The 72,089-nt window shown below is 44.7% G+C and overlaps 2 protein-coding genes across 3 annotated transcripts in view; both read right to left on the bottom strand.

Moving 5' to 3' along the window:
* Positions 1–35,608: 35,608 nt before the first annotated feature.
* DMRTA2 (DMRT like family A2) lies at positions 35,609–38,520 on the bottom strand. Its single transcript, XM_035020163.1, has 2 exons — positions 37,965–38,520; positions 35,609–36,660 (listed from the first exon to the last, which is right to left on the bottom strand). The coding sequence occupies exons 1-2, from the start codon at positions 38,518–38,520 to the stop codon at positions 35,609–35,611; spliced, it is 1,608 nt and encodes a 535-aa protein (XP_034876054.1).
* Positions 38,521–55,801: 17,281 nt separating this feature from the next.
* The window catches only part of FAF1 (Fas associated factor 1), a 500,737-nt gene continuing 484,449 nt past the window's right edge, over positions 55,802–72,089 (bottom strand). Inside the window, exon 19 of one of the 2 annotated variants that reach the window (XM_035018596.1) lies at positions 55,802–57,916. In XM_035018596.1, coding sequence (XP_034874487.1) covers positions 57,833–57,916 — 84 coding nt within the window. In that variant the 3' untranslated portion in view covers positions 55,802–57,832. The remainder of the gene's footprint in view (positions 57,917–72,089) is intronic. The other variant, XM_035018597.1, reaches the window with a different exon arrangement.

The following is a 72,089-nucleotide window of genomic DNA, read 5'->3' as shown; positions in this document are numbered from 1 at the left end:
GTGCACAGGACCAGCCGGACACACAGGATACTCCAGGCAAGGAGATCTGTTACTATTTTTAAAAGAGAAATAATACTACTCTCAGAATTATTTCAAAGAGTGAAAGAAATGATGTGTGTTTCAGTGCCTGCAACACAGCAGATACTGAGGAAATGAGACTTAAATCAGATCTGCTGTCAGGCTTTGTAGAGTTGGAGGGCGACACGCCCTGATACCGGTTGGTCTTTCAGCCAACAATAACTTGGAGACAAAGCCCCTCCCACCACCAACTACACACCTCAAGAAGAACACGTGCATGGGATGATGAGGCTTTTGTAGGAAACTGAGCTTTGGGGCCTTCTGGTCAGCCCCTGCTGTGCCCACTGATAGTGATCTCGAACCACCTGTGCACCACCCTCACCGCTTGTCTCACTTCCAGCAGGGGACCCCAGACCCTGCATCACAGTCAGCTGTGACCCCAGCTTCCCCTTTCACCAGTTGTTAGTATCCTCCACCATCCTTCCCCCTGCCTTTCTGACCCTCTGAAAAGCGGGATCCTTCCTCCTGCCCAAAGCCACACCCCAGCTCTTCTTCCTCTTAGCCCCTTTCCACCAGCATTTAATCTTGCCCCCCACATCAGCAAGCTGCCCTCCTGCAGGCTTTGTTTCCTCCCATATTTCCAAATAAAGTCACATTCTGAGGTTCCAGATGTGAGTTTTGGGAGGATACTATGCAACATAGTACATTTAAAACCAGGAGATTTTACATAAATACCTGAATTACCACTTCTCTTTTAAGAAAACCACATGTGACCCCACACCACCCTGCACCCCAGGTCCCCACATGGTGATGAGTGGCCAGAGCTGAGAAGTGGGGAACACTGACATAGTCCCTTCTGAAGGTGTCTGACAACTACAAGAGCGGGCCAGGATTAAAGACAGCCCAGACACTCATCTTCCTCAAAACCAGTGGCGACTTTCTGTCAGAGGAAGAGGCAAAGTGGCACATATATGCAAATTTTAGAGGGACAACTGCTCTCAACCCAAGCATTTTTCTCATTCACATTGCCTGCCTGGTCCTGGTCAGGATTTTCATCTGGAGGCTGGCTATACAGTAATGACATGTTTATGTGACTGTCACCCCCTGGATGCAGCAGTCACTCTCCATACCCCACGCACTGCCCTTGCTCTTACCCTTCCTGCCTACCTTCCACCTACCAGCAAATGCACTGCTTTATGGAAGGGCCTCCTCTGGCTACTGGAGCCCATTTCTCACCCCTACCCCACCCCCACACACACTCACATGCAAATGCCAGCCTTCAACCACTGACCAACAGAAGTTGGGGTATAAACACCCCAGCTCTCTCACCCCATGGGCAGGATAACTCTAAAGCTCATGTGCTCCACTGGAGTTCGCAGAGAGTCTCTGTACAATGAAGCTCTAGCTGCTCACTGTGGTAACATGTTCAGTGACACACCCTCAGCTGGCTCACTGCCTGCCTGTCTCATTTCCCCTCTCCCTTGGGAACACCTGTCAGATAAGATATTTGCACAAGAGCACTTATCTCAGGGCTTCTGGAGGAACCTAAGTTTGAGGACAGAGATATGTCCTGTTTGCCTTATTCATCTCCCCACAGCACAGAGCACAGTAAATGAGTACATCATAAAGAGTACTTATTCGTTCACTTATTCAGCAATATGTAATCTCGCTCCACGCGAGGCCCGGCCTGGGTTAGGTGCTGGATACAGTGATGAGAGGATCCACTATGTTTCCTGCCCTCCTGGGGCTTCCAATCCAGGAAAGACTGACTTTTAAGGAAACAGGGATTTCTGCCCACCTCCGCCCCCCTCACCAGAAGCCTACAGTTTGGCCCTGGGAAAACATAGAAATGTAAAAAAGGGGGGAAACAAAACAAGCTGGCAAAGAGTGAGAACTAAAATGAGTGGGCTGATCTTTCATTCACCTGGCTGATCTTTCATTCACCTGACAGGGATGGTGAGCACATCCAACAGAACTCCCACCATTGTCCAGCTCAGTCCTTTCCTTCCATCAGTAAGCTGCTCGAGAACAAAACATGGCGCTGACCCACCACAGGCTCTCCTGGCAGAGGCACAAGCATGTCAACAGACAAGGGGGAAGACCAAGAGGTCAGTGTTCCTACAGGAACACAAAGACTGTGGCAGCACCAAAGAGGGACTAACTCAGCCTGGCAGGGCCAGGAGGACTCCCTGGAGGTGTCACTTGAGCTGAGTCTTGAAGTACAGGAAGGCATTTGCAAGATCTGGAAAGGAAAGAGCATTCTAGACAAAAAAAAAAAAAAAAACTTCATGTAAAAAGGTAGGGAGGTGTGAAGATGGGTTAGCTTGGGGAACTGCAAGTGACTTGGTGTGGGTGGGACAAAGGAGAGGTCTCAGAAGGGAGGAGGAGTGGGCAGGGGCTGGAATATGAAGGAGCTTCTGTGCTAGTCTGAGGCATTCACACCTCATCGAGACTCAGTTTTCTCCTCAGTGGAATGAAAATGTTGAGGCTCTTATAAAGATAAAATGTATTAATGTAAGAGAAGATCTGGCATTTATGCAACACCTGACATCTCACTGGCCTCGGAGAACAGTAGTTACTTTATCCTGAGGATCAACTGTAGGAAGTTACTGCAGGATTTGAAACCATACAATGGCATGGTCAGCTTGGAGCCTTGGGAGATGCCAGTAAGGAGGTTGCTGTGGTCAAAAGAGGTCACCTGCATGGTTTCCAGGCATACCAATAGGGTTATGTGGTGATGGCTAATAGACCATAGTGTTTCCAGAGATGAGGCAGATGGGCAGCCATCTAGAGTGTTCACTTATGAACCAAAAACATATCAAGAGCATAGAAGCAGAAAACTGATCATCAGTTGGCCTAATGGAAAATAATGATCCCTTGCCTAGTTTCTAGACTTGAGCCAGTTCTCAGATCCAGAGTCCATTAATTGAAGGAGAAGCCAGGTCCCCTTGAGGAAGAACCAAGAAATCCCACAGCAAGTATATACAATACATTTTACCCCCTGCCCCCCAAAAAACCCTAAAACCGGTTACCAGACTAATTACATACTGAAGAAAGGGGAACACCCAAGTCTTTTTTTTTTTAAGATTTTATTTATTTATTTATTAGAGAGCGAGCGAGAGAGAAACAGCATGAGAGAGGAGAGGGTCAGAGGGAGAAGCAGGCTCCCCGTTGAGCCGGGAGCCCGATGTGGGACTCGATCCCAGGACCCTGGGATCATGACCTGAGCCGAAGGCAGTCGCTTAACCAACTGAGCCACCCAGGCGCCCAGGGGAACACCCAAGTCTTGAGGGCTATTGAATAAAGTGCCTGAACTTCTTACCAGAAGACTCAACATGCCATCATGGCTCACTTGTTGGATTGAGGTTATATGTAGGTCAGATGATACATGGAGTTTTGGCCCAAGTCCATCTTACATGGAATCCATCCTGTGAGAAAAGGTCTAGTGAGAGCCCCTGAAACTGTCTCCTGTGCAGGACAAGAGACAGAATCAGAAGCAGTGCTACAGCATGAGTAGAATGGCAGAGATTAGTGCCAGCATTGGTGAATTAAAGAATGCAAGGGTGGTGATTTTTACCATATCCCTCTCTAATTTATCATTATATTCCCTGCAAAAAATAAATCACGGTGGACAATGGTGGGCTACCAGAAACTTAACCAAATGGCAGATCCAGCCACAGCTGTTATGCCAGATATGGTATTTCACTAGAATCTATCAACACTCGGTATAGATTTATTGGTGCAGCAAATGTGTTCTTTTCAATCCCCATCTAAAAGGAAGATCAAAAGCAGTTCAGAGTTCCATTTCACATTCACCTAGGATGAACAGCAATACACATTGATCTTTTTGCCCCAGGGCTATGATTATCCTCCTTTCTGTCTCAGTGTAATCAAAGGAACATCGGTCATTTTGACATTTCCACAGAACATCATTATACCGGTTCACTAGACTAAACACATCATATTAATCAGATCTTGTGAGCAGAAGTACTCTGTATACCTTGGAAAGAAACATGTGTACCAGAGAGTAGGAGATTAATCCTACAAAGATTAAGGGGCCTGCCACATGAGTAACAACTTTTAGTAATCTGATGGCATAGGGCATTATGGGACATCCCATCACCCCAAAGTAAAGGCTAAGTTATTGCACATTTTATCTCCCATAACTAAGAAAAAGGCACAGCCCTTGGTAGGTTCCTTGGACTTTAGATACAGCCCACACTTAGTGTTATAGTATTATAATCCATTTATTGGGTGACTTAGAAGGCTACCTATTTTAAGAGGGCTCTACAGCTGGTTTGGGTTGTTGTAAAAGCTGCCCAATAAACTCAGTGATGTTAGAGGTATCCATGGTAGATAGAAGACCATGTGGAATCTCTGACAAGCCCCCAAATAAGAGTTTCAGTGTAGACTTCTATGATTCTGGAGGAATGCTATTCATATTTCTGTAGTAGAGAAGTATTTTCCATTCAAAGACAAGTTCCTGGCTTGCTATTAAGCCTTAGGAGAGACTGAACACCTGACCTAGAACATTAGATGACTATGAAACCAGAGATGCTTATCAAGATCCAGATATTATCAGATCTGCCAAACAATTCTATCATACAATGTAAATGGTACATTTCGTATTTGGGCCTTATAAGGTCCAGAAGATACAAATAGGGGACCCAAATTCAATGTCTCCTATCTCTGTAGCATCGTGGTATCTCCATCAGTTTCACCTATGGCTTCTTAGGAAGTTTACAACAAACAGCTGATAAAAGGAGAAAAACCTGGGCCTGGTTCATGGATGTGTAGACTCAAAATGTTTGACAAGTAGAAAATGGACTTCTACACTACAACCCATTTTCAGGTGACTCCATGACATAGGAGTAGAAGAAACCCACCCACTGGGGAGAACTTCAAGCAGTACATGTCATCAATTTTGTGTGGTAGGGACAAAGGTAAGGCTACATACAGACTCCTAGGAAATGGTAAAAGGCTTGTATGAATAGTCAGGAGCCTGGAGGGAAAAAAAAATGAAAGATCAAAAACAAAGAGGTTTGAAGAAGAGGCATTTAGATCAACCTATGGGAGTGGTCATGAAGTGTGAAGGTACTTGTGTCATATTTAATGCTCCTCAGAGATCCACCAGAGGAGGCACTGAATAACTAGGTCAATAGAATGACTCATCTAATGGGTGTTCATCAAACTCTATCTTTGGCCATCCCAGTGATTATACAATAGGCCCATGAACCATCTTGTCAGAGTGGCAAAGATGGATGCTATATATGGCTCAAAGTCATGGGCTCTCTCTTACCAAGGCTGTTCTAGTTATGACCACTCTTGAACAGCAATTTTGAATTTCTATAGGGTACTATATCCCACAAGTCAAAATACATGGGCCCAGGAGCCAAGAGCTGGAAGTAAGACTGGTTTCTTTGCCACCAATGCTATGACCTACTTGGGAATTCTGTACTTTAGCCTTCCCCACAACTTTAGTCTCTTATAGTTAGGGATTTTGAGTTCAGGGATGAAATGTTTTTATTAAGGGACCATAAGTGCTCCGATGAACCTAAAGCTATGACTGTCTTTTGGTCTTTTTGTATCCTTCATTCTTTGACCTCTGGGCAAAAAGGGATTTATATTGGCAGGAGTAACTAACCCTGATTATCATAAGGAAACAGAAGGGCTGCTCTATAATGGGAGCAGGAAGGAGTTTGTCCAGAATTTCATGCTTCCATGATAGGTGATAAAAAAACAAAACAAAGCAATTGCAGCAATCATGGCCTTACAAGAACAAGGTAACTAAGGACCAAGATCCCTTGGGGTTGGAAGTCTGGGTTATCCCCCAGGGCAAGGAATATAGACCAGCAGAAGTTCTGGATGAAGCTCAGCAAATGGGAAATCCTGAATGAATGGAAGATGATAAATTATAATTACAAACTCAGAGTCAACTATAGTAGTGAGCACTGTAGTTTGTCCCACTAATCCTCCTGTTGTAAATCTTTTTTTAGGGATAATATACCTTGGAGAATCAGTGACAGAACAGAGTGGACTTAATGTGGTGACAGATTGGATCCCAGCACTGCAAAGGGAAACTGTAGCAAATTCTGCACATGCCTCACCTGTGTCCTTATGTTTTAAAAGCATCTCTTCTAAAAAGCATATGACCATATTTTTTCAATCCAATCTGATAATTTCTGCTTTTAACTGATGTGGTTAGTCCATTACATTTTGGTGATTTCTGATATGCTTGAATTAATTTTTGTGGGGGGCGGGGCTTCCTATATTTGCTACTTTGTTAATGCTTCTGTTTTCTCCTCTGTTGCCTTCTAATAGAGTATTTTTTATTCCTTTTTCTCTAATTGTTTTAAAATTATACACTCTTCTTCTATTCTTAGAGCTACCTTCAAATTTTTATTTATTGGGGGGGTCTTCTTTTAATTTAAATTCAATTAATTAACATATAGTGTATTGTTAGTTTCAGAGGTAGAGTTCAGCAATTCATCATCTTATATAATGCCCAGTGCTCATTCCATCCAGTGACCTCCATAATGCCCATCACCCAATTACCCCATCCTCCCACCTCCCTCCACTCCAGCAACCCTCAGTTTTTTTCCCATGATTAAGAGTCTCTTATGGTTTGTCTCCCTCTCTGATTTTGTCTTGTTTTATTTTTTCTGGGTTTGTTTCTTTTACTAACCAGAATCATGCTGCATACATTATTCTTTGATGTCCTTGTTGGAGATGTTCTTAGCCTAGCACACTCCTTTTTATCCATTATATATTCCACAGAATTAGTGTCATTATTTGGATTGCTTCATCCTGCTGTTATAATTATGCCCACTTTTGTGCACAAACTTGAGCACAGGGGCTGGAATTTGAGGGGAAGAGTGTCAGTTTGAGTCCTTGTCAGTCTGAGGTAAAGGGGTGTTGACTGGCATTGAGCAGATAGCAGGCCGTGCATGCTGATTCAGGCAGGAGGGCAGCTGGACTGTGAGTTTGGGACCCACAGGCTGATGGCATTATGTGTGACGAGGATGTGGGAAACTCTCTCTCTCCTTCTATTCTGAATGAAAGTCTTGCTGGATAGAGTATTCTTGGCCTTAGATTTTTTCCTTTTAGAACTTTGAATATACCATGCCGCTCCCTTCTGGCCTGCAAAGTTTCTTCTGAAAAACCCACTGATAGTCTTATGGTGTTTCCCTTGTATGTAACTGCTTTCCTTTCTCTTGCTGCTTTTAAAATTCTCTCTTTATCACTACTTTTGGCCATCTTATTTACTTTGTGTCTTGGTGCAGACCTCTTTGGGTTGGTTTTATTGGGGGCTCTCTGGACCTCCTGGATCTGGATTTTTCTCTTTCCTTCCCCAGATTAAGGAATTTTTCAGCTATTATTTCTTCAAATAAATCTTCTGCCCCCTTTTCTCAATCTTCTCCTTCTGGGATGCTATCATGCAGCTTTTATGCTTGACAGTGTGGCTGAGTTCCCTGGGTCTATTCTCATTTTGCATATTTTTCCCCCTTTCATCTGCTCAGCTTGATTACTTTCCATTACTCTGTCCTCCAGGTTGCTGATCCGTTCTTCTACTTCCTCTTGTTTGCTATTTATTCCAAGTTGTCTATTTTTATTTTCATTTAGTGAGTTCAATATTTCTAATTGGTTCTTTTTTAGGTCTCCTATCTCTTGGTGGAGGGTCTCATGGAGGTCCTGCACTTCTTTCTCAATTCTAGCGAGTATCTTTATGAGCATTACTTTAAATTAACTATCAGATATATTACTTATCTCCATTTTGTTTAGGTCTCTTGCTATGATTTTGTTCTGCTCTTTCATTTGGGACATATTCCTCTGTCTCCTCATTTTGTCTATTGCTGTGTCTGTTTCTATGTGTTAGGAAAGTCAGCTACATCTCCTGCACTTGAAAGTAGTGGCTTTATGAAGAAGAGGTCCTGTAGTATCCCACAGTGCAGTGTCTCCTTTTCACCAGAAAATGGTGCTTCAGGGGTGTCTCCTATGTGTGTTGCTATAAGGGTGTCCTGTCGTTGTGGTGGAGCTGTGTTTGCCTTCAGTGCAGTCTGCGATGGCTCTCTGCCTGTTGTGGGCAGAGTATGGTGCCTGTGGTGTTAGTGGGCTGGTCCAGGGCTGTCTTGGGCTTGAGTTGAGTAAGATCAGGTGTTTGCCAGAGATGAAGTAGCACCAAACTATAGGACACTTCCCTGTGTTGTCCCCTGAGAAGCTTTTATTGGTAGGTGGGGCCTTCAGCTGCCTGCCCCCAGCCCACTGCTAGGGTCACAGTCAGACTGGTGTGTGGTTATCTTCCCCTCTCCCTGGAGCAGCACTCACTTTGGAGCGGTGTTGGCCCTTGTCTGGGCTGCTTGCACATTGTCAGGCTTGTGGCACTGCTTTGATGGGATCTTGCCAAGAGCGATCGGAGGGTGTGGATCTGCTGTGGCCTCTTGTCTACATTGGGCTGCGGAGAGTCTGATCTACCAGTCTTTGGGTCACTTTCTGGATTATTTATGTTGATGTAGGTGTTCTCTAGGTGGCCATATGGCAAGAGGTGAGCCCAGGATCCTCCTATTCTGCCATCTTCCCAGCAGCCTCTGCTTACCTTCAAAATTTTAATACAGATACAGACCTAACAAAATCTAAAGTTAAAGACTATCTATTTTTAAGTTAAAGTATATCTTTACCCTCCTTTATATAAAACAATGACTTAGATCTTTATCTCCAATTACCCTCTCTCTATATATGTTAACATTTTATTTTTTTAAAGATTTCTTTATTTCTTTGAAAGAAAGAGAGAGCATGGGGGAGAGGGGCAGAGGGAGAGGGAGAAAGAAACCCAAGCAGACTCTGTGCTGAGTGCAGCACCTGACATGGGACTCAGTCTCAACCTTGAGATCATGACCTGAGCCAAAATCAAGAGTTGGATGCTTAACCACCCAGGCGCCCCAATCTTGCCCTTACTCTTGAATGCTGGTTTACCTGTGAATAAAATTTTAGTAGATACCTATTTTCTCTAGGTATTTTGACATTATAATACTACTGTCCGCCATCTTCTATTGTTGCTTTTGGTAAGTCTAAAGTTATTTTAATTGTTACCCTCTGTGGTTAATCTCTTTATTTGCTGTTATTTTTCAAATGTTATCTTTGATTTTAAGGTCCTTCAGTTTCACTCCAATGTTTATGCATACATTCAGTTCTGTTTATCCTTCTTGAGATATTTAGGCTCCTACACCTAAAGACTTCTGTCTTTGATAAATTCTGGAAAATTCTTATTCAAAATTGCTTTACATATTGTCTCTCTCTTCATTCTATTTTCATCTTCTGGAAATTTATTAGATTTTCTTTTATCCTCCGTGTTTCTTAATCTGTATTCCATTTCTGTCTATGTTTACATTCTGGGTATTTTACTTGGATCTACCAGTTCACTAATTCTCTCTTCAACTGTTTCTAATCTGATATTTAGTCTGCTTACTGAGATTTTAATTTCAAAGATTATATTTCTCATTTCTCTAAGTTCTATCTGTTTTTTTTCCAAGACTGTTCTTTTGATTTCATAGTATCTTGTTCTTTTCTTTATGATGCTAAGCAGATCTGGGGGTATTACTAAGGCATAGCTGGGCCTAGTCTGCCTAATTCAGTATGCCTATTTGCATGGTCATTGTATGTCTCCCTACCAGATGATATACTCCATGAGGGCAGAGCCATATCTGTGCTTCAATCAGTTATAGTTAATATTAATTTGATGCTCAGGTTATTTCTTTTTTGGTGAGGGGAAGCCCCTGCTAACTTTTATGCTTTTGACAGACTCAGTTACTTTTTTTGATAGCTTAATTACTTTCTAGTACAAGAAAGTATCCCAGGCTCATCTACACTCCCAGCCTGTGACCTGGATATCCACAGTATCATGGTGAGGGAATAATATTTAGAGACCAAATTTGGGGTGATAGGAGTGCTCTTTGCTCTAGATTATCATTAGTTCTAGGCCTTTTCATTGGACAGAATAAATACATTTGAATTTTTTTAATCTTTCTTTTATGTTATGTTAGTCACCATACAGTACATCATTGGTTTTTGATGTAGTGTTTCATGATTCATTGTTTGCGTATAACATCTAGTGCTCCATGCAATACATGCCCTCCTTAATACCCATCACCAGGCTAACCCATCCCCCCATCTCCTACACCTCTAAATCCCTCCCTCAGTTTGTTTCTCAGAGTCCATAGTCTCTCATGGTTCATCTCCCCATCCGATTTCCCCCCCTTCATTTTTCCTTTCCTTCTCCTAATATCTTCCATGCTATTCCTTATGTTCCACAAATAAGTAAAACCATATGATAATTGACTTTCTCTGCTTGACTTATTTCACTTAGCATAATCTCCTCCAGTTCCATCCATGTTGATGCAAAATTTGGGTATTCATCCTTTCTGATGGCTGAGTAATATTCCATTGTATATATGGACCACATCTTCTTTCTCCATTCGTCTGTTGAAGGGCATCTTGGCTCTTCCCACAGTTTGAATTTTTTTTTTTTTGAGAGAGAGAATGAGATAGAGCATGAGAGGGGGGAGGGTCAGAGGGAGAAGCAGACTCCCTGCTGAGCAGGGAGCCCGATGCGGGACTCGATCCCGGGACTCCAGAATCATGACCTGAGCCGAAGGCAGTCACTTAACCAATTGAGCCACCCAGGTGCCCCACCACAGTTTGAATTTTTAAAAAGTCATGAGTTTACACTAACATTTCCAATTTAAGTTAATGTTATTAGAGTTTTAGTTAACTCGTTTGATTTCTTAATAACTTTATGGATGTATAATTTACATACAATAAATTTAACTCATTTTGGGACAAAACTGTGTAAAATCCAACACGCTAAAATATTCCCTATGCCTCTTTACAGTTGATCCCTCCTCCTTCAACCTCCAGTAACTAGTGATCTGCTTTCTGTCACTTCAGTTTTGCCTTTTCTAGGATTTCATGTAAGTGGTATCATATGACATATAGTTTTTTGTGCTTTACCTCTTAGCATATTTTTGAGATACATCCATATTTTTGCATATATTAATATTGCATCCATTTTTGTTGCTGAATTAGTATTATAGCATATGGATATACCACCATCTGTTTATCCATTCACCAGCTGATGGGCATTTGGGTTGTTTTCAACTTTTGGCTGTTATGAATAAAGCTGCTATAAACATTTCAGTACACGTCCTTATGTGGACATATGTTTTTACCTCTCTTGAATAAATACCTAAGAGTGGGACTCAGGGAAATATGATACATGTGTGTTTGACTTTATTAGATACTGCCAAACTATATCTAAGAAGTAATTGAACTATTTTTGCATTCCCACCCAGCAATGAAAATTCTAATTATTCCACAAGCTTGCCAATACTTGATGTTATTACTCTTTTTTGCTTTAGTCATTCTAGTGGTTGGATAACAGCATCCATTGTAGTTTTCTTTTGCATTTCCCCGATGAAAGTGACATTGAATATCTTTTCATGTACAAATCCTCTGATTTTATAATTTTCTCTTGCACTGAAAATCTTGGTTGTTAACCACTGTTTGTTGGCATTGATGGATTACTTTCTTTCTATCTTTTCCATCATTATCAGTTGCTGGCTGGAAATTCAATAATTCATGGGGAGCAGAAAAGTAGGAAACTGAAGGTTTGGGAATCTAGCAGCCAGAGGAGGCCTTGAACCATAAATTTCATGCTTAATGATCTTGGACAAGTCCATTAAACTCCCCAGGCCCCAGGCCTCAGTCTCAGATTTTCAAAATGGGGATTGCTATAATCAAAAAACAGCAATTATTATTATTATTATTATTATTATTATTATTATTATTAGCTATGATTTATTAAGCACTTTCTATGTGCCAAGCTTTATGCCAAGTGTATTATTTATGTACTAAGTAAGTGTGTTTATATTATGAAAGTGCTTATAACAGTGCCTAGAATATAATGTCTATATTATTATTGTAGTATATTTTTAAAAATTTATTTTTATTGCAGTATACAAAAATTTTACCACTTTATTTTAGGAGGTATTAAGTTTATTCATTTAAGTGACATTAAGTTCATTAAGTGATATCAAGTTTAGTGGCGTTAAGTACATTCACATTGTTGTGCAAACATCACGACTATTCACCTCCAGAATTTTTTCATCATCCCATACTGAAATTCTGGACCCATTAAACATTAACTCCCTAACTCCTCATTCCTCACCCCCGCCCCCCAGCTCTTGGTAACCACTCTTCTACTTTATGTCTCTATGAATTTGGCTATTTTAGGTACCTCATATAAGTGGAATCATAACAATGTTTATCCTTTTGTATCTGGCTCATTTCACTTAGTATAATGTTTCTAAGGTTCATCCATGTTGTAACATATATCAGAATTTCATTTCTATTTAACACTTCCTTGCTTATTTTCTATCTGGTTGTTCTATCTATTATTGAAAGTGAAGTATTGTATTTCCAGCTATTACTGTAGAACTGTCTGTGTCACTCTTAGGTTCTGTCGATTTTGCTACATATATTTTGAAGATATGTTATTAGGTGCATAAATATATTTATCATCAGCATCATCATCATTTAATCCTCACAGCACACTATGAAGTAAGACCACTATTATTCCTTTATGCAAATGAGGAAAATAAGGCTTAGAGAAATTACATACCCTGACTGAGGTCATACATATCATAATAATATTTTGTAACAGTGCATTTATCACCCTTGGACATAGCAATTGTACCCACTCCAAAATCTGACTATTGGCAATTAATGGGAAACAATCAAGCATTTAGCCTGCCTCTCCTATTCAAACTGTATGACAAATTGTATGTAACCAAACAGCCTTGGTTGATGAGGAAAGGTTTTTTTCTTACAAAAGAATTTTAACTAGAAAATGTTGATGTAATGATGGAACTAGAAAAAACACTTTTTTGCAACCCCTCATGGAATAATGTTCTAGCTAATGATGAACAACGGATGAAAATCACATTTGACAAAAGCTTTGTGTGTAGAGCTGGAACAAACAACCCTAAAATTTGTATGGAACCAGAAAAGACCCCAAATAGCAAAGGAATCATGAAAAGGAAAACCAAAACTGGAGGCATCACAATTCCAGTCATCAAACTGTATTACAAGGCTGTAATCATCAAGACAGTGTGGTACTGACCCAAAAACAAACACATAGATCAATGGAACAGAATAGAGAACCTAGAAATGGACCCTCAACTCTATGATCCACTAATCTTCAACAAAGCAGGAAAGAATATCCAATGGGGGGAAAAAGTCTCTTTAACAAATGGTGTTGGGAAAATTGGACAGCTACATGCAGAAGAATGAAACTGGAACATTTTCTTACACCATACACAAAAAATAAACTCAAAATGGATGAAAGACCTAAACATGAGACAGGAATCCATCAGAATCCTAGAGGAGGGGCATCTGGGTGGCTCAGTCAGTTGAGCATCTGCCTTCAACTCAGGTCATGATCTCAGGGTCCTGGGATCAAGCCCCACATTGAGCTCCCTGTTCAGTGGAGAGTCTGCTTGTCCCTCTGCCTCTCCCCCTGCTCATGCTCTCTCTCTCTCTCACTCCCTCTCTCACATAAAAAAAATCCTAGAGGAGAACACAAGCAGCAACCTCTTTGACCTTGGCTACAGCAACTTCTTGATAGACATGTCTCCAAAGGCAAGGGAAACAAAAGTAAAAATGAACTATTGGAACATCATCAGGATAAAAAGCTTTTGCACAGCAAAGGAAACAGTCAACAAAACTAAAAGGCAACCTACAGAATGGGAGAATATATTTGCAAATGTCTTATCAGATAAAGGGTTACTAGTATCCAACATCTATAAAGGATTTACCAAGCTCAACATCTAAAAACAATCCAGTTAAGAAATGAGCAGAAGATATGAACAGACATTTCTCCAAAGAAGACATACAAATTGCCAACAGACACAGAAAAAATGTTCAACATCACTGAGCATCAGGAAAATACAAATCAAAACCACAGTGAGATACCACCCCATTCCAGTCAGAATGACTAAAATTAATAACTCAGGAAACAACAGATGTTGGTAAGTGTGTGGAAAAAGGGGAACCCTCGTACACTGTTGGTGGGAATGCAAACTGGTACAGCCACTCTGGAAAACAGTATGGAGGTTCCTCAAAAAGTTAAAAATAGAGCTACCCTACAACCCAGCAATTGCACTGCTAGGTATTTATCCAAAGGATACAAACATAGTGATTTGAAGAGGAACATGCACCCCAGTGTTTATAGCAGCAATGTCCATAATAGGCAAAAAATAGGCAAATGGAGGGGCGCCTGGGTGGCTCAGTTGTTAAGCGTCTGCTTTCAGTTCAGGTCATGATCCCAGGGTCCTGGGATCGAGCCCCGCATCAGGCTCCCTGCTCAGCGGGAAGCCTGCTTCTCCCTCTCCCACTCCCCCTGCTTGTGTTCCCTCTCTCGCTGTCTCTCTCTCTGTCAAATAAATAAATAAAATCTTTAAAAAAAAATAGGCAAATGGAAAGAGCCCAGATGTCCATTGACAGATGAATGGATAAAGAAGATGTGGTATATTTATACAATGGAATATTACTCAGCCATCAAAAAGAATGAAATCTTGTCATTTGCAATGACATGGGTGGAACTAGAGGGTATTTGTTAAGTGAAATAAGTTAGAGAAAGATAAATACCATATGATTTCACTCATATGTGGAATTTAAGAAACAAAACAGATGAACATAGAGGAAGGGAAGGCAAAATAAGATGAAAACAGAGAGGGAGGCAAACCGTAAGAGACTCTTCACTGTAGGAAACAAACTGAGGGTTGCTGGAGGGGAGGTGGATGGGGGAATGGGGTAACTGGATGATAGGCATTAAAGAGGGCATTTGATGTAATGAGCACTGGGTGTTATATCAACTGATGAATCACCAAATTCTACCTCTGGGGGAAAAAAAGGGCTTGGTGTGTATATTCATTTTCTATTGCTACTGTAACAAATCACTACAAACTTAGTGGCTTAAAACAACATAAATTTATTATCTTATAGTTCTGGAGGTCAGAAATCCAAAATGAATCCCAGGGGCTAAAGCCAGGGATGTCATGCGGGCTGTGTTTCTTATGGAGGCCCCAGGGGAGAATCCAATTCCTAGGTATTCTGGGTTCTAGAGGCTGCCAGCACTCCTTGGCTAGTTGTCTTTTTCTCCTTCTTCAAAGCTAGCAGCGTAGCATCTCTAAATCTCTTTCTGACTCTGAACTCCCTTGTGCCTCCTTCTTCTGCTTTAAAGGATCCTTGTGATTACATTGGGCTTCCTGGATAATCCAAGATAACCTCTTTATTTTAAGATAATCTTATTACCCTTAATTCCATCTGCAACCTTTATTCCCTCTTGCTATGCAATATAACATATTCACAAGTTCTAGAGATTAGGACACAGACATCTTTGGGGGAAGAGTGTTATTCTGCCTACCAAAATGGGGAAGTAGGTATTTGCCTGGTGTCAAATTCTCAACACACAGATTATATAGAGGTCATATGGGAAAAATGCATCTTAGAAATGAAGGAGTTAGATTGTCACCACCTGAACCCACTGATCTATTTTAACATCATTATTGGTGGATGGTATGCATTCTTGTGTTGTGTAATATGAACTAAAAAAGCATCGCCAATGAAAAATTCTTACCAAGAATGTTTTACATGACTTTAAACAACATTTTGGGTCTAACTTCCAGTTTACCAGGAATACAGGGGATAGAGGAAAAAGTTAAATGACACCATGAAGAAACAAGTAGACAGATTCTGAAGAAAGGTAATTCTAGAGGACAACTGCCTCTGTGTCTTTAGTAAATCACTGTCATTTAAAACAAATTGAAGGATGTTCTAGATTAAATGAAAAGGTTCCCCCAGAAGCAAACTCTGAAATATGGATTTGAGTTTATGTGGGAGTCACTGAAGGACCCATAGGGCAGCAAGGAAGTGATACAGGAAAGGAAAGGAGCTAATGCAGGGTTTTTTGTTATGTCAGTACTGCAGTGGGTAACTGACTCTTTGTGAATATTTTTCTGTCTAATTAATGTCATCTAAAATTTCACACCAAGGGGCACCTGGGTGGCTCAGTCAGTTAAGCATCTGTCTTCAGCTGAGGTGGTAATCCCAGGGTCCTGGGATCGAGCCCCATGTCAGGCTCGCTGCACTGCAAGGAGTCTGCTTCTCCCTCCCCCTGCTCTTTGCTCTCCCTTGCTCTCTCTCTTTCTCTTCCCTCTCAAATAAATAAAATCCTTAAAAATAAATAAATAAATAAAATTTCACACCAAATAATAAAATATGTCAGAACACAGATCATGTGGAGCAAAGAACAAATTATGAGCTGATCCTTTTATGTCCATGCCTTCTTTTAGGTTGTGCAATATTTCAAAAGTTAGCATTAACTCTCAAATTTGTCCTTACTGTGCACACAGCTTCATTTGCCTAAGATAGTCTGTTTCACTGATATATCTACATTCAGTAGCATTTTTAATAGATGAAATGATATTGAAAGGAATGGATAACTTTTTCTCAAAATTAAAAAAAATCACACATTAAAAAAAAAAAAAAACTTCCAAAAGTGTGAACTCCATAAAGATCCAGAGAAAAATTATACAAGGGACTAAGAAGGATTTGGGATCAATATACTTGATTTTTACCTGAGCTACACCATGCTTACCAAACAAAAATATCGTGCCTCAAATTTCACACTTTGTTTTACTGTTTTAAATTTTAGACACAAGTCCCACCCATGCTCCCTCCCACGCCTGTTTACTGGCCAGGCACCAAAAGGTTCCCCTGGTCCACTCAGTGTGTTGTGGCTCTCCTGGTCCCATGATCAGTGCTGGAGTGATACAGTGAGCAAGACTGTGGTTGGAAGGACCCTGGACATCACCTGCTTTGACATTCATTTCACAGCCTCTTCTTCTTGGTCATTACTTGGCATAGTTGGCAGGATCCAAAGCACATAACCTTTGTCCTGAGCTTCACTTTAGATTCAAGAAAGTTATCTACAAGGGTCTGTTATGCTCTGTCATCTCCCTAGTTGTTTCAGGTCCTGGTGGAAACCAAATGGGAACCAGTGGTTGAGTCAATGACCCCAGAACAAAACATGGAGGACATGGAAAAAGCTTGAGCTTTTCATGCAAGATCTCTCAAGTCCATTTTGATCAGCAAGTACAAAATTTACTTTCAAGGATGAAAATTTCTGCTGAGAAAATGCTCACTACCATACAGTTTGTAATTGATATTGTCATTTTTTAAAAATACCCTTTTATATTAGGTATCAGTTGGTAATACACTCTCACTTGAAACTCTCCAAACCGAGATAATTGTATATATCATCTGTGATGTCCAGATGTCAGAATTTCATACCTTAAGTCTATTGAAAAAGAAAAAAAGATGTTTCCCTTTTAGACAAAGAAAAGCAAGTTTACCTTGGAGAGATTTGGGGCTTCTTCTTCTTCCTTCAAACTGGGAAGATCTTTCAATAGGCCCTTGGTGGGAACTAGGAGGATTCATAGCAACTGTCAGGGCACTGGTGGGGTTGCTCAGCAACTAGTCAGCGAGCTTTACTGGATGTGTGCATGGTGTGAGAGTGTGCATGTGGGTGGTTAGTAAGTATGGACTGAGCTGCTGTTAGACCACCCTCCTGGGTGGACACAGGGAGGCAGAGTAAAGGAGCAGGAAAGAAATGAAGAACAAGGCCTTTGGCTTGGGGAGGAAAGGGAATATTGAAGAATCCTCCAGATGCAACTGTAGTGAAGGAGGAATGAGTTAATGTAGATAAAGCGTGCAATGTGTGTCTTTTTTTAGAACTCTGACACTTGCATTGTGCTGTTTAAGTGGGAAATAGCTCCTGAGGAAATACACGCACTCACATGCACTCACACTTAGAATCATGTCACATAGCCTCAAACATAGACACCCTCCAGTTCTCACACACACAAACCACAGCACCTAAATGACCTACTTGCTTCCAGGATTTATAGAACATGGTCACAGTTCTTACAGGACAGTCAGTTTCTCTCGCTACACTCCCAACCCCCATTCCCAGCAGGAACCTGGAATCAGGGTGACTCTCCAAAGCAGTCAAGGAAGGCCCACCTTCTTCATCACCTAGATTTTGCCTCAAAAAAAGACTGATTTTAGAATACATATGTATTTCATTTCCTCCTGCATCCACCTGTGATTAGAAAAAATAAAGCACTATGAGGATCACACCATCCTATACATTGTTTTCTTGATGACTTCAGGAAACCAGATGGAATACAGTTGTTGAGTCAATGGCTCCCTGGAAATTAAAGAAGACACCTATAGAAAAGGCTCGAGCCTTTCATGGCAGTTCTCTCAAGTCCATTCTGATCAGCAAATACAAAATTCTTTTTCAAGGAGAAAGATTTTCTGTTAATGAAAATGCTCATACACTCGTCACTTGATGGCCTTTGGGGGAGTGTCCATCTGTAGTTATTGTGAATAATGCTGCAATGAACACAGGTGTACAGATTTCTGTATGTTACTGTAACGGTGATCCTTGACATTATGCATTTGTCAAAATTCGTAGAATGTCAAAGCCCAAAGACTGAGTTTTAGTGTAAATTATGAACTTTCAATTAATAAAAATTATGGATGTTGTTTCACATAAATAAACAAAATAAATAAATATTAAACGCAAATAAAATCTCCAAGAAGTCATGTACAGTGACAGAATTAATTCAAGTTCTGATTCTTCATCTTTACACTCACTATGCTATTATCATTTATTTCAAATCTGCTGTTTAAACGTAGGAATAGGGGTGCCTGGATGGCTCAGTCGTTAAGTGTTTGCCTTTGGCTCAGTTCATGATCCTGGGGTCCTGGGATCGAGCCCCACCTTGGGCTCCCTGCTCAGCGGGAAGCCTGCTTCTCCCTCTCACACTCCCCCTGCTTGTGTTCCCCCTCTCTCAATGTCTCTCTCTGTCAAATAAATAAATAAAATCTTTAAAAAAATAAATAAACATAGGAATAGGTAGTTCCACAGAGGTTGGAGTAATGAACTACATGAAGCTCCAATGATTCCAGACCTTCACAAACTTATCTTGAAACAAATGCATGTAGCTGATTCTGCATATGTGGAGGCTGACTGTATAACTTGATATCTCTAAATTAACTTCCATGTGAATAACAATGCTTATTAAAGGATAATTAAAAGGTGGTCCTTTATTTGGTTCTGGTTCCTGTATAAGATGGAGTAAGCACACTCCACCTGTCTCTTCCATTGTATGCAACAACAACAACAATCCCACAAAGAACACATGGAGCAGCTATCTGAGAATTCCAAAAAGTAATAATAGCAGGAGGGTTGGGGAAGGAAACTAAAACTTGAACCATTGGTGAGTTTCCTTGTGTTTTACTTCAGTACCTCCCAGCCTGGACTTAAGGACAGCCTGAAACCCAGAAGAGCACACCCAGAACTAATACCATATTTAATGGTGAAAGATGAATCATTTCCCTGTAAGACTAGGACAAGGCAAGGATCTCTACTCTCACCACTTTCATTCAACATTATAGTACAATTAAAACTATCTCCACTTACAGATGACATGATTATCTATGTAGAAAATCCCAAGAATATACAAAAAGCCTCCTATACCTAACAACTGAGTTTGTCAAAGTTGCAAGATACAGTGGCTGCATATAAATATCAAATGTATATCTATTAATAGCAATGAACAACTGGAAACCAAAATTTTAAAACAGCACTTACAATAGTTCCTCCCAAAATGTAGTAGGTAGTAGTAGTAAGGTATAAATCTAACACAACATATTCAGCATCTATGAAAACTATGAAATGTTGATGAACAAAATGAAAGATCTAAATGGAGAGAGAGACATATCATGTTCATGGGTTGGGATACTCAATATGGTTAAAATTTCCATTCTTCCTTAAAATTGATCTATACATGCAACACGATTCCAATCAAAATCCCAGCAGAAGTTTTTGCATATATAGACAAACATGTTTTAAAATTTACATGAAGTGCCAAAGGAACTAAAATACTGAATTTTTTTTTTGAAAAAGAATGAAGTCAGAGGATTCATGGCACCAGAGGATTTTAATATTTACTATAAAGCTACAGTAAGAAAAAATAAAGCTACAATAATGAAGACAGTGTGGTATTAGCAAAGGGATAGATACATAAATCAGTGTAACAAAATAAACTCCACTTTGCAACTACTAGGATGGTTAGAATCAAAAAGATGGATAATAACAAATGTGGACAAGGATGTGGAGAAATTGGAACCCTATTACACTGTTGGCAGGATTGTAAAATGGTGCAGCTGCTATGGAAAAGAGTTTGACAGTTCCTCAAAAAGTTAAACATAGATATATAATGTAATCCAGCAATGTCACTTAGATGTATACTCAAAGGAAATGAAAATGTATATTCACACAAAAACTTATACACAGATGTTCATAGCAACATTTTTCTTAATATCCACAAAGTGGAAACAATCCAAATGTCCATCAACAGATGAATGGATAAAGAAAATGTGGTGTATCTATTCAGTGGAATATTATGTAGCAATAAAAAAGAATGAAGTACTGATCCATGCTACAACATGGATGACCCTTGAAAACATTATGCTAAGTGAAAGAAGCCAGACACAAAAGACCACATGCTGTATGATTTTGTTTATATGAATTTTCCAGAACAGACAAATTTATAGAGACAAAAAATAGATTAGTGCCTATGTGGGGTTGGAGAGTTTAGGACAAATGAGTAGTGACTGCTAATGGGTATAGAATTTCTTTTGGAGGTGATGAAAATGTTCTAAAATTGATTATGGTGATGGTTTTGCAACTGTGGGAATACACTAAAAACTTCTGAATTATACAATTTAAATAGGTGAATTGTATGGTATATGAATTATATCTCAATAAAGCTGTTATTTGATAAAAGTTATCCAAATCATCAAAGAAGAAGTCAGATGACAAGATACACTGTGTAGAAAACCCAAAAGACTCCACCCCAAAATTGCTAGAATTGATACAGGAATTCAGCAAAGTGGCAGTATATAATCAATGCACAGAAGTCAGTTGTATTTCTATACACTAACAATGAGGCAGAAGAAAGAGAAATCAAGGAATCGATCCCATTTACAATTTCACCAAAACCCATGAGATGCCTACAAATAAACCTAACCAAAGAGGTAAAGGATTTGTACTCTGAAAACTAGAGAACACTTATGAAAGAAATTGAGGAAGACACAAAGAAATGGAAAAGCATTCCATGCTCATGGATTGGAAGAACAAATATTGTTAAAATGTCTATGCTACCCAAAGCAATCTACACATTCAGTGCAATCCTTATCAAAATACCATTAACATTTTTCACAGAGCTGGAACAATCCTAAAATTTGTATGGAACCAGAAAAGATCCCAAATAGCAAAGTAATGTTGAAAAAGAAAACCAAAGCTGGAAGCATCACAATTCCAGACATCAAACTGCATTACAAAGCTGTAGTCATCAAAACAGTGTGGTACTGGCAAAAAAGCAGAAACATAGACAATGGAATAGAATAGAGAACCCAGAAATGGACCCTCAACTCTGTGGTCAACTAATCTTAGCCAAAGCAGGAAAGAATATCCAATGAAAAAAAGACAGTCTCTTCAACAAAAGATGTTGGAAACATTGGACAGCCACATGCAGAAGACTGAAAACTGAACTACTGGGACTTCATCAAGATAAAAAGCTTTTGCACAGCAAAGGAAACAGTCAACAAAACTAAAAGGCAGCCTACGTAATGCAAGAAGATATTTACAAATGTCTTATCAGATAAAGAGCTAGTATCCAAAATCTATAAAGAACTCCAGCTTCAATTTGGCTTCAGAGGACTACAGCCCTGACCAACTACTTACTGGAGTACAATCTCATGAGAGGCCTTGAGTCAGAACCACACACCCAAGTTGCCCCTGAATTCCTGATCCACAGAAACTACATAATAAATATGTATTTATGTTTGAAGGCATGAAAAAATAAGAACTTATCAAACTCAACCCAAAAAACAAATAATCCACTCAAGAAATGGGCAGAAGACATAAACAGACATTTCTCCAAAGAAGACATAAAAATCACCAACAGACACATGAAAAATTTCTCCACATCACTCAGCATCAAGGAAAAACAAATCAAAACCACAATGAGATACCTCCCCATACCAGTCAGAACGGCTAAAATTAATAACTCAGGAAACAACAGATGTTGGTAAGTGTGTGGAAAAAGGGGAATCCTCTTACACTGCTGGTGGGAATGCAAGCTGGTGCAGCCACTCTGGAAAACAGTATGGAGGTTCCTCAAAAAGTTAAAAATAGAGCTACCCTACAACCCAGCAATTGCAGTACTAGGTATTTATCCAAAGGATACCAACATAGTGATTCGAAGGCGGACATGCACCCCAATGTTTATAGCAGCAATGTCCACAATAACCAACCTATAGAAAGAGCCCAGATGAACGGATAAAGAAGGTGTGGTATATATGTGTGTGTATGTGTATATGTGTGTGTATGTGTGTGTGTATATATATATGTATGTATATATATATGTATGTATATATATATATATATATATATATACACACACACATAATGGAATATTACCCAACTAAAAAATGAAATCTTGCCATTTGCAACAATGTGGATGGAACTAGAGAGTATTATGTTAAGTGAAGTAAGTTAGTCAGAGAAAGATAAATACCATATGATTTCACTCATATGTGGAATTTAAGAAACAAAACAGATGAACATAGAGGAAGGGAAGGCAAAATAAAATAAGATGAAAACAGAGAGGGAGGCAAACCATAAGAGACTCTTCACTGTAGGAAACAAACTTAGGGTTGCTGGAGGGGAGGTGGGTGGGGGAATGGGGTAACTGGGTGATGGGCATTAAGGAGGACACTTGATGTAATGAGCACTGGGAGTTATATGCAACTGATGAGCCACTGGATTCTACCCCTGAAATTAATAATACAGTATATGTTAACTAAATTGAATGTAATTTTTTTAAAAGCTGTTATTTGAAAATCCTCAATTGTATGAAAACAAACAACTCAATTTTTCTAAAAGGGCACAATATTTGAACAGACACTTCAGCAAAGCTGTACGGATGGAAAACAAATACATGAAAAGATGCTTAAGATCATTAGCCGCTAGGGAAATGTAAATCAAAACCACAGTAAGAAGGGCACCTGGCTGGCTCAGTCAGTAGAGCATGTGACTCTTGATCTCAGAGTTGTAAATTCAAGCCCCACATAGGGTGTAGAGATTATTTAAAAAATAAAATCTTAAAAAAAAATAAGACACCATAGCACTGTTATTAAAAATGACTTAAAAAGAAAAGAGCTAGACAACCATGTGCATTTAACCATGTGGCAACTCTCATATATTGCTGCTGAGAATGCAAAATGGCATAGCTCTTTTGGAAAACAGGCAATATCTTCTAAAGCTAAATAATTACCATATGACCTGGTAATCATACTCTCGTGTACTTTACCCTGGATAAATGAAAATTTATGATCCCACAAAAGCCTGTTCATGAATGTTTATAGCAGCTCCATTCATAATCACCAAAACCAAAAACAACCCAAATGTCTTTCAACAGTGAATGGATTAACAAACTGTGGTCATCTGAATAGTTTAATATTATGTGGCAATAAATAGGAATGAACTATTGACACCTGCAACAATTTGGATGAATCTCAAAGGCATGCTGAGTGAAAGAAGCCAGTTGCCAAAGGCTACATACTATTGATTCCACTTATGTAACATTCCAGAAAAGAAGAAACTAAAGATAGAGAGCAGGTCACTGTTTAACAGGAGTTAAGTGTCGATTGATTACAAAAGAGTAACACAAGGAAGTTTTCTGGGGTGATAAAGATGATCTGAATCCTGATTGTGAAGGCAATTAACAAATCTATACGCATGTTCCCACTTTTAGAAATCAACTACAGAAAAGTCAGGTTTACTGTATATAAACATAAAAAATAATAAAGTAACAATTTGTGATATATATGTATATCTAAATACATTTTATATGTGTCTGCATATCTGCATACACACATGCACGTGTACACAAAATGTAAACTCAACAATCACAGCAAGAATTGTTCAGAAGTTTAACCACCAACAAAAAGTTTTTGAGGTGAGTAATATTTTATCTCTGGATTATTTAGAATTGCTGGGCTATGGTGATCATTTAAAAGGCAGACCGGAGAACCTGGGTCGTCCAGTCAGTTAAACGTCTGACTCTTGGTTTTCAGCTCAGGTCTTGATCTCAGGGTTGTGAGATTGAGCCTGGCATCGGGCTCCACACTCAGCATGGAGTCTGCTTAAGACTCTCTCTGTCTCTCTCCCCAACTCTAAAATAAATAAATAAATCTTTAAAAAAAAAATTAAAAAATAAAAAGCAGATGAACTTGTAGTCCGTATTATTATTGTTTTTAATTCTCTACAAACAATGCATCTTCTCATTGTCTCCTCAGAAAAGGATGACTCCCACCACCCCAACTCTGGTATGCCACTCTCTTCTGTGGTTCTGGACTAAAAGCCCTTAACATAGAGAAAATGATCCCAGAAGCTGGAAATCAGTGGCTGAAAGGTCCTAAGGGATATGAATAGGACTCTGACAGTGTCTACTAGAGGTGACCAAATCCTGGTTTGAACAAATCAATTGTGTGTGTGTGTGTGTGTAAATTAGTAAGTAAGTAAGTAATAAGTAAGTTAAGTCCCCAGTGGGGGCAACTGGGTAAATCTTTTTTTTTTAAAGATTTTATTTATTTATTTGACACAGAGAGAGAGACCACAAGTAGGCAGAGCTGCAGGCAGAGGGAGAAGGAGAAGCAGGCTCCTTGCTGAGCAGAGAGCCTGATGCAGGGCTTGATCCCAGGACCCTGGGATCATGACCAGAGCTGACTCTTAACTGGCTGAGCCACCCAGGCACCCCTGCAACTGGGTAAATCTTAATATGTTTTGGGTATTAGGTGATATAAAGGAATTATTTTTAATATTGATAGTGTATTGATGATATGGTGGTTTTGTAAGAACATGTCTCATATTTTCGTGATGCATACTGAGGTATTTCACAGTGGAAATTCACAATGTCTATAATTTATTTTAAATTCCTCAAAAAAACTGGGTGAAGCAAACATGGCAAAACGTTAATTATTAAAGTTATGTGATGAGTATATAAGAATTTATTATACTCTAATGTATATTTTCTTACATGCTTGTAATTTTTCATAATAAATGGTTTTCAAAATTTTAAAAAATATATCAGAAAATCCCAGAAATATTGAGTCTTTAGTGCTAGAGACAGTGAACCCTCAATCCAGTAAAATCCCACAACCCTATCATGTACATCCTGAGATGAATTTGAATCAAAGAAAGCTTGAAGCATCTCAGTATCCCTTGGAAAAGAAAATGGAAAAGCAAGTAACATGCTTTATTAAGCTTCTACCTTAAAATGCTAAAACAAAGACTATTTAGGGCTGAAATGGCCAAACATTCAGCTATACTGAAAGCTTGGTTTTCCAGCAGGCCTTATTCTCTGCAGAAGCCTTTGCAGAGAGGACATCAATTCCTTTTTTTTTTTTTTTTAAATCAATGTGACTTTGGTGTCAGTCACTTGGAAATAGTAGTCTTATCACATTCTTGACCTATGGGGCTAAGTCATAGAGGGCCATGTAGCTTTCACTTTGTTTACTGGAACATCTGCTCTTAGAAACTTGAGTCAACATGCAAGAGGTCTGATACCCTTAGGCCACCATGACAGAAGGACTACAGATAGGTGCTCCAGTCAGTGGTCCAGCTGAGCCCAGCCTTCCCGCCCTCCACACAAAAGCACCAGACATGTGACTGAAGCTATCACCCTCCAGACCAACAAATCCACTAGCTGAATACCACCAACTGATCACCATCAACACTATATGGAAAAAAGGCCAACCCAGTCACACCCTGCTCAAATTCCTGACCCACAAAGTCGTAAGATAATAAGATGGTTATTGTTTTAAGTCACTAAATTTGGGGGTCATTTATTATGCAGTAATAGTTAATAGTAACAGTTTTAATGGGGCCTGAAACTTTAAGAAAAAGAAGTCATCTGACCATGCACACAAAGTGCAAGACCTTGAAAGGGACCTGTACAAGTAACAAGTCTTTTATTTTTTTTTAAGACTTTATTTTAGATTTACAGAAAAATTAAGAAGACAGTACAGAAAGTTCCCATGTACCCCGTATTCAGCTTTGCCTATTATTAACATTTTCCATTAATGTGGTGCATGTGTTACAATTAACAAACCAATATTGATACATTCACATTAACTAAAGTCCATTCTTCATTCAGATCTCCATTCCAGTAGTTTTGGGGTGTTTTTGGTTTTTGTTGAGTTTTTTCGTAAGTTTTTATTTTAATCACCCTGTGCTCATCAGGACAAGTGCACTTCTTAATCACCTGTTTCACCGTTCCCCCCACCCACCTCTCCTCTGGTAACTCCCCCTTTGTTACCCTTGCCTCAGTTTGTTCTCTATAGTTAAGAATCTGTTTCTTGGTTTGTCTCTCTCTCTCTTTTTTCCCTTTGTTCATTTAATTTGTTTCTTAAACTCCATATATGAGTGAAATCATATGGTATTTGTCTTTCTCTGACTGACTTATTTCACTTAGCATTATACTTTCTAGCTCCATCCATATTGTTGCAAATGGCAGGATTCCATTTGTTTTTATGCCTGAATAGTATTCCATTGTATACATACATATACCACATCTTCTTTATCCATTCATCGATCAATGGATACTTGGGCTTCTTCCATATCTTGGCTATTGTAAATAATGTTGCTATGAACATAGGCATGCATGTATCCCTTCAAATTAGTGTTTTTGTATTCTTTGGGTAAATACCCAGTAGTGTGATTGTTGGATGGTAGGGTAGTTCTATTTTTAACTTTTGGAGGAACCCCCATACTGTTTTCCAGAGTGGCTGCACCAGTTTGCATTCCCACCAACAGTGCAAGAGGGTTCCTTTTTTCCCACATCCTCCCCAAGACCTGTTGTTTCTTGTGTTTTGATTTTAGCCATTCTGACAAGTGTTAGGTGATATCTCATTGTAGTCATGATTTGCATTTCTCAGGTGATGAGTGATATTGAGCATCTTTTCATGTGTCCGTTGGCCATCTGGATGTCTTCCTTGGAAAAATGTTTGTTCCTGACTTCCACCCATTTTTAAATTGGGTTATTTGTTCTTTGGGTATTGACTTATATCAGTTCCCTATATATTTTGGATACTAACCCTTTAATGGATGTGTCATTTGCAAATATCTTCTCCCATTCCATACGTTGCCTTTTAGTTTTCTTGATTGTTTCCTTTGATGTACAGAAGATTTTTATTTTGATGAAGTCCCAATAGTTTATTTTTGCTTTTGCTACCCTTGCCTCAGGGAACCTCTCTAGAAAAAAGTTGCTACACCTGATGCCAGACAAATTACTGCCTGTGCTCTCTTCTAGGATTTTTATGGTTTCATGTCTCACAATTGCATCTTTAATCCATTTTGAATTTATTTTTGTGTATGGTGTAAGAAAGCAGTTCAGTTTCATTTTTTTTGCATGTTGCTGTCCAGTTTTCCCAACATCATTTGTTGAAGAGACCATCTTTTTACCATTCGGTATTCTTTCCTGCTTTGTCATAGATTAATTGACCATATAATTGTGGGGTTATTTCTGGATTTTCCATTCTGTTTTATTAATCTATGTGTCTTATTTTTGTGCCAGTACCATACTGTTTTGATCACTACAGCTTTGTAATATAACTTGAAGTCTGGAATTGTGACTCCTCCAGCTTTGCTTTTCTTTTCAAGATTGCTTTGGCTATTCTGGGTCTTTTGCGGTTCCATACAAATTTTAGGATTGTTTGTTCTAGTTCTATGAAAAATCCTGTTGGTAATTTGATAGGGATTGCATTAAATGTGTAGATTGCTTTGGGTAGTATAGGCATTTTAAAGCCATTTGTTCTTCCAACTCATGAGCATGGAATGTCTTTCCATTTCTTTGTGTCTTCTTCAATTTCTTTCATCAGTATTTTATAGTTATCAGAGTACAGGTCTTTCAGCTCTTTGGTTAGGTTTGTTACTAGGTATCTTATTTTTAGTGCAGCTGTAAGTGGGAATGTTTTCTTAATTTCTCTTTCTGTGGCTTCATTATTGTTATATAGAAATGCAACAGATTTCTGTAGATTGATTTTGCATCCTGTGACTTTACCGAATTGGTGTATCAGTTCTAGCAGTTTTTTGGTGCAGTCTTTCTGGTTTTCTATATATGTTATTATGTCATCTGCAAATAGTGGGAGTTTTACCTCTTCCCTACTGATTTGGATTTTCTTTATTTCTTTTTGTTGTCTGATTGCTGTAGCTAGGACTTCCAGTACTATGTTGAATAGAAGTGATGAGAGTGGACATCCTTGTCTTGTTCCTGGCTTTAGGGGAAAGGCTCTCAGTTTTTCCCCATTGAAGATGATGTTAGCTCTGGGTTTTTCATATGTGACATTTATTATGTTGAGGTACATTCCCTCTAAACATACTTTTTTTTTTAAGATTTCATTTATTTATTTGAGAGAGAGAGATCATAAGTGGAGGGGTGGGGGGAGAGAAGCAGACTCCCTATGGAGCTGGGAGCCCAACACGGGGCTCCATCCAGGGATGGACCCCCGCATCAAGTTCTGCACTCAGTGGGGAGTCTACTTAAGGATTCTCTCTCTCCCTTTGCCCCTCCTTGCTGTTCTCTCTCTCTCTCTAAAATAAATAGATAAATCTTTTTTAAAAAATAAATAAAATAAAATAAAATAAAATCTTGGGGCACCTGGTGACTCATTCAGTTAAGCAGTCTGACTTGATCTCAGCTCAGGTCTTGATCTCAGGGTCATGAGTTCAAACCCCACATTGGACTCCACACTGGGTGCGGAACCTATTTAAAATAAATAAATGTCAAAAATAAAAAAATAAACTCTCCATTCAAGTATGTTACTTATATCTATTTTGCTTAGATATCCAGCTGTAACCTTGTCCTCTTCTTTCATTTGGGGCACATTCCTCTGTCTTCTCATTTTGTCTAAGTCTCTGTGCCTGCTTCTCTGTATTAGGAAAGTCAGCTATGTCTCCTGTTCTTGAGGGTAATGGCCTTCTGAAGAAGAGGTCTTGAAGTGCCCAGCAGTGTGCCCTCTGTCCCCCAGGGCCTCCAATGTGTGCTGCATGCACTCTGCTCTTGTGTCCCTGACACATTTTTCTTCAGGCCAATGGTCTGCTGAGGGTCTCTTTGCCTGTTGTACACAGTGTTTGGTCCCTGGCCTGGATGTGGTACATTTTCACTAGGTGTACTCTGGTCTGCTTGTGAAATAAGACCTGTTGCCACTACCACCAGAACCAAGGCCTCACAAAACTTCCAGGTCAGGAGATATGGTGTTGGCAGGGTTTTGGGCTGGTCTTCTGGGTGAGGGGGCTGGCCATGCTGGGGCTGAGGCAAGTACAGTTGGGAAGGGTGGTTCTTCTGAAGCATGGAGTGTGGGGTTTGGTGTAAGCAAATTAGGTAGTGAGTGTTGGCACTGCTCTGTGTTTATGCTGATGAGCAGAGGAGGGAAATGGTGCCAGCTATGTTCCTTTGTTCCTGGAAAGGTCTTTTCATGAAAACTGCCTCTTTAGGACATGCTCTGAGATGAACAGCTAACCTCCCCACTGTGTATTTCAGGCGTTCCTGAGATCACTGTTTCCAAGCTGTATGTCCACAGGCTGTTTGCTCTGCCTTTTCTCCAAAAGCAGCCCTAATGTCCTCCAAGCTTTCCCAGAGCCAAGCACACTGACCTTTAAAACTCCAGGCTTTAAGCCCTTCTGGTTGCAAGAATTCATGAAATTCAGGCCCTGTTGCTTTCCAAGCCAATTGCTATGGGGATTTGTTTTCCCCGTGTGCTTCCCTGTGTGCTAGTTTGTCTCTTGCCCTTCTCTGTGACCGTGGCTCCCACCCCATGGCAGTGACCACTATTCCTTTCTCTCCCAAGTTGCATCTCTGTCTCTGCAATTCCTACCTTCTTTGGTGTGGCGTCTTCTCTACCTTTAGTTGGGGAGTTTGTTCTACCAGTCCTCAGATCAATTTCTGCGGTATTTAGGATAGTAATCTTGTATTTGTGGGAAGAGGCAAGCCTAGGGTCCTCCTACTCCACCACCATCTTCCTCTCTGAGTGACAAGACTTGAACTTTAAGTTCCATTGGTGTCACTGGGCCTTGGGGCAAGTGAGGATGGTCCTCAAAGTAGAAGAAAAAGGTAGGGCTTTCCAAGCAGAGGGACTTGCATGAGCAAAGATGCAGGAAAGTTCATGGTCTGTTAGGTGACTCTGATGAGCTCATTGGTCATGGTGAGGTGGGGATGGACAAGTGGGGAGAGGGCAGAAAGCCACTGAAGCTAAAGCTTCAGGGAGTAGAAAGCAGGGAAAGTTTGAAAGGGACCTGTACAGGTGGGGACCCCTTAAGTTTAAGCTTCATTGGTGTCACAATAAAGGCAGGGACAGGCTTCCCAGGGTCCTGCTCCAGGACAATAACCTTCACAGGGTGAAAAATTTTAAGAGAATTATTTTCAGAGGCCAGCCTTCTTGGAATGAACCAAAAAGGTGAGAGGCAGAACTCCAATGTCTGGGGTCTCAACAACCCCCCTCCCCCAGGCCCACAGCCTCCATTAAAGGAGTCCTATGTCCAGTGTGGAGAAAGGGTTGGGCCACTTCATCCCTCCCAAGGCCCTGTTGCCACCCACATGCTAACTCTTTCTACCATTTGGTGTCCACACCTAGAAGCCCCATAAGTTCCTCAAATTCTATATGTTGAACACTGAAATTTTTTCCTCACCTTCCAATCTTGTCTCTGCTCTAAGGGCCCACAACTCTGTCACCTGCAAAGAGTCAAGCAGCCCAGATACCTGGGAATTATCCATGAGCCCTCCTCCTGGTTTACTCCCCTCCAGCATCCATTGGATCAAGAGTAGAGGGTCTGGTTCCCAGTAGTTCTTGAAGTCAACCTTTTCTCTCCCTGTCCCTGCCCCCACTGGTCATTTTTGGGTGCTACCATCTTACATGACTCTTCCTTAAATGGGTTTGGCCTTCCCTAACAATGTATCCAGTCCAAATGCAAATCTCACCAGGCATGCTGTCACTGGCCCCCAGTACCCTCACTCTGAAACCTAGGTCCCTTACCCTGGAGCTTGAGGTTCCCCTTGATCTGACCCCTGACTTCTGTCCAACATCACCACCTGTCCCCACCTCCTCCTTCTCCACCTGCTCTTCCCTCACCAATTTCCTGATCACTAATGCTGCCCCTCACCAATGTCCTCAGGACTTAGCTGCAGCCTCACCTTCCCTCAGAAGCATCTCCCATCTGATGATCCTTCACTGTGGCCTGTTGCTCAGGCAGGGCACCTCCCATAACCTGTGACACTTTAGAGGATTTATAAGGGAAATTTGCTCCAGTCACTCAATCCCTCTGAACTGTGTACTCCTCTATGAAATGGGACAATACCTACACCAAAGTATCTGAGATTATAATGAATGTGCCTGGTCAGTTAGGCACTAAGCTAAAAGTTTTTTTTACACATTCTCTCAATCAATCCTCACAGCATCCAGACTGACAGTCACTATCAACCCCATTTCACTGAGGAGGAAGCTGAGGTGAAGTGTCCCAACTCACCTTTCCCTGGTCAGACCTCCCTGAGCCCTGGGGCACTGATCAGTGCATCCTCCTTGCCTGTTTAGTTGCTCCTGTCCACACCCCCACACACTGTGAGGTTTTAAAGGGTAGAGATGGTGCCTGTCTCGCACACTTGTGTATCCCAAGTTCCTAGAACTGGGTTTGGCATACAGTAAGTACTTAGTAAACATTTGCTAACTGAAGTAATTGTGAATGAATAAACTCAGCCAGAAACAGAGCCTGGATCCCAGCTCTTGGCTCTTTTTCACCCACTGAGCAGGATCTGTATGAAATGTGCTGTGTACAGGACCTGGTGCACAGTAGGTACTCAGTAATTTGTAGCTGCTGCTGTTGTTATGAAGAAAGAGGAGGAGGAGGAAAGTAAGTTTTAATGACTACAATAGCCCTAGCTCCCCCATGGTGATCAGGCCCAGGTCTTCCCAGTATCCAGGCCAAGCACAGCTCCAGCAGACTTAGGGGAAAGTTTGGGAATAAATATGGACTGTAGAGGTCAGGAGGAAACTCTCATCCCACCTTCTCCTCCCCACAAAGAAGAGGTGAGGCTGCTGCTGCCTCCCATGACTGGGATCCCAGTGATCCTCCCAGTGGAACTCAGCGGAGCTCAGGCCCCACCCTCCTCCCACCTGCTGCAGAGGCGCCTACTGGCCCAGCCCCACTCCCACCACTGCCACCTAACAAACTGGCTTGAGCGTCCTGGGTTCCGAGTCTGACTCTGCAGAACCTGAACGTACAACCCTGGGCCTGTCACTGTCAGTTTCTGAGCCTCAGTCTTCCTGACTGCTCAGTAGGCAGTGGGGTCAGGGGCATGCATGGGTGCAGCCCTTCGCCAGGTGTCAAGGTTGTGACTTACAGCCCTGGGGTTCCATCCCCAGGTCTGGGCCACCAAGACTCACAGGGCCGGGGATGAGAAGAACCTGGGAACCCCACTATTCCACCCTCTCAAAGTTTCACCACTCACGAATCATTCTGAGCTCAGCCAAAGCGCTGGCCGCCTGGAGCTGAGGCAAGGTACTTCCCCTCTCTGAGCCGCAGGAGTACATGGGGGGATCTGCAGAGCCCCCACCTTCAGCCAGGAGAGACCGCTCCAGGAGAGGAGGAGGTTCACCCTAACAGGGCAGAGGAAAAGAGGTCCAGAGTCCCCGGATTGGTTGGACGGGTCTATAAACCACTCTGGACCTCAGTTTCCTCCTTTGTAAAATGGACCCATTAATAAACAATTCACCAGATTATTCCGGGTTTGCTGTGAGGATGAACTAAAATACTAATCTTGAAATCTTTGAAGCTCTGGATGTTCTCAAGAGTGGATAATGTGGGCCCCCAAGCCAACCCCTGGGGTCTGGCTTAAGCACCAGCAGGAAACAAGGAACTTGGGGAGACTCAGTATAAGTCCCTCCTGAAACCAAGAGACCCAGAGCGATCTTAGATTCACCTTGAATGGGGATGAAGGCAGAGGCCAGAAAGGCGGCAGCTGGAACCTGGACTAAGAGAGGACCCGAGGCTTCCAAAAACCTGGAGTAGGAGGACGACGTGGGAGGCTTGAGAGAGCAGCGTGAAGGGCAAGAAAGTTCACACTTCTAAAAGCTCCTGGCTTCTCTAGCCTTCCTCTTTTTTTCTAGTAACTCTTCCCTCTTCTTTCTCCTCTCTCCCTCTTCTTTCCTTCCTACCTTCGTTCCCTTTTTCGCCTCTTCTGTTGCCCCCCATCTTTCTTCTCTCGCTCCTTCTTGCCCCACCTCCATCTCGTTGTCACCCTCGCACTTTATAACCAAACAGCCAAACCCCTTTCCAATTAAAGTGGAATTAGGCAACTCAATCAAATTAGTTCCCTATTAAAGCCCTTCTTTATTAAACCGTTTTCTTGTCCTGCTATTAAGTTTCACCGCCTGGCGGAACTTGAGCCGGCCCCAGAAGTTTACCTTGGGATGTCGCCGGGCCCAGACTAGGGGAGGGAGCACCCTGTTTCCCGGAGAGGGGGAGTCACCCTGCAGGGAGCAGAGCAGGCCCGGGGCGGTTGGAGGAGGGGGTCGGCGGGGGACCCACTATTGTGCTCAGCCGGGAGTGAGGAGGGAAGGTAACTAGGGTGCTGAGCGAGGTCTGGCTGGAAGGCGCATCCTCACAGCCACTTTCGGATCACCCTGTCTCTTGGCGAGGGCAGCGCCCCACCACCCCTACCACCCCAAAATAACTCCCAGGCCACTAGCCTTCGTGGGAGAAGGGTCGCAGCTCTCCCTCCCCAGCCGCCGCCTCTGTCACCTGGGTTCCAAACCTCTTTGAGAAGGGAAGCGCGCATTGTGCGACCCCGGCTGTGTCCAAATCTGAGGCCCGGGGAGAACCGAAATCCGGCCTCCAGCCTCTCGGGATTCCGTAAGAGGCTCTGCCCAAAATCCAGGGATCCTGAGCACTGGCAAGGCGACCCGTTGCGCCCGCGCGCCCAAAACCGGAGTGGGAAGGACGCGGGGTCCCAGAGGCGCAGGGGGCACCGCTCCTCGCGGGGCTCTGAGCCGCGCGCCACTCCCGTCGGCGGGGCCTTTCCCGACGCCACAGAAAGTTTTCCGGCCCGCACCCCGAGGGTCGGACACCAGCCGGACTGAAGTCTAGCTGGCACCGCGGGCCCGAACGCGAATTCAAGACCTTTTCAATCCGGCCTACCGAGGAGCAGGACGGGATCCGGTGCTGTTTTCTTAGAAAATAACATTTATTTCTAGCTCATGTCTATGCAAAGGAAAGCACAAAGCGAGCCATTCTCTGCAGCAGCGTTTCCCGCTGCCGTCCCTTCGGGCCGGGGGTTTGGCGAGTCCCGGGAGGCAGGGATGGGCTCTCGGGCGGGCGGTTCTGGCTCAGTCACTCGTTGCTCTGTTCCTGCTTCAGTGCGCACCTTGACCGCATCTTAGGGAGAGATCGGCCGCAGGCAAGAGGGGCGGGTGGGCAGGATTTGTCCCGAGTTTACAATATATTTAATCTATAAAACCTGATAAGTACAATGCGCGCATAGTCTACTTTTTTCCATTTTGTCCTTTTTTTTTTTGCTTGTTTTTGAATATTTTTCACGTTAATACCGAGGTCACCTACAGATTACAATTAATAACTTAGAATTCCATTTTATAACATTATACACTGGCTTGTATATATATATGTATAGATTATATATAGATTTATACATATATAAAAACTCACACTGCACCAAGGAAACCCATGCTTATTGGCATAAGCAACAGAGAGCGACAAATACCGCAACGAGGAAAGTGCACCTTAGAACTTGTTTCCTTTTTTTTTTTTTACAATTGATATCGATATATATATATGTGTGTCCCAAAGACTCAACTCAGTGTCAAGAGATTTATACATCCTAAATTTATATTTGTTAGAGCGAACATTTTTTAAAAAATTTTAATAAGGAGAGGGATACACAGAAGACAGATTCTCGGACTATCCTGCCATCCACTGGAGAGCGGGCGGGTGGGATGAGCACAGGAAAAGGAGAGGCAGGAGCGTGTGCGGCGGCCGCAGCCTCTGAATTCTCAAGAATTCCCGGCCTTTTGAAGGGCTGGAGGAGCCTTGGGAGGTGGCCAGAGGATGAGGATCAGGACCACGCACCCTCTCCGAGAACACCTGCATCTGTAGTTGCTCCCCCTTTGCTCAGCTCTCTGCCCACCTTCCAAAACAAAACCGAAAATCACCTTTGAGCGAGAACACCCCAGCCGGGGCGCACAGAGCGCCCCGGGCAAAGAAGGACCGGCGGCCCGCGGGATCAAGGCTGGGGTCCCCGTTTGGGGGCGGCCCGGTGCCGGGCCCCTGGCCCTACTGCTTCTCAGGGGCGCCGTTGACCATAGGCCCGTACAGGCCGCCGCCGTAGGTGGGCTCCTTGTGCACCGCAGCGGCGGCGGCCGAGCGGTCGCGCATGAGGTCGCTGAAGGCGTAGTCCATGGGCGGGCGGAAGCCGAGTGTGGGCACCAGGCCGGCGGTCGAGTAGGGAGCCATGAAGGCCAGGCCACGGCTGTGCGCCGCTGCCGCCGAATAGGCCAGGCGCAGGGGGCTGAGGCCGAGCGGCGCACCCAGCGGGTAGGCGCCTGCGTCGGCGCCGAAGTGGCTGGCGTTGGGCTGCAGTGGTGAGAATGCCGAGCGGCTGCTCAGCGAGCCCAGCGCCCCAGGCGCCATGGCGCCGGCCAGCAAAGGTCTGTGGTGCGGAGGAGCGGCGGGGCCGGCCTGCAGCGGCGCGGGCAGCCCCGGCCCCCCGGCAGCGGCGGCGTCGACGCGGCCCGGCCACGCGTCGTCCGCGGCTGCTACTGCACCCACTGCGGCCTTATCAGGGGGCACGGCGGGACCGAGGCCGGCTGCCAAGCCCCCGCGGTGGTGGTTCAGCACCTGCTCGATGGCCTGCACCACGTCGCCGCCGCAACCCTGCAACACCAGCTCCAGGACGCCTCGCCGGTGGCCCGGGAAGACGCGCGTCAAGATGTCCAGCGGCGTCCGCTGCCGTGGACCCGGGCCCCCGCCCAGCCCTGGAGCGGGAGCGGCCTCTGCCTCTTCTTTGTCGGCCTCAGAACCGGATTCGGAGCCCAAAGGGCTGGCGGAGCCCGGGCTGTCCTCCTCGCCACCGCCTCCCGGGCCTGCACTGCCCGGGCAGCTCCCACCTGCCTCCTTGGAGGCCCGGGCCAGGGGCGACCCTGAGAAGGACTCGCCGTCGCCGTTCTCCGAGCCCGAGCCCGGCCGTACCTCCGGAGAAGATGTCCCGGGCCCCGAGTCCGCGCCGTCGGGTGATAAGGGCTTCCCCGGTGGCGGCTGCGGGCTGCCGGGGTGGCCGGTCTGAAGCAGCGTCTTGGGGAACAGGTCAAACTTCTGTAACTTGGCCTCTAGGAGGGGAGAAAAGGGGATGTGAGGCGTGATTAGGGGCGGGGAGGTGAGGCACCCTCAGCACATCAGCCCTTTGGACCGCAGTTTCCTGAACCTGAGGACCCTCATTCACTGGACTCCGGCGCCCCCTCCTTTTTTCTCCAGCATTCCTTACTCTCTGAGCCCCTACAGTTCTCACTTCCCCTACCCCCCAGGGCGCACTCTTTCTGTACCAGAACCCCAACCACCTGTGCCCTGTAAATTCAATGTCCAGTTCCCCTCTTCCACATCTGTGCCCCAACACCTCCACCCTTATCCTCCTTCCTAGCCGGGTCCCTGACCCGGCAAAGTGGCCTGGCCCAGAGTTCAAGCAGGAGACAATATAACTTCCACCTATATATACCACCTACTGTATAGAGGACCCCACTCCACATCCATCATTCCAAGAGCGAACCCTGCCCTGGGCACCCTCTGGCCCTGGGCAACATAGCTTGTTAGGGAAGGCACCTTGGGTATCTAAGAGATCCCAAGGCTTTCTGCAGGCAAAAATAGAGCCCCTATTTCTAATCAACCCTTTCCAAAATTAAAACCTAAGAAGTTCTTTACTCCCAAGATGAGGGCTGAGAGGCCCCGCAATGGCCCCAGCCTTAATTTCTTCCCTCCCTAGAAAAAGGCGAGAAATTCTTGAAGAGGAGGGTGGGGCCAGACGGGGAGTAGGGGGTTAGAAGAATGGGGATCGAGGGAAGCGAGAGAGCGCCTACTCTTGAGAAAACGGGGACAAGTGGGGAAAGAAGCTAGAAAGAAGGAGCAGGCGCAGCGTGCGGTTGTCCGGGGAGCATTAGGAACTGGAGAAAAGGAATCACACGGGGAAAGGAAAGAGGTGTTCCTGACACCCAGAGAAAGCGGGTGGAGGGTGCGGGGGAGGAGGACTGGGAGAGGGCCGGATTTCTGAAGAGAGTTGGGAAGGGAACCACGGCAAGTGGAGAAGAGCAGAACCAAGGTTAAAGGTTCCACGCTGGGGAGACCGAGCCAAGTGAGCAGGGAAGGTGGGACCCGGCCGCCTTTGGGTAGAGGAGATACGATTCCAGCGTCTACATTTGGGCCCGCGGTGAGAGAAGGGGGTGAAGGGCAAATTCTTCAGAAAGGGGAGAAAGAATTTATGTGTTTGTGCCCCAGATCAGGGCCTGGGTGCGCCGCGAACTCTTAGCAGTCGGGCGTTTGGAAGAGGGGATTCCACTCTTTCAGTACCAAGACAAGTCCCTGGGCCGCGTGCCCCCAGGCCCGGGCCCCGCTCCCTTTCCTCCCGGCCCGGCGGCGCGCTCACCTGAGCTCCCCGCGCCCGCTGCGCCGCCTCCGGTCCCCGCGGGCGCTCCCGCTCCCGGCCCCCCGCCGTCGGCGGCGCACACGGAGCCGAAGACCTCGTAGGCGGGTCGCGGCGGGATAATGCCGTTGGCGGCGGCGAGCGCCAGGCCCTCGGCAGTGCCGTAGAGCAGCTGTAGCTCGCGCGCCTCGTTCTCCTCCTGCGCCTGTTGCCGGCGCAGCGCCACCTGCGCCGCCATGACGCGCTGGCGCTCGGCGATGAGCGTGCACTTGGCGCACAGGCAGTCCTTCCAGCGGCAGTAGCGTTTGTGGCCCTTGAGCGCCGACACGACGCCGTGGTTGCGGCAGCGCGCGCACTTGGGGGTCCGCGGGTACTTCTCCGCCGCCCGCAACAACAGCGGCGGCGCTCTTAGCAAGCCGCCCGCCACGCTCACCGGTAGCGACGCGGCCGCCGCCGCCGCCGCCGCCACCGACGCCACCGACGCCACGGGCGGCCCTGTCGCTGTTGCCGCCGCCGTTGCTGCGCCGGGCACGCTAGGCAGCTCGGAGCGCAGCTCCATGGCAGGACCTGGCGTAGAAGACGGTGGGAAGAAGGAAGAGACTTGCGGTGAGGAGCGCACGGTGTGCTAAGCTACAGCGTACCCTCGAGGAGATCAGGCTTAGGGAGGGAAAGTCGCGGAAGTTTGGCTAGTGGTTGCCAAATTGCTGGAAGGAGGTACCTTCGGATCCCCCTTGTAAAGCCGAGCTCCCCCACCCTATTCCCACCAGAGCTCTTCTTCTTATATCTGATTTATGCGCTGGGTCTAAGATTTCGTTTGAATCGGTGGTTCCGCTGGAAAAAAAAAAAAAAAAAAGATAAATTTTGAAAAGTCACTGGTTCAGGTGGATATAACGAGGGTGTGGAAAGGAAAGTATTATCCCCCCCAAAGTTTAGCTTAATTGGGGCGAGACGGGTAGAGAGAAATGTCTGTTTGATGGGACTTGGATTAGAGAGAAAATTTTGACTCAACAGTCAGACTAGATACCAAGAGCAAAACAAAACAAAACAAAATTCGAGGCGAACTGCTCAGTTTTGTGGAAAGGTGAAAAGGAGAGAGCTATCAAAGCACACAAGGCATAGAGTTCAGCTGGCTGGGTCTGAAGTTTTTATGCTGGTGGGAGCAGGAGAGTTAGAAAAATCAGGGACAGAAAAGAATAGCTCTAGGAATAGAGTGAAGGCTAGATAACAAAACAAACATCTCAGGAGCAAAGTTAGGCCGTGGGGCCCCAGGGACCCGTGAAAATGCGGGGGCTACAAGTTTCATGGTGCAGAGGGCCTCCAGAGAATGGTGGAGAAAAATGAGTGTGATGAGTTTAGTAGGCGTGGGGCAGAGTTAAAGAGAAAATTAAGCCCAAGAAACTTTGGTCAGGCAAACACAGCCAGAAGGTTAGCTTGAGGAGTGAGGAAAACAAAAACCAGCTGATATGGATGTCTGGGTCCCAGGGTTCACGTGGGGGAGAGAGGTGTGCATGAGAAAAAAACAAAAAACAAAACAAAAAACCCTGCAGGCAAAGGTTGTGGGTGGAGTAAAACCTGTGGCACGATTTTTACCCCTGTCGTCTGGAAGAGTAGTCGGGAAGGAAAAGGTATCTTGCGGAAAGTTAGGTATTTCTGGAGGGAGATCCTTTCCTTGACCGTCTCACACTGCTGTCTCTTCCCCTCCGGTTTTAGGGACAGAATCGTCAGACACGCCCTCCCCATCCTGGGATCCCCCGCGGGACCCTATTTGGGTGCAGGTTCTCGAGTTCTGGGCTCGGAATTGGGTTCCTGGGACTTGGACGGCCCAGGAGACAGCACCGAGGCAGGGGAGTCGCCTCTGGACCTGGCTATGGAGTCTCACCTGTGCTGCGGCCTCAGAAGGCCCAAGCAGGCCCAGCCCCGAGCTTCGGCCCCGGGCTCCTCTGGGTCACCGGGTTCCCGCCAGAGCCCGGGCCAGAGTCCTGGGGTCTCCGCCCCAGTATCCTAGATCCCTTCCCTATTTGAGCTGCCTCTTCCCTCAGGCCCCTGGGCCGCGAAGTCCCTAGGGCCGGCGTGGCCCGGGCCTCGTCAACAGGGCCCTCAGGCCAGGCCGCCTCCCCTGCCCTCCCTGCGTCCCTCAACTACCTGCCTTGGGCTCGGGATCCTCCTCCTCCGCCGGCGCTTCACGCACCTACCAGCTCCGCTCGCGTTGCTGGCGCTCTTGGCCTCTTCCCCCTGCCCCCTGGTCCCTTATCTGACCACGTCACCCTCCTTCAGTCACCATGTCCGAACTTCCGGACCCCCTCAGAACGCTGCGCAGTCCAACCCTTCCGTCGGAAATCCGAGCCAGGGGACCGGTTAGGGACCGGCTGGCTGGAGCCCGCGACCCGGCCCTCGCCGCGCGGCGTCCCCTCGCGGAGCGCGCGGGACGCTGCGCACAGCCGCGCCCCAGTTGCCCGGCGCTGCCAGACTCTCAATGAGCCGCTCGCCTGCTCTATTGTTGCTCCTTAGGGCTCCATTAGACAGAATTGGACAACAATGTGGCGCCTGCCATTGGCCGGGGGAGGCAGACAGCGCTCTGATTGGCCGGGCCCGCGCCCGGGGAGCCCCGCATTCTACAGTGTCCGAAAGATTCGAAACTCCAAAAGCTCTACTGAGTGCCTCCCGGGAGGGGAGGGGCGCGCCAGGGAAGGAGTGGGGAAAAGTGGGCTAGGAGGAGCGTTGAAAATACCGTGACAAGTAGTTTCCGTGCGCCCTAGAGCGTGTGAATTGCGCCTAATTACCGTGTCCGGTGCGCCTCTACGTAGCCGTGTGTAACCCCTCGGCGTCTGGGACGCGGGCTTGGCTGCGCCGCTCTCACTGGCCGGGGGCGCTTGGCACGGCCGAGTTTCCCAAGTGGCCCTGGTGGCCGGGGGCGGGATAGGGGCAGGTGACAATTCAATTACCGCGGTCGGGGTGGGGGTGGAACGGGGACTCGGGGGTGGGGAAGGGAGAGGGTATATGGCATAAATGCCAAGAGGATTTTTCCTGCCTCTTTCCGGCTCTGTTACGGTATGCTCCCAAGTCCGGTGCGTTTGGGTTAGTTGGGGGCTGTTGTTTTGTTTTTTCCTCCTGCCGCCTTTAAAACACAGGTCCTTCATTTTAAAATTCCCGGTATGATAGTCATCAAGAAGGGTAAGTGTGGTTTACGAGGATTTTTTGTTTTTAAAGAGGAGTCCGGAGAGAACTGAGATTGCGCTTCCTGTCGGAGCCCTCCGAGTCCCTTGCGCTCCGCATCTTTCCTCTCCCCACCCCCTAATTCCGTCCCTTTGCCCCCTCTTGCTCTTTCCTCTCCTCACTTCTGCAGCACCTCGATTTCTTTTACGTGGTGGTGGGATTCTTTTTGTCAGTGTTATTTCGAATTAACAAAAAGTTTAATTTTCTTTTTTAAACGAAAGTAAAACGTGACCTCTCTGTCTCCCCAGATCCTCTTGCACGCAGGACGCGCATCCGTCTGTCGGTCCTTCCGGGCCTGAGACAAGGTCGCCACCGACCCCCAGGAGTAGTTTTAGCTTTCACCTTCCTCTCCCCTACTGACGTCAAGGCCCTGAGGAACAGTTTGATCTGCAGAGGAGGTAACAGGTTTTGGATTTTGTTTCCCTTTTGAATGGCAACATCTGGAATTAATGCTGCAGTCGTCGGGCAGGGTCGCCTTGGGTTTCTCTGTGATTCTCTGTGCCCTTTCTTTCTGTCTTTTCCTCGTTCCAATGTGCCCTCACTCTCATTTTTATTCTCCACTTCTCTCTTTCCTTCAGAGTAAAGAAAATTTGTTTAATTAATGGGAAAAATGAGTTTTCCAAAACGTTGTTCTCCCTCCACTCCCAACCATGCGTTTCCGTGATGTTCTTTAGAACTTTCAGGGCCACGGGGTTCTGGCCCGCCCGCCGTCTGGGGCGCAGGGGTACTGGGCGTGCAGACTCAGTCCAGGGGCCTCGGGATGCAGCCCCTTCCCCCTGGCACAACTCGTGGGCTGCACCCCGGCAGCCCAGCCTCTGAACCTGGGGGCTGGCGACTGGAGGAGGAAGGCGCCGAGACAAGCGGGGCCCCACCTCAGAGCGCGGAGCCTTGCGCGGTTCCTCCTGGATGCCCTCTGGGAGGACCAGGCTGAGGGAGGGAGGGAAGGAGGGGAGAGGGTGGTGTGCAGAAGAGCCGGGTAAAGAACTTCCAGAAAGCTGACCAGGCCGGCGCCCGAGCGCCCTCCGACCCTGAGTGGAGTCTGTGATGGTAACATAAACCAGGCCCTTCGCTCTTAGAAAATTCCACTCGCTGGAGCCTGAGAAGAATTTGGGAGAGAGCAAGGGGTCAGCTCTGCCGGTCTCCCATGTGGGGTGAGGTAAGGGAGTGAGTCTGGGATAATATGTCCTGCAGGAGTATAAGACCCAGACCGCACCTTACAACACCTTGAGGTTATAAGGTTAAGGAAATCTCTCAGTTAACTGCACCCTGGCAGGAGGATGTGTGGGAGAGAGGGAGGGCTGCGGCTGGATCCCGCACCACCCTGGGCGCCTTCCCCCAGAGCTACATTGGACAAGGTTTTCCAGAAATTGTTTTAAACCCCAAACAAATTGAACGATAGGAATATGCCTAGCTTTTAGAGGGCGGTGGCCCAGGCACTCCTCACTTGAGGCCAGGCCACTGTGGGATTCCAGGACTTCAGCGGAGTGAACCAGGGGGCAGACAAGGGTTCAGCCACAAGGACTTGAGAACCCCAAGCTCTCCCACTAGTGTGTGAGGAACCTCCAGGACATATCCTGAAGCCTAGCCCAATCAGAGGAAACCTGCCCACTCCTAGAGCAGGCTCCTCTTTCCTTGCATTCACAGCTCAGCAGGTCCTGGACCTACATACAACCTTTCTTCTGGGGCACCCGAGGTTGGGAGGTTGGGGTGCTCATGTGAGTGAATGTGTCATGGATAGAGGGAGACAGAGTAACCAAGCTGGGTGGAGGTCACTGCACGCATACCTCCACAGGCCACTGGGGTTAGTTCTGATTTGGACTGAGGTCCCCAAGGGGGGGCAGACCAGAGTGGGGTGGCTCCACAGCTGCAAGTGGTAGAGAAAACATGCCCAGACTGAGGCAGCAGGGTCTACCTCCTACACCTCCTGCACCAGAGTGTGGCTTCACACCTGGACACACACCCCGCATGTGGGACCTCATTCTGCAAAAATCTTGGGTACATGCTCACACCTGCATGCACCCACAGGGTGCACATACCTCTGACGCTGTCTTTCCACCCAAGAGGACCCCATCAGAAAGTCTGATTGAATTCACAGGGCTCTCATCATCATGCCCTCATCCTAGAATTTCCACTTAGTACTTGACCTCATACTCAGACGCCCACAGACTCCCTGGTCAGTGACTGAACACCTAGACAGGAGCATATGCTCACACACGTGTGCCTTCCCTTTCCCTGGGCCCAGCCCTATTCCAGGGCCCTGAAGGTGGACCCTAGGCGGACAAACCCAGACCACCGGGACAAATGAGGTGGCTGAGAGCAGAAAGCTTATCCTCACACGATCACACACATACACACTCCCTCCCGCATCTCCTCTTAGCTCGGAATCATTTGCTGTGCGGGCGCCTGAGGGTCCCGGATGAGCTCTCCCAACCACGAAAACCCGCCTCCACCCGTGTTCGCTGCCCGCCCCAACCTCCGCCTGGGCAAGGGTGGGGTCCAAAGAGATGGCCCGGTGGAGACCCAGGGTGAGGCTGGAGTTGGGGGCTGAGGGTGCGGTAGGGGGTTGGAGGTGCAGCACGGTGGCGCTGAGTAGGAACATTGCCGGGGGCTCTGACGGGGGACCCGAGAGGCATTGACTTTTGCGCTGTTTGCCCGCGGCCTCGGAGCAAGCAGACGCCATCTGTTTGCCGGCTGCGGCGCGTCCCGTTTAATTACCCTCCCGGCAGCCTAATAGAGATGATATTAAACTAAATCTTTCTGACATTAAAAGTAATTATCCCCAAACCAGTGGCTCCGGGACGGAATCGCCCCTCCTGTCCCCAGCCCTCCCTTGGCCGCTCCAGATTCCGTTAGTTTGGCTGAAACTCTTTACCCGGAATGGGGCGCGAAGAAAAGGGGGAAGGTGCCTTTGGGAGAAGGAGTCTACGCAGGCCGACCCATAACGCTGTTTCGCGCACAACCACAGACGCACGAACACGCGTGTAGATACACTCACATCTGTATACACACACACAGACCACGACAACATTTTCCTCCGGATCAGCTCTTGAGCCACGTTAGACTCAGCCGCGTGCACCCCTGGGTGGACAGAGAAGCGCAGCCTGGTTTGCTGCCCCCGCCCCCGAGCCCGCTAAAATGGCCCTTTGACGGGGTCAAAGCCACGGATACGGCCTAGACCGGGGCCAGGGGCCCAGGCAGCCAGATAGACCCTCTGCCATCCTGGCGCTTGACTTCTCGGCGCTCTTCCTGCGAGGGGCCCTGCACCTCGCGCTTTCCCTGCAGGGTCTTAAGTCGCGCCACATTCTGCGAGGCAAGTCCTATTATTCCACTTGACAGGTGAGAAAACAGACTCAGAGAGGTGAGGTGACTGGCCCCCCATCTCACAAGCAGTACGGGACAGAGGAGAATTCGAAACTAGGGGTACCAGGGGAGACCCCTACCCAAGGCCCAAGTTGTGCACGGTTCCAGGCGCGGCCTCCGGATGGGCGCGGCGAACGGATGGCCCTTCTCCTCACCCTCACCCTCTGGGGCCCGCGGGACCTGCTGGTGCTCAGCCTCTCCTCGGGCCTTTGACTCCCCAGGGGAGAAGTGGGCCAGCGAGCCACCTGAAGGCGGGGCAGCGAGGGCACCGGAGCTGAGAGCCCGGCGGGAGCCCCCAACGCGGAGCCCCTGAGCCGGGCCGCAGCGCTCCTTCGGATCAAGCCCGGGAGTCCGCAGGGCGCGTGCGGGAGCGGCGACCGCCCAGTGTCGCCAGGCTTCCTGTCTCCACAACCTTCTGGTTGGGTGCATCTGAGCCTGGAACAAACGCGCTGAGAGTAATGTTCATTGCCCAACTATTTGCTTCTATTTTTGAGCACCTAATGCATACCACTACCCTGCTAAATGCTTGGTGTGTGCTCCGTTGCTTGGTACCCAGTCCTTGGGGAGGTGTGATGTTCCACGTTTTTTAGAGACAAGTTCTCCGAGGTTCAGCGAGGCGACGTAACTTACCCGAGGTCACAGTGCTGCTGAGCTTCGAGGAAGATGGGAACCTAGATCCCACTCCCACCCAGGCATTTTTCCTTCTCATCTTCAGTTCCAGTCGGGTAGGATCAGTTCGATACCATTCAATTGATAAATCATTCACGAAAATGCGAGAGAAGGGGTCTTTCATTAATTTCATTCATGTTGAGCACCTAGTAAGTGCCAGACCCTGAGGCCCGAAGTTAATCAACTGTGATGGCCCCTTGAAGTGCTCGTTGACCAACCAGGGACACAGTCACCCACCAGTGACCTCACAGTGAGAAACAGGGTTGAGGTGGGAGTGGGGAAAGGAGGGTCAAAGGAGACTTCCTGAAGAAGGGGATCCCTGAGGTGAGACGTTAAGTTTCCCAAGTGGAAACATTATTATTGCTTGTTCTGATAAAACATTATAAAACATTTTAGACAGCTCAGCAAAGTATGTTTGGAATTTTTTTTCTGTGTACATACCTTTACAAAAATATGCTTTTTGTTACTTGCGTTTTTACATAAGCCCGATAAACATTTTTTTCATGTTAATCAATATATCTACATAAACTTTAAAAATTGCTTAATATTTCCATGTATGGTTGTACCTTTATTTAGCCAGTTTTCCATTGAGAGGTATTTTGCTTGTTTCCAGTTTTTGCTACAATAAACATTACTACAATGAACATTCTTTGTGAATTTGCCTAATTATTTCCTTAGGATAAATTCCTAGAAATAAGACTGATTGGCCAGAGGCTTTTTTTTTTTTTAAGGCTTTTGATAGCTGCTTGTCAAATAGCCCTCAGGAAAGGTTGTGTCAACGAGCACACTAACAGTAGTGCATCTTGCCGATCTTTTTATTCTTTGCCAGTTCAGGCAGGAAAAAAAGAATCTTTTGTCATTGTAATTTGCATTTCCTTACTTATTCCTTAGTTTCTTCTTTATGTGTTAGTCACTCGTGTTTTTTTTTTTTTAACTCTGTGTATATTCTTTGTTTTTTTCTCTCATAAAGTTTCTCCTTTCCTTAATTTGTAATAGCTGTTTATATATTAAAGACAGTAGCATCCTCTTATCTGTAACATATGCTGCATTTCTCCTTTCTTTGGTTTCACCCAGTTTTGTTGTTATACTGCAGTTTTAAACAATTTTATATAACCAAATCTGTCATTTTTTCTTTATAGATTCGATTTACAGTATCATACCTACCAAGGGTTTTTTAAATCCAACTTTCTGAGAGCATTCACCTATATTCTCATTATTCACATTTAAATCTTTAGTTCATTTGAAATTAATTTTGGTGGAAGGTGTGAAGGAAGTTTGTAACTTAATTTTTCCCCAAATGATTAGCCAGTTATCACAGCACTACTTAATGATCCACCCTTTCCCCCACTGACCATATGCTATATACTAAATTCTCAGATGGTGTTAGGTCATTTCAACACTTTCTCTTCTAAGGAATGATTTACTTTTGCACCAGCTTCACTCAAAATTTATTGTAGTTCTGTAATGTCTGGGAAGGCAAGCATCTTTCTGATTCCTGATTCTTCTTTTTCAAAATTTTCTTGGCTATTTTGGAAAGAGAGTCTTCTGAAAAAATATTTTAGAATTTTTAAAGCTGGTTCCAAAGGGAAAGTAAAAATTTAAAACCCTTTGGAAATTTTATTTAACTGCCTTTAGAAAGTATTTTGAGGGAGATTATATATCTTCACAATATGGGATATTGCCATATAGGACACAGTGTGACTTTCATTTATTTATGACTTTTATGTCCCTTTGTAAATTTTGTCATTTTGTTCCTGTAGTTGTTTCTTAAGCATAATCTTTGGTATTTTATGTGTCTATTGTGAACAGAATCTTTTCATCTGTCTTTTCCCAACATCTAACTGGTTATAAGAAAGTTACTGATCATAGTATATTTATTTTGAGATTGGCCTCCTTTCTGACCCATTTTAAATGAGTTCTCACAGTCTCCGGTAGCTGAGTTTGGAAGGATCTGGAATTGACTAGGCTGAGGAAGAAAGGGAGGGGCGATTCTGCACATAGGAAATGGGGCAAAGGCCCAAGTGATTTGCAGGCTCTCCTAGGCTTTGAGGACGATGTGCACACGCAAGGTGGTCTTCTTTGGACCTTCCTTCTCATGGTCTCCACCTCAGAAGAGGGCCTTTGGAAACAGCGATTCCAGGAATCAGCCCCCGGGGCAACATGCCACCCAGACTCAGAGCCTTCGCAGCGCTGTGTGACATTGGATGAGTCGTCTCCTCGCTGGAATCAGATTGCTTGGAGGACAGCGGCGGCCAGGCCACCGCATGTGGGGAGAGGAGAATGTGAAGATGAAGGGCATCAGGGCGAGGCTCTTGGGCCGGATCAGACTCGGCTTGAGTGCAGTGCCTACCCGTTCTTGAAGTGCGCATCGGGGGTCCCCAGCCCCATTTGCCCAGCCTATAAACCCCAGGTCACCGACCAAAATGAAGATAAAAGGGGGAGATGGGGCTAGGAGGGAGAGACCTAATCCGTCCGCTCAGGCGCGCGCGCGCGCGCGCGCGCGCGCGCACACACACACACACACACACACACACTCACTCTTTGGCGTCTTTGGTGTCTTTCCCTCAAAGAGTTCTACTCTGACTTACATCCTCCCCTACACACACCTTCTACTCCCTCCACCCCCCATTTCCTGCTGGGACTGTGCAGTCTCCTTCCAGGCTGTGTATGGTGGGTGAGTTCCAAGCTGCTTGACTGGCTCAGGGCCGGATACTGGTTGGGCAGGAGCCCAACATGTTAACTCTCTTTCCTGGCCGGGTCCCGTGTCAGGGTGGGGAAGCTGGCTGACAAATGGGCTTTTTTTTTCTTTTTCTTTTTAACCCCAGTGGGTGGTTCAGACTCCAGGCTTGCAGCAGCACGGATGCAGAGATGCCTCCTCCGGGTGCCCAGGCCCAGGCCAGACAGTTACCTGGAACACTTCTGCTCACCAGTTAGGACCCAGCACTCAGGATGCTCTACTGTTTCTTGTCAGAGGCACAGTAGGCAGATGCCAATGCTGCAAGCTCTCTAAGTGCCTCTGCATTTTGCCCTCTCTGAAGCCACACACACACCCATCTTCATGCCCAATTCATATCAGAGGAACTGAGGCATGGAGAGGAAGTGACTTTCCCAGGGTCATACAGCTAGGTGGGAGAGGGATGAGAACTGTTCTTTGCATCTGTAGAAGAGACTGGTTGGAGATTAGCAGGTGGAGTTGAGGCCACATTCCTTACCCCTAGTTCTCGGAACTGACCCCTAGGGATAGGTGTAGGAAGATGAAGGCAGCCCTTCCTTTGGTGTTGGGAGCCTCTTTTCTTGGGGGCTAGCCACTTCACTCCCTTCTGAGCATGTACAACCCCCCTTCGCCTGTCAGGACTGTGCTTTCACTGCTGGTCAGGAGTCTCCCACCATCCTTCATGCATCCTTAGCACCCTTGGTCACAGGGCCTGGCTGAGCAGGGCTGTCAGTATGAAAACTGACCTGGGGTGGAGTCCTGCATTTGTCACATTCCCTCCTATGTAAGATGGAAGTAAAAAGAATGCTTTCATGGGGTCATTGTGAGGATTCAATAACACAATTCACAGAAAATCCTTCTCAGTGTCTGATGTGTAGTAAACACTCAAGGTATATTGGATATCGTTATTTGTTAGCCAGTTGCTGAATGAATGAATTCTTCTCTTTGCCTTACTCCAGAGTGGAAAACTGGTCCCTTCTCAGTATCCTTTTGCCTCCTTTAGAAAAATGACTGGGGAGGCTGGGAGCTGATGACAGGAGGTCACTTGAACCATAATTTGAAAACTCCCTCCAGAATCAGAATTCTGATGGATTGTAGTGGTTCAGAGACCTTCTGGCAGGCCTGGGGTGCTCAAGGTCCCAGAGGGACTCGGGGCCATCTCCCTCCTTAGGTCACCTCGTTCACTCCCACCACCCTTTCCAGGGGCTCCATTAATCAGAACATGTTTGATATAAAGCATAAAGTGAAATTGTGCCAGTAAGAAAGGAGCATCGGGACGCCTGGGTGGCTCAGTCGGTTAAGCGTCTGCCTTCGGCTCAGGTCATGATCCCAGGGTCCTGGGATCGAGTCCCGCATCGGGCTCCCTGCTCCGCAGGGAGCCTGCTTCTCCCTCTGCCTCTGTCTCTCTCTCTGTCTCTCATGAATAAATAAATAAAATCTTAAAAAAAAAAAAAAAAAAAGAAAAAGAAAGGAGCATCACAGCCCAGAGCCCATCCCCAGCTTCTGGAAGCAACCCCACCTGTCTCTTCTCAGGGCCTCCACTATTTTGGGTACACCATAGCCCTGCTGGTTCCTTGTGGGACTCCGCAAAGGCAGGGGCTGGGTTCTTTGCCCCCATGGCACAGTACCACTTTTATACCAGAGAACATAGTCTTTCCTTTTGTGTCCATGACCTCCCATAGCATGTAAAAAACTCATAAAATGCGCCGTTTTTTTTTTTTTTTTTTTTTTTTTAATATCAAGAACCTGAGGCATGTAGGTGATACTGCACAAGCTAGTTCTTCAATGATGCTTGGTGTGGTTGAAGGCATGCCAGAATGGAGCCTTGCTCAAGTCATTTCACTGCTCTGGGTCTCAGTTGCTCCATCTGTAGAATGAGGAGAGGTAGACCTGCTATATTTGGAAATGCTCTGAAATGAGAAAAGGACCATGCAGATCCAGGTAGGAAAATGATGATACATATGTGGGATGCTCCATCCAGCTGGGACCTTGGCACTCTCCTCTGGAAATATAGCAAAATTCCTGGCCTCCAAACCTGATTTCCTGTGTTTCCACTAGACTCCCCCAAACACAGAGAAGTTTCAGTAAGACTCTCCTTGTTGTCAACTCTTCAGAAAAATACTATGCCAGTGTTACCAATGTGTGCCCAAGTAAGGCAGATAACATTTCTAGGGGCCTGGGGACCTCAGCCCAGAGAGGCAGTCTTCATTTTGATCCTGTAGGATGCCTACATTTTCTAACTCTCAGATCTCAGATTGTCAGGCTTGGGTAGTGCCATTTATTACAGAATGGACTCTGGCCACAGCCACTAGGTGGTGTTCATCTCTCCCAGAAGTCTATCCAACTGCCCAAACTGGGGGCCTTCTCTGGGTTCCCATGGCTCCTGGAACTTCTCTAGTGTTGACCACATTGTCCTGGAATTGGTGGCCCCATCCCAGCCTGGAGATTCTGGGACAAGGGTAGAGGCTGAGAATCCAGTATTTAACAAAAAGCCTAAAATGATGAATAGATGGAGTCAAAACTGACACTATCTCCATAAGGCAAAGGGCACTTAAACAGAACTTCAACTAAATGCAGGTCTAATGGGCGCCTGGGTGGCTCAGTCAGTTGAGCGTCTGCCTTCTGCTCAGGCCACGATCCCAGAGTCCTGGGATGGGTCCTGAGTCAGGCTCCCTGCTCAGCAGGGAGTCTGTTTCTCCCTCATCCTTCTGACCCTCCCCCCTGCTCATGCTCTGCCTCTTTGGCGCATGTGTGCGTGCACTCTCTCTCAAATAAATAAATAAAATCTTAAAAGAAATGAAATAAATGCAGGTCTAATGAAAATGCATGATGGAAAAAAAAGATTTGCTTTGGAGACAGACAGGATATGTTATATAGTTGTTATGAGACTTTGGGCAAATGATTGAACCTCTCTAAGCCTCAGTTTATCAATGTATGAAGCAGGATAGTATGTTCCATCTCATAGGGTAGTTTTGTAGTTCATGCATTCATATAACATTTACTGTCTGTGCCCTGTGCCAGGCCCAGGGGCCAGACCTGTCACGATCCACAGAGGGAGACTTCTGAGCAAATAATCACAATAATAGGATAAGTGCTCAGCTAGGGGCAAACACAGGGATTAGAAGAGGCCCCTAACCTGGCCCTGGGGATTCCATGAGGCTTTCTGGAGGAGAGGTAGTGGAGTGAAGTGGTAATAGCCTGAACTCTGGAGCCAAAACACCTGCGTTTGAATCCTGGCTCCTTGGTTTACTAGCTGTGTGACCTTGGGCAAATTACCTAATCTCTTGTGCCTCAGTTTGCTCACCAATGAAGTGGGGATATTAATAGCTCCTACTTCACAGGGTTGTTGTGAGGAGTGAAGTACTTAGTGCCTGGCATTCAATAAACATGATATAAATGTTCAATATTTATCAAGCACTATATACAGTGCCAGGTCTGTGTGGAAGGATAAAACAACAGATCAGATTGACACAGACCTTACCCTTGTGGGTTTTATACCTTAGGCAAAATCTGAGCTGAGTCTCGAAGCACAAATTGCCTCCTATCTAAGGACAGTTTGAGAAGAGCAGAGGGCAGAGGAAGGAATTCAGGGCTGCTGATATTTCACAGGCAAGCAGAGCAGGAAAACTCTGCAGAGGAGACACAAGGGGATTTTTCAGAGGAGTGGAAGAAAACTAGGGGCGTGCAGTATCCTAGAAAGTGTGTAGGGATTTTTATTCTACTCTCACCTGTGGCTTAGAAGTTACAGCTACTAAAGCAGCTCAGGGCCGGGGCTGGGGATGGGGCTCATGGATAAGGGGAAACAGAGCAGGCGTGAGCTTTGGGCTCAGATCCAGAGTGGATTCTCAGCTCCTCTCTACTAGCTGTGTGTCTCTGGACAGTGACATCATTTCTCTGAGCCTCAGTTCCCCTAACTGTAATATGAGGATATTAGCAGTAGCGACCTGGCGGAATACTTCTGAGAATGGCTAGGGGGCGACACTGTGCAGGGCTTACCAGGGTACTCAACAGGAATTCCTTTACCCTTTGTCTCTTCTCAGCAGCTCCAGTTGGTTTTGTTCCAGCTCCAATTAACTAACTGCTTCAGTAACCACTGGGTGCATGACTGCTACGTGCTGACCCTGGGCTGGCTTGAAATAAACAGGTGATTATGACCTGGTCTCTGTTCTCACAATGTTCCCTGATGAGCAAGGTGTTAGAGATGAAGTCACCACCTGCACACAGACATCATTTCTTTGTTGAAACTCAGTTAACAAAGTCAAAATTTCCTGTGTGCTTACTATGTACTAGTCATTTTGCTAGGCCTTGAGGATAAGAAGTGACTTAGACCCTTTGGAGGGCTCACAGTCTGGGATGGGGGCAGGAAGAACATACGAGTTTAGAGTTACGATTCAGAGTGGTCCAGCGCTATGTACAGAAAGGGCAGCACAGGGCTGAAGATTCTCGCCTAACTTGGAGGGTGTGGGGAGGCTGTAGCAGTGGTCAGAGAAACCATTTTGGAGGAAATGAAGTCTAAACTGAAAGTGAAGGATGGAGAGGTGGCAGGAGTCTGGTGGCGACAAAGGGAATAGTGTCCAAGGCCAGAGGTGATACAAAGCTGATGCTTTCAGAAGATTGCAGGTGACTCTGGATGTGTGTTGAGGGCATGGCTGGAGGTAGATGGGAAGGGAGGTAGGGGCCAGATGGCAGGAGTTTTAAATGCAAGCTGAGTTTGGATTTTACTTGGAGGGCAATGGTAAGCCTCTGAGGGTATGAAGGCATGGGTGTGGCATATTGAGGCAGGGGTTTTAGAAAGCTCTTTCTGGCAGCTTCGTGGAGACTGGTCTCGAAGAGAAGGACTGAGAAAGGGAAATCAATTAGGATGTGATTTTATAACCCAGGTGAGAGACAACAAAGGTCTGACGGAAGAAATGCCCATGGGATAATGGGTGAAGGAGCAAGGAATGGACTTTGGAGATGTCCAAGAGGTAGAAGCTGCAGGATTCTTCTTAAAATGTTGCATGTGCTTAAAAATAAAAGGCATTGCTTAAAACCTGGCCCCTGACACCTTGGGGAATGAGTCATTTTGGAGAGCTGAATTCTCTATGGAAATGGGGCTTTACCCATTTTTGTATCCACCAACAGTTAGAAAATATTATTACGATTATTGGAAATGCTTTGGTAAAAGGGCATACTTTTCCTGAAGGTGGTACTGCATTGACATAAACAGCAGGAGCTTTAGAGTCAAAGGTCTGGGTCTCAAACTCTGTTCTGCTCTTTATTAGCTGTGGAGCTCGGGCAAGTCACACTTCACCTCTTTGAGCCTGTTGCTTCAAAATGGGGTCAGGATCACCCATTCGACAGGGTTGTTGTGGGGTTACACGAGGTAATGTATGTAATGCTCTGAGCACAGTACTGGGCACATCCTAAGTGCTCAGCAAGTTAGGTCTCCTCTCCCCTCCTTCCCATGATGCCCCAGGCTTAGCCTCTGGACACCAGTAACAGTGACACTTTGTGCAAGGCTCTTTAACCTTCCCTGGAGGGCCCCAGAGCAGTATTCTTGGACTTCTTGCATCTGCTGTTCACATTTCCTGTGTCCTCCCCCATAAACTGCCAGTTGTCATTATCATCACCCACTCTCCTTTCCTTTTGTAATCCTGTGTGAGTTTGCAGACCAGATGATAGCTAACTGCTTTACGTGTTAACTAATTGTTAAATGTTAGTTCACTTAATCTTCACAACCTTATCAACCAAGTACTGTAATTATTTCCATTTTATAGCCCAAATGCGGAGGCACAAGAAGGTGAAGTGACTTCCTGAGGGCACGCTACTAGTAAGTGCAGGAGCGGCTTGGACCCAGGCAACGTGGCTCCAGAGACCATGCTCTTGGCCACACACATCACCTCTCAAAACTGAGAACCACAACTAACAGTGTGCAAACTAAGAGTTAACAGAATGAAGACTGGAGAGCAAGTCTCTTTTATTGGTATTTCCTTTCAGACCACACTTTCAAAATACAGCAGGGAGGAGCTGTAAAGCCATGGCAGTTAGGGGTCATCTTCCAAAGCAGATTATTTGAGATGAGAGAGAAGCACTGAATGCAGAGGGAGGTTCAAGGCAAGGAAGCCCAACTGTTGTTATCTCCACCCTCCCCCCCTTTGGGGGTTGCAGCTTTCATTTAGATAAAAATGTGGCTTGATGAAAAGAATGGGCAGATTCAACTTCCCAAATAGTCTGATGGTGTTTGCATGATGTAAATGGTGGTTCTGAATTTTCTGGCATCAATATTGCCCACTGAGAATCTGATGCATACAGATTTTCCCTTCCAGAAAATTACATTTAGCTTCTTATACACAATTGTGGGGGATGCCAAGACCCATTCTTGGACATGAAATTTAGAGATTCTTTATAGAAGAGCCGTGAACCTGAAAATCAGAGCCTAGGGCTTGAGTCCAGACTCTTGTCCTGACATTCTGTGTGACTTAGGCAAGCACTGCCCTTTGAGCCCGCACTGCAGTGGTCTGGGATGATGAGTGTAGAGGGTGTGGGAAACTGCAAAATGCTACCTGAATGTTATCAGGCCGCTGAGGTTCAGAGAGGTTACTCACCTTAAGGTCACATAGCTATAAAGTGGCAGAACCAAGGTTCAAACTGGAAGACACTAAAGTCTGTGTGTGTGTGTGTGTGTGTGTGAGTGAGTGAGAGAGAGAGAGAAGAGAAATGAGAGAGAGAGAGAAAAAAAGAGGAGAGGGAACGAGAAATGAGAGCGAAAGAAAGGAGAGAGAGAGAGATCTCCCTCCAAGAATTTTTAAAAAGATCAAATGAGATAATGCAGGTGAAAGGGTCACACAGATTGTGAAGTGTGACGTGTATGTGATTACTCCTGAACTGAATTTAGGATTCCACGTCCCATCCATCTGTGGGACCCGGGACTGGGTGGATGGGGAGCTGGGAGGGATGGCGGAAGTGTGTTCATCAGTGATGCTGCTCATGGAGACAATGAAGACCCGCTCCCCTATCCAAATGAAGAACTTCTGTGCTTTTGCGGAAATCTGTCAGAGCTCTGCAACATCTTTAAAACCCATCCCTTTGACCAGCATACCCAGGTCAGTATGTGTAGCTTTGGGAGTAGCAATTTTAATGCAAATGCAAACTTATGTTTCTAATGTCACCAAATAAAACTTATAAAAGCCTAAATCCTATTCTCCTACATTAAAAAAAGAAAGATTCCATAAAAGATGTTCTCATCCAATTCAGACTTTGGATGCTTAATTCAGAGATGAACACCTGTGTGTCCCGTAAAGCTAGTGGTGCCAGAGCATGGCAACATTTCCAACCAGAAACCTCTCCAAACTACACCTTCTCAGGGTCTGTGGGAAATTGTCAATACTTCCTTAAATCTTCAAACTAATGCTCCAAACATACAACTGATAATCCAAGGAACACAGAGGAATGAGCTGGAATGGAAGTGAGGATGACAGGGAGTCCTGGAACTTCACTGTAAACAGCTGGGCAGAAGAACACGGAGCCCATGTTCTGATTGACTCACTGCATCTGGCAGCTGGGATGTAAAGCCCAAAGAAGTTTAAGGGCAGGAGGAAGAATTGCCAAAGGACATTGCTATTTCTGTGATAGCAGAAATTCTCCTCTTGTGATAGCAAGTTACTTGATGTTTTTCTTGGAACCTAACTTTATGCAAGTCCCTTTAATGTTGTGCTTGTAAGAAAAAGCCCAAAACTGCTTTGGCCTCCGGTTCTGGAGCTCAGTAGACCAGAATGATGTGAGTGAACAGTGACAATTAGCTGAGGCCTTTCCCAGCAATGGGGGCCTATAGGATAGGATTTCATGAGACTGAACTAGAAGAATCTCTCAAGACAGGGTTGAAAAAGGGTGTGTAAACTTCATACACGTTCAAGAAGCATTTAATAACTTTTATGAAATCACTTTCAGAGTAAAGTCTCTATCACTAGAATACAGAAGTGAAGCTGACAGGGCAGAACAATATGATGAAACCAAACCCAAATCAGATGGAACAGGTTAACCATGAAAGTAAATTCAGAGTCCTGTCTCTCCAACTCCCACCCACACTCTTGCTCTGTTCCTGAGTATGGCCTGGGTTAAGGGCTATAGCTTCTGCATGGCAGCTAAGGTATACCTGGAAAAAGAAGAATTGGTGCCCTAGTGCATCTGTAGCATTGGAAATGACTGTCTTTGGGTCCACCAGGTTAGGAAGGTAGGTGTGGACAAAAAAAAAAAAAAAAAAAAAAAGGAAGGTAGGAGTAGAGCTGAATTCCCCCCATAGTGGGTCTCTTTTCCTTCCAGCCTCCCTGGGAGACCTCTGGAGCAGAGAAGGCCTGACTCTAAGCAGATGTAGCACTATCTTTTAGGAACACATCTCTTACGAGAGAGTGTTCAGGGAGGTCCTGGTCGGAGCACCAGAGAAAAGACACAGGAGGAATTTTCCTGGCCAATATCCACTTCCAGGCAGAGGGAAAAGGACCAGCCATATCTTAGGCTTCGGTTAGAGTCTTCTGAGAACCCCTTGAATTGGGCCAGGGGAAAAACCCAGCACTTAGACTGTACTTTGGACAAATACAAAATGTCAAAATCAGAATCCCAAACCCTGGGATAGAGACCACAGGTGACAGAAAAACAGATATGGAGAAACATTCCAAGACTAAAAAGAAATCATTGGCTGTGAAGGCATCAATAGTGCTTCCATGAACTAAACTTCAAACCCCAAATCCACAGATTAACAAAAATCTGTATTTACTAAATCATTCCCAAATGATTATATGTAGGTTCAGGCAACACATGTCTTCTGAGCTGAGCCCCCAAGTTTGCTCTCTTAAATATATGATATCAGAATTTTCAGCCATGAGATCTTTCATTTGAAATGCAAATCTAATATCTAATACTGAAACGTTAAAAGAATGAAATAGTGGAGCAAGGTTTTATAGCGGGGCTCAGAGTCCATGGGGTGACTGATCAGATTTTGGTGACAGACAAGGTGCTTAAAATACCAAGTAACAAGGTCCCAACACATGGTGGAGCAGAGGGAGAGAAAAGCAGGAGAGAACTGTGTTCACTGATGGACCAGCTCTGTGGGAGCTGGTATCTATGAGGTTCGAACTGCCCAAATGCAAACAGCAGCTTCTTGCATCTGGGCCAGATACCAAAGTCCTGGTACTGGTCCTCTTCACACTATCTCAACATTCACATAATGCGCTTCAACAGTTTTCCACGCTGCACTGGAAGAGCAGATACCTCCTAGATGGAACCTGGAGACCCAAGGCAGCTGCAGTTTAAAATAAGTATCTTGCATATATGTCAAATGCAGTCCTCAAACACAACCTCACATCTTAGTAAATAAGTCAGAAAGTACCAACAAAAATGATATGCTTTTTTTCCTACAACAACGTTTAATCTCCATGCTGAGAAGTCCCATTTGACTTTTTTCCCCATGCCTTTTAAAATTAGGTGACAAAGTAGAAATCCAGTTGTGAAAATAAAAAGGCAGAGGTGTATGAGCCCTGGCTCAATGAGACGTATCAAATACATGGCATCCTGGTGTCCCAGGGCAGACAGAACTGTCCTAGACAGTGTGGGGAAACGGTGGGCACTGGAGAGGTAAAAATTCTACTTCGTGGTCACTCACACTTGAACAGTGCATTAGTCATTGAATAAGGGTGAGGTGAAGGGGATAAGGGAGGGCTGCAGAGTTGTAATTTTCTATGAGGATTGGGAACATATACTCGTGGATGGGAAATTTTAAGTAGCTATGTTTATTATTACTTTTTTCCAGCAATCTTGCAAGAGGCAGAAGTGTGACATTGAGTTGAGTGAGACGAGCGTGTAGGTGGGTTGGCGAGGAGCCCTTCTCTTGATGCAGGCCTCTGGCTTGTCAAGGAAGGCTGGTTCCACTGCTGGGCCATGTTTACTCTTTTGCTTCAAGGAAAAGGGTTTCTTGAGGGAACAACTTTACCTCCAATAGTGATTTATTTGGGTCCAGCTGGGTTACCTAAAAAGAAAGAAAACACATTTAAAAGATTGGAACAATCTCCTCATGGCGTTCGGGTCCTCCCTGTGCACGCTGGCTCTCAGCCTGCTACGCAGTGGCCTCAGCATGTCCGAATCTATCATCTTATTAGATGCTCACAATAAACCTGGGACGTATGTGGTGCGATTTCCATCTTAGAACCAAGGACACCAGGGCTCAGAGAGGTCACGGCTCATAGATTAGTGGAAGAACTAGCATGTGACCACAGGCAGGCACAGCTTCAGGAGCCTGGACCTCTTCCTGGGCAGGTGGGAGATCCGTGCCTCCTGCACAGCACAGCTTGACCCACAGAACGGAAGCCCCTTAGGAAAGGGTACTGGCTAAACAACTGATTGGCATTCTGGGGACCTCTGCTTCATTAACTCCTGACAGCATGGGCGCACTTTTCTGCTTGGTAGGAAAAGAGCTAAGTCCTCGGGGCTGATTTTCTGGCTAAACCTTCCTGTAGTAAACTGGACAATGCCTATTCTACCATGCCCAAAGATGAATATCCTCCTCTGAGGGAAAGTCTCCCTAGGAAGGCGTATCACAATCTCCTTGTTGGTGGAGGGGGAGGATATTTAGTTTGAAAAAATAGTCAATGCCATAATAAGACTTTCTATTTTAGAAATAAAAAAAATCATTATTTAATAGTATGAACTATAGGGAGTAAAGCTAGACCAAATCTTGGCTCAGTTGGGAAATGCTAGTCATATAGGAATCCTAAAGTAGATTTATGACTCCTAGGCCAGGGGCAGGGATGGAGGATTTATGAATCTGAGAGTGAGAGAAAGAAACAGTTTTCCTATTTATCAGCAGGGAGTATGAATTTTAAAAAGTTGAGAAATACTAATTTAGGGTGCCTGGGTGGCTCAGTTGGTTAAGCGACTGCCTTCGGCTCAGGTCATGATCCTGGAGTCCCAGGATCGAGTCCCGATTCGGGCTCCCTGCTCGGCAGGGAGTCTGCTTCTCCCTCTCCCACTCCCCGTTTGTGTTCCCTCTCTCGCTGTGTCTTTCTCTGTCAAATAAATAAATTAAAAAAAAAAAAAAAAGAAATACTAGTTTAGTGGAAGTGACAGTGGGCTTTGGAACCAGAAAGATTCCGGTTTAAGGGGTGCCTGGGTGCCTCAATCGGTTAGGTGTCTGCCTTCGGCCCAGGTCATGGTCCGGGGGTCAAGCTCCGCATTAGGCTCCCTGCTCGGCAGGGAGTCTGCTTCTCCCTCTGCCTCTGCCCCCTCCCCCTGCTCATGCTCTCTCTCTCTCTCTCCCCCCCCACCCCTGCTGTCCCTCTCAAATAAATAAATAAAATCTTAAAAAAAAAAAAGATTCCGGTTTAAATCATAGCTGTCTTGGCTATTAGCTTTCTGGCTTTGGAGTTAATATCAACCATGCAGGACTGATGTGAGGATTAAATGAGAAAAAAATATACAATTAGCAGTGTCCAGCACAGAGCAGGTGTTCAATGATGGCTACCGTGTATGTGAATAACTAAGGATGGACAGACACACAGATAAATGGACAGGTCTGTGTGTGATGGGAGGCTGGGTAGTCTGCTATGTGAGATACAGGGACTCTGGGCCTGTGGTCCGCAGAGAATATAGCACCTGAGGCTGGCAATCTTGTCCTCTGCTCAACTCAAGCCACACCTAATGAGATGGCTCCACTGTCTTCTACTCAAGGGGGATGAGGGCCCTGGGAGCCTAGTGTCACAAGCAGGCTGGAGAGCTGAAGGAGGAACACTATCTTCATCTTCGACTGTATCCAGATGGAAACCTGGTAGGCCCAGGGGGGTCATTAAGGAGACACATCAACCACCAGAATCCTCTCTGCTTACACGGAACCCAGAGCAAAGTGGCTGTACTGGTATCTCTTGGGTTCTGGGCAGATGGGCAGGCAAGGTGGTGGGGAGGGCCCAGCCTGCTGTCTGTCTTCCAATGCACTGGGGGGCAAGCTGCGGCAAATGTTTACCCACATCCCCAATTAATGTACAATATTGCACTGTCTCTTGTCAACAGAGACTCTGCTTCAGACTCGTTGGTATTTTCTGCCCAGCTGCTTCCGCTATTGTTCTTAATTAACATGCCAGAGCTCTTCCGGCATCTTGTGCTTTGTTATTTGTGGTTTGTAAATATGATGTTTGTTGGGAGAAACCATAATCATAATAGTGCCAGAGCCTATGCACACCAGCAGAAATGCTATGAAGCAAAACAGGCAGGGAGGCTGGAGGCTGGAGCCTCGGGCCCAAACTGCACCCTGCCTAAGCTGTCAACATCCAGGGTTAGAGGTTCAGAAAACTGTGTCCCAGGAAAGTTAAGTGATTTTCTCTGTCACTTTGGGTGAGACAGCTGGGACTTGAAAAGGAGGAAACTAAAGTTTTTTGAACACCTATTACATGCCAGGGACTTCATGTTATTTCATTTAATTCCTGTAACAACCATGCAAGGTAGGTAGAGGTGGCAAAATTGAGGCTCAAAGTGGCTGCCACTTGTTTAAGGCCACGTGGTTAGTAGGGGTCTGTCTATACAGTATAATGGTTAAAAAGACTGAAGCAAACTTAGATGCAAATCCCTGTTCTCACTTTACTACCTATAGACCTTGAAGTTCTATAACCACAGAGCCTAGGTTTCTCCATCTCTAAGATGAGAATAATCAGTTTCTCATTCATAGGTTGGTGTGATGGTTAAATGGAGTGTTGGTAAAGCTTCTGGTACAGTGCTCAAGCCAGTACATGCTCAGTGAGTGGTAGCCATTACTGGCTGGAATGTTGCCTTGGAGAGGGGTCCTGGTCCCACTTCACAGCTGGAGCTCTTTTCCTGAAGCCTCCTGGAGCGCAGGTCTGCACCGGGCTGCCTTTCTTATTTCTGCCCTGCTGCCCTGCTAGGCTAATGCCTCAATAACTAGAGACCCCCTTGGATAGTTTCAGTGAGGCCATGCTGAGCTACTTCACAGCAAACGTGGCTGTTTGGGGGCTGTTCCTTCTGGTACCCCAGATCAGAAGCAATGGTTTTCTTCTTCGGAGGTCATTTTAGACAGAAATTTCAGAATGAACAAGGACAACCTCTGCTTCCATTCTTTTTTTGCCTGCATGGACAAAAAGGCTGTAGGGGAACCTAGGGGGATGAGGTTCTCCCCTGCAAGACAGGTGGCCATGCTATGGAACCATCATGCCATGCTCTGGGTCCCGTTCAAGAGAGAACTGAGAAGTGGTGGTGGTGGCTGCTGCTATAAGGAAAGGGGTAGCTGAAGGACTGCCAAGCAGATCAGACATGTTACGTGCAGCGCCAGTGGGCAGGGCTGGGACCGGTGAGATCACAGGAACGCAGAATTCAGCTGGCCAGAAAGGACTCTTGAAGCTGCTCGTGTGCGGCTGTGCTACTTCCTTCTTCCTCCTTCTATTCTGTTTTCTTCTTGTTCTTCCTAACCATCATCATAGCAGCAACTATCATTTATTGAGTACCTACCATGTAGCTGGAATCATGCTAAGTACTTCATATATATATAGTACTCTAACTAGTCCTCAAAAAAGCCAAATGAAGTAGGTATTACTGCTGCCATTTTATAGCTGAAGATACCATGGGTTATCATATCAAGGTGTAGATAGAATAAGATTTCACACTCAAGTCTGTCTGACTTGACTCCAAAGCTCATGCTAAACAGAATGCTTCTGGCTAACATGTCAGTGGGCTGCCTTGTGGCAATGGAGGAGGAGGGTGGGGTGGGGACAGTGAGTGCATTCTCTCTTGCCCCTAGAAGCATTCAAATAAGGGCATATTTGAGAAGATCATGAAGATAACAGTAACGGCTAACATATAGTTAGCATTTATTTTGTACCAGGCATATTCCAAGCACTTTATAAAATAATTTAATTTGCATAATAACCTCCTGAGGTAGATACAATTATTATTCCCATTTTACAGATGAGAAAACTGACCCATGGAACACATTAAGTAACTTGCCCAAGGTCTTAAAGCTATTCAAGACAGAGCCAGGATGTGAATCCAGTTTTGGAATCCATATGTTGAACTGCTAGAATATTCAGCCAGGGGTGTGGCTAAGAGCAGGCTCCACCCAGAGAAAAAAGTTGGATGAGATGACCCTGAGGTTGTTTCTAACCAAGCTTCCAAGATATAAAATCTTCACTTTAAGAATGGCAAAAGATCAAGGGTCAGGAAAAAAAAACCAACCCTGAAATGTTTATAAAATACGAATACAAAAACCCAATCTTAGCTTGTGTTCTGCCATTTACCTGGGACTTTACTGAATTATTGACTCTCTAAATCAACAGAGAAACCTACCCTTTGGGACTCCTTGGGAGAGGAGGAGCATTCTCAGTTAAGAGTTCTGGCCTGACTTTGTCTATGTTAGAAAAGGAAAGTCAATCACCTTGACAGTTTATTCATTATACTTAGGGAACCTGAATGATATATTTTCTTATTAAATTAATACCTTAGCTATTTGGTTTTGTGAAACTTGTTTATGTTAGCAAAAATGGGACAAATAGAACTATTCTTTCCAAGATCAATTGTCTCAGCAGTTGGAACTTTCATATACATCTTATTTCTATTACTTCCTTGGGCTTCAGTTCCTTTTTAAAAAAAGTCTAATATTGTTGCTGAGAAAAATGTGAATCAGTGTGACAGAATCTTGTCCTACGTCATACCAAACAGAGTCCCAGAATGTTAGGGTGAGAAAGTTCCTTAAATGCCAAAAGTCCAACCCCTTCATTTCACACAGAGGTCAAGTGACTTGGCCCAGGTCACACAGTTAAGAGGCAGATGTAGTACTCTACCCCAGAGTTTCTGACTTCCATTTCGGGGTTCTTTCTAGAAAGCACACCATTCTGCCTCTCACTTAAAAAAAAATACCTAAGCATAATATACTACTACTACAAGGCTGGGGGCTACCTGAGAGCAAGAGCTGAGTGATACTAAAAATAACAGTAGCCCCAATATATACATAGTACTTTGTAGTTTGTAACATATTTATACAAACATTAACTCATGGTCATATAGCATAGATATTATTATCAGTCCTTGTTATTTTACTTAATTTTGCTGAAGTAATGCTTTTATTTTGAAATTGAATAAAAGTTAAGTTCGAATCTAATATTTTCACATTTAGGAAAAAATGCTAGGTTCAACAAATGGTGCTGGAACAACTGAACACTGACATGCAAAAAAAAAGGATCTAGATCCAGAACTTACACCCTTTCCAAAAATAACTCAAAATGGAGTACAGACTTAAAAGTAAAACACAAAACTATAAAATTCCTAGAAGATAACATTGGACAAAACCTAGATGACCGTGAGAATGGCTTTGATTTTTTAGATATAACACCAAAAGTACAATCCACAAAAGAAATAATTGATAAAGCTGGACTTCATTAAAATTAAAAACTTCTGCAAAACACACTGTCAAAAGAATGAGAAGACAAGCTATAGACAGTGGAAAAAAATATTTGCAAAAGACATATCTGATAAAGAATGATTATCCAAAATATACAAAGAATTCTTAAAACTCAACAATAAGAAAATGAACAATCCAATTAAAAAATGGGCCAAAGACCTTAAAGATACCTTATCAAAGAAGAGCTACTTCAGATGGCAAATGAATATATGAAAAGATGCTCCACCACATCATATGCTATCAGGGAAACGCAAATTAAGTAACAATGAGGTACCACTACACGCCTATTAGATGGCCAACATCTAGAACACTGAAAACACCAAATGCTGGTTGAGGATGTGGAGCAACAGGAACTCTCATTCATTGTTGGTAGGAAGGCAAAATGGCACAGTACTGGAAGACAGGTGGTTTCTTACAAAACTAACCCTATTCTTACTATATAATCCAGTAATCATACTCCTTGGTATTAACCTGAAGGAGCTGAAAACTTATGTCCACACAAAAATCTGCACACAGATGTTTACAGCACCTTTATTCATAACTGCCCAAAACTTGGAAGTATCCAAGATGTTTTTCAGTAGGTAAACAGATAAACTGTGGTGCATCCACACAATGGAATATTATTCAACACTAAAAAAATGAGCTATTAAGCTATGAAAAGACATGAAGGAATCTTAAATGCTAAATGAAAGAAGTCAATCTGAAAAGGCTACATATTGTATGATTCCAACTATATGACATTCTGGAAAAGGCAAAACTATGGAGATAGTAAAAAGATCACTAGTTCCAGTAGTTTCCAGTAAAAAGATTCTAGTTCCAATAGAATGTAAGAGTAAACCCTAATGTAAACTATAAACTCTGAGTGATAATGATGTGTCAAGGTAGGTTCATCAGTTGTAACAAATGTACCACTCTGGTGAGGGATGTTGACAATAGGGAATGTTGATAATGGGAGAGGCTACACATGAAAGGGAGTATATGGGAACTCTCTGTACTTTCTGCTCAATTTTGCTGTGAGCCTAAAACTGCTCAAAAAATATAAAGTCTTTATTTAATTAATTTATTTATTTTTAATGGGGATTTTTTTTTTTTTTAAAGATTCTATTTATTTTTTGACAGAGAGCGAGAGAGGGAACACAAGCAGGGAGAGTGGGAGAGGGAGAAGCAGGCCTCCCGCCGAGCAGGGAGCCCGATGCGGGGCCCGATCCCAGGACCCCGGGATCATGACCCGAGCCGAAGGCAGACGCCTAACTGAGCCACCCAGGCGCCCCAATATAAAGTCTTTAAAAAACATGCTAGGTTGCTTTTTTTTTTTTTTTTTTTTTTTAACATTCCCAAGGTATTTTAACAGCTTATGAAGGAAATGCACTGCAGTGGTACTTGGAAATCATGCATTTGGAATTAGCCACACTCTGTAGATTAGGAAATGAGACCTAGAGATTGTGTTTGCCTATGATAGCATAAACGTTAGAGGCAGAACCAGAACCCAAGCCTTCTGACTAGTTTCCTAATGCTTTCCATTACAACTCCCCCACCTCCTTCAAGTGTTCTTTCTCACTCCATGAGTTATAGCCTTCAGGTTCAGTGTGTGGAATTGGGAGGCAATAGACCACCAGTGGTTTCTCAAATGTATTCTTGCTTTTAGAGTAAAATTTGCATTTCAGAAAATTCCAGCATCTCCAAGGGGAGAAAAGCTCTATTCTCATATTTTCTGTAGTATTTGGCTGCTCCTCTCTGGGCGACCAACACCACCACTTTCTAGACTGTGCTGTGTGGTGGCAGCACTGTGAGCAGATGGAGCCTTGCACAGTCTGACCCCCAGGAGCAGCCCTTTGCTACACTGGTGGAAAATTTACAATCCTTTTGTAGTTCACACAGAAAGCAAACACTAGAATCTCATCCATACCCCTTCTTCCTCCTTTTCTCTCCCACAGATGTGGGAGACAATTAGATCCCATCATCTACAATAGACAGACAGAAGACCATGCAGCCTCTGCAAGCACTCCCTCACCTTTCAGCTCTCATCAAGCTCCCCCTCCTCTACATTCCTTTGTACTGACGGCTAAGGCTGTATATTATCTAATGCTGTCAGGATGTAAAGGACCAGAATGTACAGGTTCTAGTTCTGGCTCTAGTGGTGCAACTTTGGATAAGTCACTTTTCTTCTCTACCCTTTAATTTTTGCATTTTTAAAAATGTGGGGGTTAATGATTCAATGGGGTCAACTGGACTGCTGTGGGGCTTTGGAAATAGAAACACTTGGGTTCAAATTCAAGCTCTTGGCCATGTCAGTAAGATGCTTAGAGCTCCAGCTTCCTTCTCTACTGGGTGAAAGGGTTGTTGTAGGGATTAAAATGGCCATCATGGAGTCTCACACATGGCAGCTATTATGATTCAATGTCTTATTTATGTCTTAGTAGATGTCATTTGTATGGTGTGAGATCCCCAATGACCTAGGGAGAGAGCCTTGGGTTGGATTCCATTGCTAACACCTCCTAACTCTCTGATGACCATGGATAAATTACTTAATTTTCTGGTTCATTGTTTATTTATAATATTGAGACATTTTTACCATCCAGAGTTGCTGTGAAGATTTAATAAGATGAAGCTTATAACCATGACACATTTCATACTCATGATTCCACACAGAGGGACTCTGGGATGCTCTCCCCATCTCTCACACAGGGTGAGATCAAGACCTGTTTGGTGAGTGTGGGTGAAGAATCTAAGCTCAGCCCCTTCCTTTCCCTTTTCTGGAGCCAAATCTGCTTCTCCAATTGTAGACCAAGGACTTCGTGGGCAAGTCTGTCAATTTAGGGGCAAGGAATATATCAGTAAGCCCCCTGGCTGCAGATCCCAAACCACAATCTCTAATCAACTTTCTCAGTAACAAACGTGATATTTGTATTCCCCCTCAGTCAAATGTCTCTTTCAGTTGGTCTTATGTCTTTTAATTAGTCTTGAACAAGTTAAGTGAAGGGGTATTATTTAAATGACACTTAAACCCCAAATACCCCTATAGCACTAAACAAGTGCTTAACAATTATGATTTGATGTAACTTGATGTAAGGGTCACAAATCTTTTTTTTCTCAAAGTCTATTCAGCCTTGATTAGAAGATGAGAGTCACCCAGTCAGGGCATTAATCAATTCTAAATATATTTCCCACCCATAAAGCCACAACAAAGCTTGTTCTTAAAGACTTGCTTCTTTAAACAAGTTATCTGAATACAAAATGAATGTGCTCACAAACTTCCTTTGAAGAATGTGTACATAACAATGACTATTGTTTTATAGCTCTCACACTACCTTCATATATTTTATCTAAACCCCGGAGCTATTCCAAGAGATTGGACTAATTTATTCGCATTTTAACAGATGAGAACACCAAAACTCAAACAAAGTTATTACTTATGGTCATACAACTAGAAATTGGTGACTGGAGCTCACATTTGAACCCACATCTTCTCAGTTCAAATCCTGAGCTCTTTCTACCCTAGGAGGCAGCACAAAGGTGTTGCTTATGTAAATTCCCAAATTATACTGAAGCTGTATATATATATCTATATATATCTGCTTTCGCTTCTGTTCAAAATTAGCATTTACTTTGAGCATGGGAGAACTAATCTTTTTTTTTTTTTTAAGATTTATTTATTTATTTTAGAGAGGGAGAGAGAGAGCAGGGGGGAGGGGCAGAGAGAGGGAGAAAGAGAGAGAGAAAATCTCAAGTAGACTCTCTGTTGAGTCCGCTGAGTGGGGAACCCATGACCCTGAGATCATGACCTGATCAAGAGGTAGATGCCTAACCAACTGAGCCACCCAGGTGCCCCACAACTAATCTTTTTGGTATGCTAGGAGTAATCCATTCTGTTAACTGCTGTAAAAAATGCGTATTAAATACAAGTTTAAAAAATAATCATTAATGTCATCACTACCAAAAAAGTTACCATTTATTTGGCATTTTATAAGTGCCATATGCAATACTAGTTGTTCTATATATTATCTAATTAAATTGTCGTAACAATCCTATGAGATAAGTACTCCTATTATTCCTACTTTATAGATGAATTCTATTCTCTGAGGTCCAAAGTGGTTAAGGGATTTGCCCAGGATTACAGAGGTAGAAAAGATAAGGCTAGAATTTGCACCCAGGTTTGTGAACGTCCAGACTACATCTAATGCATCCCTCTTCACTGCCTCTTAACCTCTGATGCTACTTCTAAAAGGAGAACAGTTAATGTTCCCTTGAGCATAAAAAAAGCATGCACTCTGCAGATGTATCATAGCTCATGGCCCTGGTGTGGTATGAGCTTTGTTGTTCCCCACAGGAACACAGGCTACTTTTTATTACTGTCAACTTGGTCCAAATAGCTAATTGTCCATATTCTTTTTTTTTTAAAGATTTTTATTTTTATTTATTTGAGACAGAGAGAATGAGAGACAGAGAGCATGAGAGGGAGGAGGGTCAGAGGGAGAAGCAGACTCCCTGCCGAGCAGGGAGCCCGATGTGGGACTCGATCCAGGGACTCCAGGATCATGACCTGAGCTGAAGGCAGTCGCTTAACCAACTGAGCCACCCAGGCGCCCCTGTCCATATTCTTTAAATACCTCTTGATGAGCTAGGAATCCCTGAAGAGGCCACTTACACCCACAAAGTATCAGAGAGAGAACTTAAGAACTGATCTGCTGGTCATATGCTGGTCAGAGTGTGAAAAGGCTTTGGTAACTATAAAGTCTTTTGCAAACATAAGGGATTCTTCTTCTTCTTCTTCTTCTTCATCATCATCATCATCATCATCATCATCATCATCATCATCATCACCAAGCACAGCAATGCGTTTTAGCTCCTAGTAACTTCTCCTCTACATTTGCTGTAGGTGGTAATGCAACCCCAAAAGGAACTTTCAATCTGGAAGGGTCCCACTATGTGACTACGCTATAGCTTATTTCCATCCCAGCTTCCTGTGTAGTCGCTGGACCAATATGTCTCCTTGGATCACAGGAAAGAAGCAGCACTTGGGCAAGAGTTTCCAGAAAACAATGACAGATGCTCCTCTTTTCATTACTAAACTGTGGCAGAGTAACTGGTGTGCTACAGAGTGAGGCTGGGTGGATTTCTGCAGTTGCGAAGAATAGGGTCCTACAAGACATTTTCTTTCCTTGACTTTTTTTTTTAGATGGGAAGGGAGAATGAAAGAAAAGTTAAAGGAAGAACAAAGGGAGAGAAGACTAAAGTGGCAAAGGGATAAAAATTTTATCTTGTAGGTTGCCATATCTATTCTTTGTTTTATCACATTATAGTAATGGTGACAGTTAACCATATTCTGGGAGCTTACTGGGTGCTAATTCTTCTAAGTGGTTCACAAGCACTACACAACCCTGTGAGGAAGGTGCTATTACCTCCACTTTAAAAATGAGAAATAGAAGCTCAGAGAGATTATGTAACCTGCCTAAGACTGCACAGGCAGGAAGTGGCAGAACAAGGACCTAAAACTGGGTCTGGCTCCAAAGTCTGGTTCTTTTTTTTTTTTTTTTTTAAGATTTTATTTTATTTATTTGACAGAGAGAGAGAATGCAAGAGAGGGAACACAAGCAAGGGGAGTGGGAGAGGGAGAAGCAGGCTTCCCATGGAGCAGGTAGCCCAATGCGGGGTTTCGATCCCATGGGATCGTGACCTGAGCTGAAGGCAGGTGCTTAATGACTAAGCCACCCAGGCACCCCAAAAGTCTGTGTTCTTAATCACCACACCAGGTAATATTAGTATTGTAGTCATACACTAGACTATTCTAAGTCTCTTGCTTGGAAGGATCATCCCCTTCATGTAACTGAAGCACATATCTCCCCCAAACAGAGTGTATTACTATGTCAGGCATTTGGACAAATTTCTAGCTCCTCAATTATCACAAACCCGTGATTGTTAGAACTGGAGGGGATTTTAATTATTTATTTATTATTTTTTTGAATTTTTATTTATTTGAGAGAGAGAGAGAAAAAACAAGCACACAGAGGGAGAAGCAGACTCCCCGCTAAGTGGGGAGCCCGATGTGGGGCTCAATCCCAGGACCCTGAGATCATGACCTGAGCTGCAGGCAGACGCTTAACTGAGTGAGCCACCCAGGTACCCTTGGAGGGGATTTTTAGAGGTTATCTCTGTAACAGATGGGGAGAGAAAAGTCCAGTGAGGGAAAAGAACTTACCGTAGATTACTTAGCATTCACGGCAGATGTGGGACCAAATCTAGATTCTTCATTCTCAGCCTGTGCCTTTAGACAGAACTTTTTTTTTTTTTTAAGATTTTATTTATTTGACAGAGAGAGACACAGTGAGAGAAGGAACACAAGCAGAGGGAGGGGGAGAGGGAGAAGCAGGCTTCCCACCGAGCAGAGAGCCCGATGCAGGGCTCGATCCCAGGATACTGAGCCGAAGGCAGACGCCGAATGACTGAGCCACCCAGGTACCCCTTTAGACAGGATTTTTAATGAGGGCACCAACTCTAAAGTGTTACTAATGTCAAAATGGCCTCAAACTTGGCATACTGTCAGGGAGACCCTGAAGACCAAATGAAAGATGTGGCCCTCTCCTTGCATTGGTATCCTTGATAGTGGCTTTGGTCACTACACTATTAAACAACAGTGTTGAGGGGGAAAGCTCAGAGAGAACAGAGAGGCTTCTATCAAGATGAGTAGCGTGGGGGTGGACAGGAAAGCCTCTTTAGTCTAGAAACAGAAGATCCAAGTGTGCAGAGTGAATGTAAAAAGCAGGAAAAGAGTAAAAGAATAGCATAAAAAAATGAGAACATGCATGTGTCTTCATTCTGGGAAGACAGTTCCCAAGATTAGTCCCTCTTGGGCTCTGGAAGACAAGATTTCAAGTACATAAAAGGAAGTCCTACTTTACAGATGGTTTGCAAGCTCACTGTCCCTGAAAGCATAATAAATGGAGGTACAGGCAAATTCATGAATGAGGATTCTATGGTGTGGCAAGAGAAATCTGTGCAGATTAGCCCCAGTGGTGTGCCAGGATGCCAGCCTCCTCATCCCTTAGGGCAACTAGGATCCTCAGGGCTGGGTTGCCTCTAACCCTGAGCAGCTTAGTGTAGTTACTCCAATGAGGCACACAAACATTTTCAATGTGTGCAGTGACTTGTAAAAGGCTGGAAGCATTGGTCTGGGGGACGTGCCTCACTTTCAGGGGCTGATATCATGGAAGGCAGCCAGGTCCTTGTATAAATAGTTCCTAAGATGCCTCTGATAAAAGATTGGTCTATAATGCTACCACTGTGTTTGGAGAGAAACCTGTTAACTGGTCAAGTTCAGAACTGTTACCTCAGCGTAAAAACCTTCTGAAAACCCTAATTACTGTTTTCCTGACAGTTTCACCGCTAGGCCTTTAAGTGCTAATTAGAGAGGCAGTAAGAAAAAGCACTGGTGGGTTTTGAATTCTAGTTCTGCATGTATGCTCTTGAGCAAGTCATTTAACCCCCAGAAGACCCAAATTTCTCATCTGCAAGCTGGTGACAACATTACCCAACACCTAATAGGTTCTAATGGACCATTTCCCTCTTTCCTTCTGGGTCTCTCTTTCACACTGTCACTTGAGAGAGTTGAACAAAATGTCTGATCCTGCCTCTCTCCTACTTAAAATTCTTACATGATTCCTTTCTACAACAGGATAATCCCCTTTTGCTTTGGCCTCATTTTCCCAACTTGTAAATGGATAGTGTTTCGGGCAAGGCTTATAGCACAACCATAATGGAAGACATAGCTGGGCAGACCATTTGGAGATAGATCATGAAGGGCTTGAATGTCTTATTAGGCTTAGTTTAAACTTTTGATAAAATTTTTCTCCCTGGCTTCAGAGGGATCTGAAGTGGCATGCTCAGCGTGCTCTTCAGGCAGAGTGGCTAGGGGGAAAGTGAGCATTTTGAATGCATTTTAGTACTCAAGCAGGGCCACATGAGCTGGTGTGTGCGTAACTCTGCATGCAAACGCCACTCAAGAGCTGAAGCTTTGAACAGGAGTTAAAAGAGTTGAGTCCCTAACGACATACAAAAGACTTGCCGGTGTGATTTATTCTGATGTATTTACTTATCCAATTACCAAAACAGCAGGAGATCATTAAATTTTCTAGTTACCAGATGCAGCACGTTCAATATCTTAAATGTTACCAAGGCTCTCTCTGAGCTATTTTGATATTACATTTCATCTGCCCAAAAGCTTATGAAACTGGAAGGCAAGAATCATGAACAGAACAGGTGTTTTCTTTGAAGGTTGGTCCAGCAGGCGCCTGGACAACACCAAACTTATACCAGAAACTCTCAGACTCTCCTGGACTTAAGGAAAGGTACCATGATGAGAAATAACTATTTAGGAGAGAAGATGCTAAGGAAGTGGTACTTGAAGGTGGCTGGGGATATGTATTTTACCTAGCCAGACTTTCTTCATGCTCATTTCCTGTCAGTTCAGTCCTTATGTCCACAGAAGTTCAGGGCTCAGTGTAGAGGAGAGAAGGGAACAAGCGCCCTTTGAGAGACTCCAAACCTGGCCCCTAACTCTAGCACACAGCTTCTAACTATCTGTGTGATCTTGGGCAAGTCACTTTTCCTCCTCTGAGTTTCCTTCTGTTAAATAGGATGTTGTAATTATAAATAAATAAATAAACAAACAAATAAATAAATAAATAAGGATGTTATATCTGATGCACCCTTAGATACCTGCTAGGAGCATCTACACAGCTTGTCTTCCACTGCG

This window comes from Mirounga leonina, unplaced genomic scaffold, assembly GCF_011800145.1.
Source record: "Mirounga leonina isolate KUSES-001 unplaced genomic scaffold, KU_Mleo_1.0 Mir_173, whole genome shotgun sequence".
NCBI lineage: Eukaryota > Metazoa > Chordata > Mammalia > Carnivora > Phocidae > Mirounga > Mirounga leonina.
Note: the sequence above shows the minus strand (reverse complement) of the source record. Positions and strands in the feature narration are given on the sequence as shown.

Bases quoted from the DNA above. Each gene is read 5' to 3' on its own strand.
- DMRTA2 (XM_035020163.1), bottom strand. From the start codon at position 38,520: ATGGAGCTGCGCTCCGAGCTGCCTAGCGTGCCCGGCGCAGCAACGGCG. The intron at 36,661-37,964 runs GTGAGCGCGCCG...CTCCCCTCCTAG, and splicing joins AGCGGGCGCGGGGAGCTCAG to AGGCCAAGTTACAGAAGTTT.